Here is a 72,089-nt window from a genome sequence, read left to right as displayed (position 1 = left end):
AAAGAATTATCCCTATAACTCGAACAAATAGAAACAGAGCATCAAAAGTAGCCCTCAGGCACCAGAAGAAAGCAAAAACTAAAAATTAGAGCAGAATTAAATGAAAAGAAGAGAAAAACAACTAAAAGGGTTAACAAGACCAAAAGTTGGTTCTTTGAAAAGATCAACAAAATGGATAAACCATTGGCCAGAATGACAAAAGAAAAACAGGAGAGAAAGCAAATAACTAGAATAAGAAATGAGATGAGCGACATCACAACAGACCCAGATGAAATTAACAGAATCATAACAGAATACTAAGAAAAATTGTACTCTAACGAAATTGGAGACTAGAGCAAAAGGACAAATTTCTAGAAACACACTATCTACCTAAACTAACACAAACAGAAGCAGAAAAACTAAATAAACCTACAACAAAAGAAAATATTGAAAAGGTAATTTAAAAAAACTCCCCAAAATGACAATAACAAAAGCCCAGGCCCTGACGGCTTCAACAGAGGATTTTACCTAACTTCTAGAGAATAGTTAACACCACTACTACTAACGTATTTCAGACCATAGAAAAAGATGGAATACCCCCAAACTCATTCTATGAAGCCAGCAGAGCCCTGATACTAAAACCAGATAAAGATAACATGAAAAAAGAAAATGACAGACATATAACCCTCATGAACTTAGACGCAAAAATCCTCAACAAAATTCTAGCCAATAGAATTCAACAACATAGCAAACAAATAATTCACCATGACCAAGTGGGATTCATACCAGGTATGCGGGGATGGTTTAACATCAGAAAAACCACCAGTGCAACCCATCACAAATGTAAAACAGAAGACAAGAGCCACATGATCTTATCAATTGATGCAGAAAATGTACTTGACAAAGTCAAACACCCACTCATGATAAAAACTCTCAGCAAAATAGGAATAGAAGGGAAATTCCTCAACATCATAAAGGGCATTTATACAAAGCCAGTAGCCAATATCATCTTTAATGGAGAGAGTCTGAAAGCTTTTCCCTTGAGAATGGGAACCAGACAATGATGCTCTTACTCAACACTGTGCTGGAGGTCCTAGACAGAGCAATTAGGCTAGGAAAACTAATAAAGGACATCCAAGTTGGTAAGGAAGAAGTAAAGGTATCTCTATTTGCAGATGATATGATCTTATACACAGAAAGACCTACAGAATCCTCAAGAAAACTACTGGAACTAATAGAAGAGTTCAGCAGAGTAACAGGATACAAGACAAACATACAAAAATCAGTTGGATTCCTCTACACCAACAAAGAGAACATTGAAGAGAAATCACCAAATCCATAAAATACCATGTACAACAGCCCCCAAGAAGATCAAATACTTAGGAATAAAAAAGACCTATACAAAGAAAACTACAAGACACTGTTGCAAGAAACCACAAGAGACCTATATAAGTGGAAAAACATACCTTGCTCATGGATAGGAAGACTTAACATTGTGTAAATGTCTATTCTACCCAAAGCGATCTATATAGATACAATGCAATCCTGATCCAAATTCCTGTGGCATTTTTTAATGAGATGGAGAAACAAATCACCAGCTTCATGTGGAAAGGGAAGAGGTCCCTATAAGTAAGTAAAGCCTTACTGAAAAAGAAAAATGAAGTGGGAGGCCTCACACTACTTGATTTTAGAACCTATTTTATTGCCATGGTAATAAAAACAGCCTGGTGCTGGTACAACAGTTACACAGAATAGAACAGAATAGAGAATTCAGGAGCTGTTTGAATTTATGAACAGCTAATTAACAAAGTTCTGAAGTCTGTGAACTCGGAAAACACAGCCTCTTTAACAAATGGTGCTGATATAACTGTATACTCATCTGCAAAAAGAAATGAGACAAGGCCTATACTCACACCATGCACAAAAACTAATTCAAAATGGATCAAAGACCTAACTATAAAAGCTAAAACGATTAAGATCATGGACGAAAAAATCGGGACAATGCTCGGATCCCTAATACATGGCATAAACAGTATACAAAACATTACTAATAATGCAGAAACACCAGAAAACAGATACCGGGACCACCTAAAAATCAAACACCTATGCTCATCCAAAGACTTCACCAGAAGAGTAAAAGACAACGTACAGACTGGGAAAAAATTTTTGGCTGGGACAAATCTCATCAGTGTCTAATCTCTAAAACCTACAAGATACTGCAAATCCTCAACAACAAAAAGACAAATAAACCAATAAAAATGGGCAAAAGATATGAACCGGCACTTTACCAAAGAATATATTCAGGTGGATAACAAATATATGAGGAAATGCTCATGATCAGAGAAATGCAATTCAAAGCTACAATGAGATACGATCTCACACCAAAAAGGCTGGCATTAATCCGAAATACACAAAATAATAAATGTTGTAGAGGTTGTGGAGACACTGGAACACTTACACACTGCTGGTGGGAATGTAAAATGGTACAAAGACATTGGCATTTCTTTAAAAAGCTACAAATAGAACTACCATACGATTCAGCATTCCCACTCCTTGGAATGTATCCTAGAGATCTAAGAGCCCTCTCACAGATAGATATATACATACCCACGTTCATTTCAGCACTGTTTACAATAGCAAAAAGATGGAAACAACCAAGATTCCCAGTAATAGATGAATGGATAAACAAATTATGGTATATTTGCACAATGGAATACTACACCATGATAAAGAACAAGGATGATACCATGAAATATCTCATAACATGGATAAATCTGGAAGGCATTATGCTCCGTGAAATGAGTCAGTTGAAAAAGGACAAATATTGTATGAGACCCCAGTCATAAGAAATCAAGAAGAGGTTTAAACACAGAAGAACACATTCTTCAATGGTTACGAGTGTGGGGAAGGAGGGAGAAGGGTATTCACTAATTAGATAGTAACCCACCCAGTCAACCCAGTGCCGTTGAATTAGATAGTAGACAAGAATCATTTTAAGTGAAAGGAAGGACAAAACAGAATATGGGGGAAGTCAGTACAACTGGACTAAAAGCTAAGAACTTTCCTGAGTACAACCAAACACTTTCAGGGACAGAGTAGCAGGGGTGAGGTTCTGGGGACCATGGTTTTAGGGGACATCTAGGTCATTTGGCATAACAAAGTATATTAATAAAACGTTCTGTATTCCACTTTGGTGAGTGGCATCTGGGGTTTTAAAAGCTAGCAAGTGGCCATCTAAGTGGTCTCAACCCTCCCGGAGCAAAGGAGAAAAAAGAACACCAAAGACACAAGGAAAATATGAGCCCAAGAGACAGAAAGGGCCACATAAACCAGAGACTTCATCGGCCTGAGTCCGGAAGAACCAGACGGTGCCTGGCTATCACCAATCAGTATTCTGTTAAGGAACTCAACAGAGAGTCCCTGAAGGACCAGGAGAAAAGTGGGATGCAGAACTCAAATTCTAGTAAAAAGACCAGACTTAATGGTCTGGCTGAGACTGGAGGGACCATACAGGACATGGCCCCTGGAGTCTCTGTTAGGCCAAAACTAAGACCGTTCCCAAATCCAACTCTTCATACAAAGATTAGACTGGACTATGAGACATAAAATGATACTGGTGAGGAGTGTGCTTCTTAACTCAAGTAGACACATGAGACTATGTGGCCAGCTCCTGACCAGAGGTGAGAGGAGAAGGCAGAGGGGGACAGGAGCTGGCTGAATGGACATGGGAAATACAGGGTGGAGAGGAGTATGCTGTCACATCGTAGGGAGAGCAACTAGGGTCACATAACAATGTGTATATAAGTTCTGTATGAGAAACTGACTTAAATTATAAAGAATTCACTTAAAGCACAATAAAAAAAGAAGAAAAACAAGCAAACAAAAAAATCTCAAGGACTTTCTTCTCAAGCAACACTGAGTGGATATAAACCTCAGATTTTTTTGTTAGCCTATGTGGCCATAGGTCAACTGTGTGCACCACCCAGGTACTCCATATACCCAGGAGTTACACTCAATTACTAGTATATTGGATCATAAATTTAAAAAATGATCTTTAGATACTTCTAGTATAATACTGAAACTCATATGTCTCCAGAGTAGGTAATATCCTGGGAAACATTAAACAATATATTTAAATGAAAAAAGTCAAATACAATCACACATATTAGCACCATTTTGTTCCTATGCTGCCTCCACCTGAGCCACTACTTTAAACCTGAGAAAAGTGTGCTTGTCTTCCATGCTTTCCTGAGTCATTTCACACCACAGCCTACTTTTTTTCTGCCACCTGGCTCCCGTCTTCTAATAATAGTTCTATTTTGGATCTTTCTCATCTTTGCCACTCACTATTTCCTGGAACTGATAGGACTGCTCCAGCTATCATTTATTTTAAGGCCGCATTAACACATGACTGGTGAATGCACTTTTATTAAAAACAGTTTGGGGATAAAAAGTTATCACACCACAAGGAGAATACAACTGCAAGTGGAGTTGTTAGAAAGCCATGGCCATAAGGAATGTCTTAATAACACTGTCACTCCAGCAGCCTGAGTTTGTCTGCCATATTCTCCTATCTGTCTATGTCAACAGATGTGAATCGCTGACCTTGTGAAGAAGTAGTACAATAATTTTTTTTTTGGTGGGGGTAACACAGTGCTTTAGAAATATATTTGAATTTGGAACTTTTCACAAAACATGCATTTTTCAAATCACCCACCAGTCTTTAAGTGTTACCCCTTTATATAACTGTGTTATCTGCTTGATCCATAAAGGCATTCAAGTTTCTGACTCCTTGCTAGACCCTTTCCCAATTCTCTCCTTTTTAAGAACCAACTCTTCCTAGAATGGACAAACGGCAACTCCAAATTTCCCCTTTTTAAAAATACGACAAACTCACTTTTATTTTTGAAAAGATTCCTCAAATTTAAATGATTACAAGGGTCAGATGGATATAAGAAATTAGAACTTTATGATACAATATGATGAGTACATGCTCTGAGGAAAAACATTCTTTTTTTTTCCAAAAAAAAAAAAAAAAACAACACAGCTAACATCATACTTAATGATAAAAGACTGAATGTGTTCTCCAAATATCAAGAACAAGAGAAGAATGTTCACTCTAGGCATTCTATTCAATATTATACTTGAGGTTCAGGGCAGAACAATTAAACAGAAGATGAATTAAAAGTGCTCGTACTAGAAAGGAAGAGGTAAAACTGTCTATTAAAAGATTATAGAAATTTGTATATGGAAACTCAAAAATTCAAACGTATTTCTATATATTAACAATGCTGTTGTTGCTAGGTGCCATCCAGTCAGTTCCAAATCATAGCAACCCTATGTACAACAGAACAAAACACTGCCTGGTCCTGCCCCATCCTCATAATGTTGCTGTGTTTGAGCCCATTGTTGTAGTCACTGTGGGACTCCATCTCATTGAGGGTCTTCCTCTTTTTTGCTGACACTCTACTTTAGGAGACATGATGTCCTTCTCCAGGGACTGGTCGCTCCTGATAACATGTCCAAAGAGTATGAGACAAAGTTTTGCCTTTCTCCCTTTTAAGGAGCATTCTGGCTATACTTCATCCAAGACAGATTTCTTCTGGCAGTCCACGGCATATTCAGTATTCTTTGTCAATACCATGATTCAAATGCATCAATTCTCCTTTGGTCTTCCTTATTTATTGTCCAGCTTTCACATGCATATGAGACAAATGAAGAGGCCATGGCTTGGGTTGAAACCAAAAAACCCATTGCTGTCCAGTTGACTGCCCCATAGGGTTTCCAAAGAGCAACTGATGGATTTGAACCGCCCACCTTTATGGGTAGCAGCTGAGCTCTTACCCACTGCACCACCAAGGCCTCAAGGTGATATTTTTACGTTTTAACACTTTAAAGAGGTCTTTTACAGCAGATTTGCCCAACGCAATATGTCATTTTATTTCTGGTATTGACCATGTTGAATTGAGCAACCATATGGCCTACTATCCAAGAATGACAAATTGAAGAAGATGGGTGTCACATTCATCTTCAAAGAGAACATCTTGAGTACTATCCTGAAATACAACCCTGTCAGTGATAATATCCATATGCCTACAAGGAAGTCCAGTTAATTAATACAATATTATTCTATTTTACACACCAACAACTAACGCCAAAGATTAAAAAAAAAAATGAAGATTTTTACCAACTTCTGCCATCTGAAATTGATCAAATATGCAATCAAGATGCATTTATAATTATTGGTGATTGAAATGCAAAAGCTGGAAACAAAGATAAAGGGTCAGAAGTTGGAAAATATTGCCTTGGTATGAGAAACGATGTGGGAGATCCTATGATACAATTTTATAAGACCAACAACATATTCATTGGAAATACATTTTTTACAACATCATAAATGGCAACTAAACAAATGGACCTTGCCTGATGGAATGCAGAGCAATCAAATCAAATACATCTGTGGAAAGAGACAATGGAGAAGCTCAATGTCATCAGTCAGCACAAAGCCTGGGGCTGACTGCAGAATAGATCATCAGTTGCTCATGTACAAGTTCAAATTGAAGCTGAAGAAAATTAAAACAAGTTCACAAGAGCCAAAGTATGACCTTGAGTACATCCCACCTGAATTTAGGCACTATTTCAAGAAAAGATTTGACATGTTGAAGGCTAATGACTGAAGACTAGCTGCCACCTAACCAAAACAATATCTAGAATATGCTAATAATTCTTATAACTGAACAAAAAAAAGACACACACCCAATAAAAATACAAGCAAAAGAATTGAATAGATATTCCTGTCAAGAAGATATACAAATGGCCTATAAACACATCCAAAGATGTTCAACATTATTAGTCAATAAAAACTTTTGCCATCAAGTTGATTCCCATTCTTGTGATCCTATAGGACATAGTAGAGCTGCCCCATAGTGTTTCCAATGAGTGGCTGGTGGATTCAAACTGCTGACCTTTTGGTTAGCAGCCTTAGCACTTAACCACTACAATAGGGCTCCCATGTGTCAGCACACCAAAAACAAACCTAACCCATTGCTGTGGAGTCCCTTCTGACTCATAGCGACAGTATCAGACAGAGTAGAACTGCTCCATAGAGTTTCCAAAGAGCACCTGGTGAATTTGAACTGCCAACCTTTTGTTTAGCAGCCTGAGCTAGAGAGGCACTATGTTATTTGTGTAAAAATACTGTATATGTGACCATCCCCTGCCCCTAAAACTGATTCTGACACAAGCTTTTAATTCCTGTTGCTGTCGGTTCTGCCATTCTGTTTAACACCATCTGTCTGAATGCCCTGTGACTCCTGTTTGTGGAGGATTCACAAAATCACCTGCCCTGTGTCAGTGGTTTTAGCCTACTTTGACTACCTTGGAAATCAGTGAAACCTAAGCAAAATAGTTTAAGAAAAAATACATTGTGAGCTCTCATAAAAGAAAGCACTGGTGATTCAAAGCTAGCATAAGATTGCTAAGGTAAGCCAGGGATTTTTGTTTTGAGTTTTACTGGGTTGGTAGAATAATTTTTTTTTTCTATAGTCCCAGATTATCTTGATTTTAGTAAAGTATTTGGTAAATCTCTTGTATATTCTTATGTATGTGATGTTGTTATGTGCGATAGATGAAATATAGAAAAATATTTCATAATAACATGAACTCAAAGAGCATCTCAAGAATAAATACAAAGTAAATAATCTCAAGTTGTCATTTCATAGGACTTTATAATCTTCTCTTGAAAAATCATCTTATGAATAATTGGATGAAGTCATAGAAGAAATTATTATAAAATCATAGTATCAACATAGAAAAGAGTAATGAATACTTACATGATGATAATGAATCAAGAAGATATTGTTAAGCTGTGAATACAGACTGAAAATTAAAAGGATAAATTTGACAGTGACAAACATAAAATTTTATGTGAAACATCAGTTTATTCTTTTCATGGATATTTGGGCACCTCGCATAAGCCAGAGCTTATTTAAGAAGCGCTCCAAATAGAAAGATGAATAAGATAGAATTCCCTGCTGTTCAGAATCTCACAGTCTAGAAAGAGAAAAGGGCAGATGAGAACCTGTAATAAATATTATTTTACAGGTCCTACAGAAACACAGTAACTACAATACTAACTCAGAATGGGGGGATCATTGCAGAAGCATAGCAAGGGAGTGTGCAGGGAGGCACTTGCCCCCGGGAGCAAATCCGAGGAGGTGCCAGACAGGATGGAGAATGATATTAAGAGGTCATAAATAGGAAAGGCACCTGACTGAGGCAGCCAGACAAGGGGGGTGGAAGGCATTTCTGCTGACACAAGATCGCTTTCAATGTCTATTCATCTTGAAATTGGGGAGAGGGGTAACTTAGAGATTGCCGCATACATTCGTTATCATCCCTAGACCTGGATCATTGAAGGCTTCCATGAGAAACCTAAATCTAGAAGGAAAAATTATAATTATCCAGAAAAATTTATGACTTGGATCAAGACGATTTGAAAGAAATAATAACATGACTGATAACATGGTAGTGGGATTGGACTTATTGTATGTTTCCTCAAATGGCACAGCTATGTCTAATGTCTCAACATCAGAACCTTTCTAAGGATAAATGTGTCTGAAAGTAGGATAGGTTGAAATATGAAAAAGAAAAAGATAATTTTCTGTCTTTGTAAAATATTACACGAAAAAATGAGTAACTATTTGGCAGGTAGTTTTAGGAAATTCCTATATTGCCATACAGTGGCTAAGACTTCAAGAAGACCAAAAGGTTCTAGGACAGAAGGGATTCAGATACTCACCTTTTCTCTATGTGGAATGCTCAGCCAGGCTGCTCTGTATGCTTTAGACCAAATGCCTTCTAAATGAAATATATATATATATATATATATATATATATATATATATATATATGTCTTAGTAATGTTGGTGGTGACAGTTCAAAGTACAGACTTCTTGGTTCTTTTTTACTGAGGGCTCAGGATGCAGATCTCAGTTTCTGAGTCACTTGTGTAAATACTATGACTCAAAAATCATAATTCCCTAGTGTAGCTCCCTCACAGTGCTACCTGAGACACTTGCCAAAGTGGCATTCCTATCCAGGGTTTGGATATACATGAGGTCTCATCAAAAACATACGGAGAGAAGGTCCTGCAAGATTTCTGTTCACCAGGGATAAGTTAATGTGAAAAAGGAGCAATTAAAATTTTTCTTTTCTTGTCCTTTGTGCAATGCTCTCATTAGCTCCTTTGTGTATAATACTCTCCCTCAGTGCTGAAATACTAGACGGACATTACATTATTGACCAGAAATTAAGATCTGGCAGACTTCATCCTATGAGTTTTTACAGTAGTGGTCTCATATGACATTTTTCCTTTTGTGGTTGACTTATTTCACTCAGCATAACGTCCTCCAGCTGCATCTATGTTATGAGATGCTTCCCAGATTCATCATTGTTCTTTAGCGTTGCATAATAGTCCATGAGTATGTACCACAGCTTGTTTATCCATTCATCTGTTGATGGGCATCTAGGTTGTTTCCATCTTTTTGCTATTGTGAACAATGCTGCAATGAACATGGGTATACATATATCCATAGGTGTGATGGCTCTTATTTCTCTAGGATATATTCTTAGGAGTGGGATTGCTGGATCATAGGGTATTTCTGTTTCTAGCTTTCTAAGGAAGCATCATATTGTTTTCCAAAAAGGTTGTATCATTTTGCATTCCCACCAGCAGTGCATGAGAGTTCTGATCTCCCTGCAGCCTCTGCAAATTTTTATTTTCTGTTTTATTGGCTTGTGCCAGTAATGCTGGGGTGAGATGGTATCTCATTGTGGTTTTGATTTGCGGTTCTCTGATGGCTAGAGATCGTGAGCATTTCCTCATTTGTCTGTTGGCCACTTGAATGTCTTCTTTGGTGAAGTGCCTGTTCATTTCCTTTGCCCATTTTTAAATTGGATTATTTGTCTTTTTGTTGCAGAGGTGTTGGCTTTTCTCATAGGTTTTAGAGATTAAACCTTTGTCTAATTTGTAATACTCTGAAATTTTTTCCCAGTCTGTACGTTCTCTTTTACCCTTTTGGTGAAGTCTTTTGGTGAGCATAAACGTTTAATTTTTTGAAGATCCCTGTCATCTAGCTTATCCTCTGGAGCTTGTGTGGTGTTGGTTGTGGTTTGTATCCTGTTAATGCTGTGTATTAGGGCCTCTAGCGTTGATCCTATTTTTTCTTCTATGAACTTCATAGTTTTTGGCTTTATATTCAGGTTTTTGATCCATTTTGAGTTAGTTTTTGTATCAGGTATGAAGTATGGGTCCTGTTTCTTTTTTTTTTTTTTTTTTGCAGGTGGACATCCAGTTTTGCCAGCACCATTTGTTAAAAAGACCGTCTTTTCCCCATTTGATGGACTTTGGGCTCTTGTTGAATACCAGGTGACCGTAAGTGGATGAATTTACATCTGGGTTCTCAATTCTGTTCCATTGGTCAATGTGTCTGTCATTGTACTAGTACCAGGCTGTATTGACTACTGTAGCTGTATAGTAGGTCCTGCTCTTTTTTGATTGTTGTTTGCTTGACATATTTTTTCCATCCTCTGAGTTTCTTTGTTTCTGTCTTTATGTCTAAGGTGTGTCTCTTGTAGGCAACATATAGAAGGATTGTTTGTTTGTTTTTTAAATTCATCCTGCTACTTTGTCTCTTTTTGGTGCATTTAGTCAATTTATATTCAACATAACTATTGGTAGGTATGCCTTTCCTGCTGTCATTTTGATGTCTTATTTTGTGTGCGTGTTGCTGACAGTTTCTTCATTTCACTTGATTTTCTGTGCTGAGCCATTTTTCTTAGTGTATTTTCTTTTCCTCTTTTTCATTGTTGTTGATTTTGTATTTGCTGAGTCTTTGTCTTTCTGTTTTTTATTTTGCTGTGTAAGAATGTTAGTTTCCTTTGTGGTTACCTTAATATTTAACCCTATTTTACTAAGTTTAAACTAATCTTTTATATTGCCTTGACTTCTCTCCATATGACACATCTATTACTACATTGTTTAGTCCCTCTTTTATGTTTTAATGTTGTCATCTTTTATATAATTACATCTGTTTCCTTATTTTCAGTGTTTTAGGTTTGATTTATTTTTGTGATTTCCCTATCTGGGTTGATATCTGGTTGCTCTGTCCTGTGCTCCAGTCTTGTGGTGTTATGTGATGTCATTGATTTTCTAACCAGAGGACTCCATTTAGTATATCTTGGAATTGTTTTGGTTTTTGCAAATTCCCTAAACTTCTGTTTATCTGGAAATGTCCTAATTTCACCATGATATTTGACAGGTATTTTTGATGGATATATAATTTTTGGCTGGCAATTTTTTCCTTCAAGGCTTTATATATGTCATTCCATTGCATTCTTGCCTGTGTGGTTTCTTCTGGGTAGTCCGAGTTTAGTCTTATTTACTCTCCTTTGTGAGTGACTTTTTGTTTATCCGTAGCCACTTTTAAAATTCTCTATCTTTGGTTTTGGCAAGTTTGATTATGTCTTGGTGACTTTCTTTTGGGATCTATCTTGTGTGGGGTTTGATGACCTTCTTTGATAGATATCTTGCCATCTTTCATGATACCAGAGAAGTTTTCTGCCAACAAATCTTCAACAATTCTCTCTGTATTTTCTGTTACCTCCCCCTCTCCCCCATTCTGGTGCTTCGGTCACTTGTAGGTTATTCCTCTTGATAGAGTCCCACATAATTCTTAGGTTTTCTTCATTTTTTAAAATTCTTTTATCTGATTTTTCCTCAGATATGTTGGTGTCAGGTCTAGCAGTTCAAATCCACCAGGCACTCCTTGGAAACTCTATGAGGCAGTTATACTCTGTCTTATAGGGTCGCTATGAGTTGGAATCAACTCCACGGCAGCGAGTATGTTGGTGTCAAGTGCTTTATCTTCAATCTCAGTAATTCTGACTTCCGTTGCTTCAATTCTGCTCCTATAACTTTCTATTCAGTTGTCTAATTTTGAAATCTTATTATTAATATTCTGGATGTCTGTTTGCTCTCTATGGATTCTTGCAGCCTATTAAATTTGTTGTTAAACTCTTCTCTAATCTTCTTCATTTCCTCTATTGTTTTTTATGTGTGTTCCTTCACTCGTTCTGCATTTTGCCTGATCTCCTTCCTGATCTTTTAAAAAGTTCTGTATATTAATCTTTCTTATTTCACCTCCGGTAATTCCAGGATGTTTTCTTCACCTGGAAGAATTCTTGATTCTTTGGTATGGTAGCTTGCTGAAGCCATAGTGGTCTGCCTCTTTATGTGGTTTGATAGTGACTGTTTCTCTGAGCCATCAATAAGTTATTGTATTTATTTATTTAATGTTTGCTTACTGTGTCCTATCTTCTTGTTTGGTATTGATATCCCCTAATAGGCTGTTCGTATGAGCTAGTTTGATTACTGGCACCTTTGAAGATTTAATGTCCTGGCTCCAGGTGGTTAGAGCTGTTACTAGGTTTGTGAGCCCAGGAGCCCATTTTCTTTTCTTGTATGGATTCAGCTCAGGTATCTAGGTAGTTGGTCACCAAGTGTGTGGTGTAGACTGTCACCTACGGTCCTAGACAAGCAGGGGTGATTGGTGTAGGCACAGGTATCTGGCTGTGGTAGGGGGTTCAGCTCTGCGCAAGGCTGACTTTAACAAGATTCCTTTCTGCTTCTAGTTTAAGGTGTTTTTGTTTTGTTATAAAACAAAATAAATAATTGTTAAAGGCTAATGTTTTCTTAAGGGTTTTTCTTTGTATATTTTTAAGGAATAGGTATTTAGGGTATTTTTTTGAATTTGTGTGTGGGTTTTGTTTGTTTTTTGTTTTTTTACTTCTTAATCTGGTTTTGGTGTCAGAATGTCAGGTATCAGGATATGCCAGCCTCATTAAATGAGTTGGAATGTGGTCCCATCTCTTCCATTTTCTGGAAAAGATTGTGTGGAATTGATGCTTTTTCTTCTTTAAATGTTTGAAAGAATTGACCACTGAAATCATCTGGGCTTGAAGTTACCATTTTGAAAGATTTTTTTTCTATAAATGCAATTTCTTTAATAGATATAGGGCTATTGAGATTGTCAATATCTTCTAGCAAGAATCTTGATAATTTTTGGCTTTCAAGAAATTGGTTTTGGGGCAGAGCCAAGATGGCATAGTCGTCAGACGCCTCCTGTGGTCCCTCTTACAACAAAGACCCTGAAAACGAGTGAATTGGTTACATATGACAATCTGGGTGAACATCAAAGACTAAGTTGAGAAATTGGACTGAGCTGCAGGGGGAGGTAGAGATGGTTCAGAAGCAGTGAGGAGTTGCCAGACCTGACCTGGCTGGCACCAGCACCCTGCAGGATGGATCAGCTAGCTCAGGAGGGGTGAGGTAAGCAGTAGCACTCAGGAGGCATTTTCCCAGTGGTGGAGAGCCTGCTGAAGTCTCCAGAACCACCAAGAAATGGTACTCAATCAGGGAAAGTACAAGTGTCTAGCCTACTGCACAGATCAAAAAAAAAAAAAAAGAAACTTTGTGGGAAGTACCTCTCTCCCACTTACCTGCACCCTCCCCACTCTGCTCAGGGTCCCAGCCTGCCTTCAGCGATTCTTGTACTTCCTGGGCCAGAAGTAGGACCCATCTTGTGCTCTGAGCCATTCTCCCAGCTTTGAAGAGGGAACAAAATAACAAAAAGGAAAAAGTAATCTGTCAGCTCCCCTAAGCCGGTAACTCAGACCAGGCACAGCCCCTTTGCCTAGGCACAGGCATAAGGGGTCCAAGAACTTTGAATGCCTTTCACCCTGCATAGATCTGCGCGGGCCCATTTCAACAGTGCAGGCCCTCATTAACACAGTATGACAGGGTATATACTTGAAAACTATTTTCATCTCTATCAGCTATAAGGGGTAGTGGCAGATTTGTGACATTTAACACAACCCTCCCCATTAGGCAGGGTCCTCACCTACCCACATTAGGGGCCTGAGGACCGGTGGCTCCACCCACTCCACTGAGCCACCCATGACAGGGGTCCAAGAGTAAGTACAACTAAAAAACAAGAAGAACATAAATACTCAGCAAATACAAAATCAACAAGAATTAAAAACATGAAAAGAAAATATATAAAGAAATTGGTCTTCATTTATGTAAAAAACCTAAACCAAACCTGCTGCCATTCAATTGATTCTGACTCATAGTGACCTTATAGGACAGTGTAGAACTGCCCTAAAGAGTTTCCAAGAGTGCTTGGTGGATTTGAACTGCCAACCTTTTGGTTACGCCACTAGGGATTCCTTCATTTATATTAAAAAAAAAAAAAATTTATATAAGGTTATCACAAATTCAGACCTCATATCAGCTTGGGAATATATGCCGTGCTGTTTGTGTTTGTCCTGCATGTGGACTACCCCATGGCAAATCTGGGACTGGGACTGGAGCAGTCCTGTACCCCAGGTTATCAAAGTCTTTTTTTTTTTTTTTTTCCCTACTCTTCAGATCCATGAATGTACAGCTTGGGAACGATCCCAGGAGTTCATAAACAAACTTGATGGGATAACAAATTTTTACCTCTTGACACTCTTAAGGAGCTACAATTTTAGCTTCCTTCACTCATCTTGTAGCTAGAAAGTTGGGACTTTAGTTTTTTTACTCTGTTTCACATTTTTGTGATGGCATCTGCCTTTAGGGACAATCAGGGGGTAAACAGAAAACACAACAGGGCTTCTTCTCACTTCCTTAAAAACATGGTTATAGGCACTTGCCTAGCTATCATTGTTCTCACTGTCACACCACAATCACTGCTCCCTCAGTATTATCTGGTGAGAGGAAGGGGGAGGAGGAAAATGGACACAACAAACACACACACAAGAACAAGGGGATTTCCCTCACTCTACTCTTCCACCACACGTCTGTCAGTTTGTCATACTATGGTGGCTTGTGTGTTGCTTTGTTGCTGTGATGCTGGTAGCTGTGCCACTGGTATTTCAAATATCAGCTAGTAGCTATGCCACTGCTATTTCAGCTGAGCTTCCACTCTAAGACAGACTAGGGAGGAGGTCTTGGTTGTGTACTTCTGAAAAAATTGGCCAGTGAAAACCATATGAATATTAGCAGAACATTGTCTGATATAGTGCAAGAAGATGAGCCCCTCAGGTTGGAAGGTACTTAAAATCATCATGCTTAGTACGGTAAAGGATCAGTGAAAAAGAGGAAGACCATCGAGGAGATGGATTTACACAGAGGCTGCAACAATAGGCTCAAACATAACAATTGTGAGGATGGCGCAGGTCTGAGCAGTGTTTCGTCCTGTTGTACATAGAGTCATTATGAGTTGTAAACAACTGGACAACACCTAACAACAACAATAAGTCTAACTTTGGACCCCTCTTTTAAACTCTTCAGATCAGAAAGAAAAGGCTTCTGTTAGAGATGTCTCTGTGCGCAAGAAGTGTGAAATTTTGCATTTCAAGCTGCCTTTGAGTTCAGGGTAGAGGGCACTGGAGAAACAGAAAAAAAAAAAAAAAAAGAACATTCACTGCTGGATTGACCTTAATTTAGGTTTTTTTTTTTTTTTTTTTTCTCTCTCCGACCTCCCTGCTACCACTTACCTTTCAGAGTCTTCAGGTAGCAGCTCCATGCATTCAGTGTGAGAATCCAGGTAGAGAGCACTTTTTCCATCTTAACCAGAACCAGATCCTTTTAAAGGTGTTTTTAATGAGCAGAAATGTTTAACTTATATAAAGTGTAACTTTTCTTTTCCAATAAATTCAACATTTTAGATAAAACATACAAATTCCTTAAAAAGCATACATTTCTAAAACTGACACAAGTTGAAAGAGAAAATCATGTTAGCTCTTGGACCATAAAATAAATTGAATATGTAGTCAAAAACTTGCTGTAAAGGAAACTCAAGGTCCAGATGGTTTTATAAAAATTTTAAGAAAAAATAGAGACAAATATAAACACTCTTTTACAAAATAGAGTAGGAAGGAATACATAGCAAGTCTTTTTATGAGAGGAGTATAAATCTGATCCTAAAACCTGACAAAGATATCACAAGAAATAAAAATTAAGAAACTGCATCTTTAAAACAAAATATTAGCAACTAGAATCCTATAATATACACAAAGAGCAATACAACATGACAAAGTGGGGTTTATCTCACTAACACAGTTTGGTTAACATTTGAAAATTAATAAATCAACATTTAAAGAGAATAAGGAGAGAAAAACAAGTGATCATCTCAATAGAGGCAGGAAAATAGCATAATTTTTTATGGCAAAATATTGAATGATGTTCCCTTAAGATTAATGTTTTCTTTTTTCTATTGCTCACCTTATTCAAAATTGTACCAGAGAGCCTTGCAAATGCAGCCCCATTTCCAGTTGCCATGGAGTCGATTCTGACTCATATCGACCCTACAGGACAGAGTAGAACTGCTCCATAGCATGTCCAAGGCTGTACATTTCTATAGGAGCAGCCTGCATCATCTTACTCCCATGGTGTGGCTGATGGATTCGAACCGCTGACCTTTCGGTTAGCAGCTTAGCCATTAACCACTGTGCCACCAGGGCTCCTGCAAGTGTAGTAGGGCAATAAAAAGGGGAGGTGTATAAAATTGGAAAGGAATATGTAAAACTTTGCTTTTGTAGATGACATGATTCTCTGCAAAGAAACTTTTAAGGCATGTACAAAGCAACTACACAGTCAAATAGGTAAATTTAACAAAAGTAGAAGATTCTCTATAAAGCAGCCATACACCATGCAGTGTGGACGTGGCATAAGGATAGACAACTAGGTCAGTGAAATAGAACAGAAGGTCCAAGAGAGGGCCATTCATCTATAGTCAATTGATTTTTCACCAAAACCTCACAGCAGTTCAGTAGGAAAAGAAAACTCTTCAACAAATTTTGCTGGAACAACACAAAACCCATATGGAAACAAAGTTAACCTCAAATTTTATCCCATATGCTAAACATAAATTAATTTGAAATGGATCATAGGTCTAAGCATTTTATAAAAAGTGAGGCTGTAAGTCTTCTAGAAAAAAATAACGAACAGTATTCACAACCTGGTAACATAAATGTAGCATTTCATAGTTCCCCTACCTCATTTTATAAACTTTTCCCATGCTGCTATAAAATTTTAACAGCCAATAATATTGAGAACCATATAATAATGTGGTAAATCAATATGCTAACAACAACAAAAAAAAAAACCTAATAAGTTACCCAATTCTGGACTTTTAAGCTATTTCCTTTTCCTTTAGCTTTAGAAATGAATTGGCATTATATTTTGTCCTTTGGAATGTTTTAGAATCATAATTTTCCAGCACAAAACTCATTGAGTCAAAGTGTATGAACATATTTATTATTCTTTTTTAAATTTACTTTTCTAAATGATGCACCAATATTTAAGCCCTCGAGTGAGTCATCCCACTTTATTACTTTGTGCTTTCATTAACCTTGCTCACTTTTTCCCTCCCTTATTCTTGGTTTAAATGTTAATTTAAGGTTTCTCTCCTCATTGGAATTTTTTTCCTGATGTAGCCCCTATTTTGACATAAATATCACTCTTGAGTTATCTCCTAAAATCTGTCTGTTCATGTATCATTGCAATAATCTCCTTGAGGGCATGGCCAATATCTTATTCAATTTGTATCCCCAGTTCCTGTCACTACGCATAACACAGAATAGATAATAAATGCAGATTGAATGGATGCATGAATAAAGAAATGCTTCCATGATTTATGAATGTTGCAGGATTTCTGCAGCCTTGTTAATATGTATTTTGATTGTTTAATATTATTTTTCTAATGGAATAAATGTAAAATGGTACCATAGCATCCACTGTTTAAAAAAAAAATATAAGAAAAAAAAGAAACTAATAGTGAACTCGAGCATCTGTGTGTGTTTACTCTTAGTTTTATCTCACGTGAGCTATATTGTATATCATTTTATGCTTGACATTATTATATTGATATGTTGATTTTTTGTATTCAATTTTGATCTATGTGTAATTTTTATACTATCATTTGAAAAATTTGAAATATACTGAATTATGTCTACCTCTCCCACTCTTTGATAATGTGTAATTCCTCTTCCTCCAATTATTGAGTTCCTTCTGTGAACCCAGCACACGTTGTGAAGAGTAACATACAGAAATCCGAAGCACACCTTTGACCCTCAGGGAGCTCAGAAAGCACTGTTCCAGGAGTAATAGCATGGTATTCACCATCTACAATTAGAGCACAGAAGAAACACAGCCTGTGTATCTTGTGGGAATCAGGGCAGACAGGCTTTCTGCAGAGGAATTTTGACAGATGAAAATAGAGTGAATTGCGTTCCAGAGGGTGGGGGCAGCATATCCAAAGACACTAACATGTGATAGATTCTGTTCTGGAGGAATAACAAATAAATTGGTAATCTGAGAGTGCAAGGAGGAAAGGAAAACTAGATAGAAAGTGAGGTTGCCATTTAGATACGATCAGATTATAAAAATCATTGTATATATATTAGAATTTAGACTTTAAAGTTAATAGGAAGTCAGTGAAAGATTTTACAGCAAGGGAGTAACATCATATTTGCTAACAAATAAATGGATAAAGCTGATTTTTAAAAATATTTGACTTTATTCAGTGGCTTTACTACTTAAAGAAATAAAATTAATTTTAGAGATTCCAAAAATAATCACCCATATTAATTCCATATTAATTATAAGGAATTCATTAAAAACACATATTAGAAGAAATGCTCACAATCCAACTAATTAGATGTTAACTATTTTTAACATACAGCCCTGGTGGCACAGTGCTTAACATGCTCAGCTGCCAAATAAAAGGTTAGTGATTTGAGATATGAACCCACCAGGTGCTCTGCAGGACAAAGATGTGGCTGTCTGCTTCCATAGAGATTTTACAGCCTTGGAAACCCTATGGGACATTTCTACTCTGTCTTATAGGGCGGCTATGATGCAGAATTCACTCGATGGCAGTGGGTTTGATTTTTTTTTTAAACATTTTTCAGTATTTCTATTGTTTACAATTTTCTAAATCTTGTCAGTAACATAATGATAAACATCTCTGTACATAAATATTTATGCAGATATTAATATCTCTTCCAAATTCTCAAGTACCTGGAAAAACAATTTTTCTTTCCCTTTCCCCACCCATCCAAACACAAACACCATCATGATCCTTAAAACCAGGGAGAATCCTTATTCCCATGTGCTAAGAATGAAGATGGCTTTACTTCCACCAGGGGGAAAACAGCGCAGCTTCCAGACTACGAATAGGTGGAAGGAGAAATTTATTTTCACTACTTACTGACATATTAGGCTGTATCATGTGTCCCATATGCTGCCTGAATCTTTACTATCTGTAGAGCTAATATAGGCTAAGGTGGAGAAGAAGGCGACCATACTGGCCATCTTAGTGCAGGGAAACAGACCAGAAGGGGCAAGGAAGGTTTAGAGAAGCAAAAGAGATGTCTGTATGTCTCATTTTTTAAAGTACAAGCCCAGAAAGCAAGAAGATAAAAGTGAGTTCCTCATCTTGATCAGTTCTCCTTCCACCCTCCAGTCAGCTCAGGGCTTGCAATGGGGACTGTGCACACTGATTTGCTTTCAGTTTGGTGAGGTAGGTCACAAGTGGGGTCACCGTGACCATCCAGACATACATCCTTTTCATTCTTCATTCCCCTGTTGTGACAAAAAAAAAAAAAAGTTTTTTCTAAATGCAACCTGAAGGCATAAAGCCCAATGTGGTCATCCTTTCTCTCATATTACAGGATCCTAAGACTCTAAAGACGAGGGATTAGATCCCATGACTGACATATCTGCCCATGGGAAGGTCCAAATTCCCCAGCTACTAGGGTTGCTAGAAGCAAAACATAAGGAACATTTCTTGTAATCAGGGCTTGAAGATTAGTACAAATCTTAGATTCAATATAAATTTAAAGTGTACTGTCTAAAATCTATCATATTCTGTATTTGTTACTTCCCTTTTACCTAAGTGGATAATCATAAATAGAACTTTAAGAAAACTTATGAAGGCTTTCTGTTTTCTAAAATGAGGCATTCAGTTTAGCCACAATGAATACAAGTACTTTCCAGGGATGACCACTGGTTCCGTAATTGTTATGAACACTGTGGGTCAGTTACCAATACATATCTTTAGTTTTCATGGCATCCTAAATATATAACTGCTTGTCAGAGTTTGTAGTGTACTTTAAACTCTTCTTACAATTTGCCAAAACTGAGCATCAGACATTCTGCTATAAGCACCATTCTGGTCTTACTTTATACGAACTACTCGAACTTAGTAGAACTTGATTCCATTGTATATGGTAGGGATAATACCAAGACCCAGAATCACCATGGCATTGGATCAAGCATAATGTGTGAAACACGGACTAACACAGCAATAGAATATTTCAAGTTAGGATTGTCATGTAGGATCCAAGCTATATTGTTACATTATTTTGGAGAATTTTAAAGTAGTTTGGGTTGACTTGTAGAAAAGTCAAGTATAAAAGGGGAATATTGTCATTGTTATTGTTAGGTGTCTTTGAGTCTGTTCTGACTCATAGGTACCCTATGTACAACACAATGAAACACTGCCTGGTCCTGTGCCATCCTCACAATCTTTGTTATGTTTGTTGTAGCCACCATGTCAATCCACCTCACTGAGGGCCTTCCTCTTTGTTGTTAACCCTCTACTTTACAAAGCATGATGTCCTTCTCCAGAGACTTGTCCCTCCTGATAACATATCCAAAGTATGTGAGATGAAGTCTCGCCATCTTTGCTTCTAAGGAACACTCTGATTGTACTTCTTCCCAGACAGATTTGTTCATCCTTCTGGCAGTTCATGTATATTCAATGTTCTTTGTCAACACCATATTTCTAAGGTGTCAATTCTTCCTTGATCTTCCTTGTTCATTGTCCAGCTTTCACATGCATGTGAGGCAATTGAAAATATCATGGTTTTGTTCAGGCACACCTTAGTCCTCAAAGCGATATCTTTGATTTTCAACACTTTAAATATGTCTTTTGTCGCTGATTTGCCCAATGCAATACATCATCTGATTTCTTGATTTCTGCTTCCATGGGTATTGATTGTAGAGCCAAGTAAAATGAAGTTCTTGATAACTTCAATATTTTCTCCGTTTACCATGACATTGCTTATTGGTCTGGTTGTATTTTTTTTTTTTTCTTTATGTTGAGGTGCAATTCATACTGAAGGCTATAGTCTTTGATCTTCATCAGTAAGTACTTCAAGTTCCTCTTTGTAAAACATTATAATCCCAAGAAGGATGAAAAGAAAAATCTCACACATATCAGAGGGGAACTACTAAAAAAGGAAAAAACAACAGAGGAAATCATAAAAACAGTAAGGAAATGATTATTTCATTTCTTAAATGATAAAGTCAGAAGACAATGGGAAAATATTTCTAAAGTGTTAAACAAAATAACAACCAACCTAAAATTCTACAGCCACTGCCAATATACTTCAAAAGTGATGGTTGGAAAATAAAAGCATTTTCAGATGAATAAATATAATAATAATAATAATTGTCTCTATTAGGCACAAACTTCAAGAAATGTTAAGAGACATTTTCTGGCAAAAAGAAAATAAACTCAATGGAAATGTCTATCTACACAAAATAATAAAGAATGGCAAATATGTAGGGAAATATAAAAGCAATTTCTATCATTTTAAAAGCTCTTTAAAAGGTAAATACTAATGAATAATAATAATAGTTTATTATGGATTTTATAACATATGTGGAAGTAAAATGGATAACAACAGTAGTACAGATCATGGGAGGAGTCAATGGAAAGTATACTGTAAATTTCTTACATTATACATGACGTGGTATGGTATTATTTGAAGATAGACTGTGGTAAGTTAAAGTGGTAAAACCTTTATCATTCACCAAAAATAAAAACAAAGGTATAACCGATAAGCCAATGTTCTATTATTGGTGTTAGGTGCCGTCAAGCTGATTCAACTCATATCAACCCCGTGACAGAGTAAAACAGCCCTACAGGGTTTTCTTGGCTATAATCTTTATGGAGGCATATCACCAGGTCCTTCTCCAGTGAAGCTGCTGGATGGGTTTAGCAGTTTCAAAGCCAAGCACTTAAACATTTGTGCCGCCAGAGCTCCATGATAAGCCAAAAAACCCAAAAGCAAACCCATTGCCATTGAGTCGATTGCAGCTCCTAGTGACACTAGAGGACAGAGTAGAACTGCCCCATAGGGTTTCCAAGGTGCGACTGGTGGATTCAAACTGCCAACCTCTTGGTCAGCAGCTGAGTTCTTAACCACTGGGCCACCAGGGCTCCTGAGATAAAATGGAATACAAGAAAAATGAAGAAAGATTGTTTATTACAAATAGAAAACAAGCAGAAATGTGGTAAGTTTAAACCTAATCATATCAAAAATTAAATGTAGTCTAAACACTCCAATTAAAAAAAGGAGAATGTCAGGGAAGGAAAAAAAAAAAGAAGAAGTACATGTGGTCTAAAAAATAAAATAACCAACCAAAACAAAGAAACAAGTGAAAAAAAAAAAAACCCACAAACTTCAAATATAAAGGTACGGAGGTTAAAAAGTAAAAAGATAAAAAAAGATAGACAAAGTTAAAAAAACAAAGCTAGAATAGCTATATTAATACCAGTGAAACTAGATATCAGAAAAAAGAAATCTACCAGGGGCAAAGAGTAATATTTTATGATGACAAAAGGTCAATTCATCAGTAATAATGAAAACTCACATATGTATTCACCTAATAACAGCGTTTCATGAAAGACACGTCAATGTCTGTGAGGTCTCGCTCTTCAGATAGGCACGGCTATCATACTTTGTTTGAACACCAGCTTGCTACCTTGGAGTCAGGAAATTGTGTCCTGGCAGAGAACAAACAAGGTTGTGAGACCTAGATCACGAGTTTTTCTTTTCTCAGTAATCATGGTTTTGTAATACTTGTCCATTGCCTACAAACAGTTTATATATTTTGTCCAGGTTTTTGTACTGCCTTTTTAGCAGTCTAGTACCAATAACAGTGTCAAGATCCAAGTATATTTTAAACTTCCAAATTCCTATTATCTTCCCTCAATTTCAATCTAAAATGATGTAAGCCATCAGATCTAGAACGGTGAAAAAAATCATCTTAAATTCCCTCAATATGTTGTCACACATTTTTTAAATTTTTTTCTTTCCTGCTTCTTTGAATCTGCTCGACTGAGGGTAAGGCCAGTCTTGAAAATCTTTGTCTCTCACCTTGCAGTCCTTTGTCTGTTTGGATGGCTCAAGCATCTTCCTGTATTTTTGACAGAACCCAACCTACCGCCCAGGAGAAGACAGGCTGTGCTTTCCACCACGGTGATCTTCATGCTCATTTCCCAGTTCTATAGTCTGAGGACAACAATGCTTCCAGTGCCCAAGACCACGCTGCAAACAGCCTAATTAAATATGGCTGTGATTTATTTCTGAGTCACTGGTTACTTTTAAGACAGTGTTTTATTAGACATTATTAAAAGTGTGTGTAAAAAGCTTTTGGTTGACCTTTATGCCTATTCCAACTGCCCAGTGCCTTCTCAGACCCCTAGCTTCCTAGAAGTCCCTGATAATTCAGTTCTTCTGACCCACTAATCTAGAGCAAGCTTCTCTCACCTATGTCCTGGAGTCAGTTCTGAATGTTAAAACAAAACAGGGGTCTGCACATTTACAAAAGAAAGACTATTAACACAACATTGAACCTAATCATGAATGTCTATGGTGGGATTATGAGAACTTTTCCCTTTCTTCCTTATGATTTACCTCTTTTCAAACTTCATTCATTAGCTATACAATCATAAATTGCAATTTAAACACAAGATAAATTTTAGAGAAAATATAATCATTATTTTTGAAAAAAATATAAAGAAAAAAACTACCTTTTTTTCTATCACTACATTAACTCTTTCAAATATCCTTTCAGTATAATGTTAGTTTTTCCGTAACTCAATTCAATTAATTGTGAATCATATATTTCCCTTAATATTTTATATGTGTGTATTTCCTATATCCTGATACATTGCTCCAATTTCTTACTTAATGATTTTTTGCATATTTAATGTCCTTGGAGATTTCTATTGAATAAATAAATGTGAATATAACATCATTCACCCTGTAAGTCTGACTTGCATGTCAAGTGACTTAGCAAGCCAAGCAGTAGGCATTTAATTCTATTTATGCCAAAGTTTCTGGATCCATTTCTACTTGCTACAAAACTGCCCCATTCCATTACTGCCATTGTTGGTTCCAGACTTTTGAATGTGGCAGTCGACTCTGTGCAGATTACAGCCTTGGAAACCCCTATGGGGCACTTCTACTTTGACATACAGAGTCACTAGGAGATGAAATAGGCTCGACAGCAATGAAATTTTTCAATTTTTTTTTAATATGTCTTTAAGAGATTGAAGTAAAAGTAACTGCTGGAAACCATGGAGAGACATATTTTGTTTCAAGACAAATAAGAACATTTTAGCAGTCAGACATCCAGAAATGAAACTAGCTGCCTTGCTGTGCAGCCACATACCCAAATTAGAACTGTTCAAGCATAGCCTGAAAATCACTTAGCATTTATATTGTTCAAGGACAAAAGCACTGGATGGAACATTGGGTATATCATGTTTAATACCTCTTTCAATTCTAGCATTTCAAGGTTTTATACATTTAATTGGACTATTGTTAGACACCTCAGTGGTTAACAGCTCAGCCGCTAACCAAAATGTCTGCAGTTCGAATTTACCAGGGGCTTCTTTTTTTCTTGGAAACCCTATGGGGCAGTTCCGTTCTGTCCTATAGGGTCTCTGTGAGTTGTAACTGACTCAGTGGAAAGGGGTTCTTGTTAGACAGTCCTGCATTCAAATCTCAGCTCAACACATACTTGCTGTGTGACCTTGGGCAAAGTATTATTACTCTCCAAACTTCTGGAAAAAAAAAAACAAACAGATGTTAATATCTATGCTCTGGAGGTGGTGTGAAAAGAAACAATTAGAATTTCCCCTTTTCCTCATTGGTTCTCAAGTATTTACTATTCTCATATAAGTGTAATTTATTGCTCATATGTCACTGTAGATTTCAAACAAAGATGTGACAGATATCGTTGCAGCACCAGTGGGCTTCATGCTATTCTATTTAAATTTGTCAACATTCAAAATTTCAGGAAATTTTGAAGATATAGACGAAATATATTTTCTAAAGTGATTCCCCAACCTTGCTTGCTGAAAGTGAAGAGGACTTGAAGCACTTACTAATGAAGATTAAAGACCACAGCCTTCAGTATGGATTGCACCTCAACATAAAGAAAACAAAAATCATCACAAATGGACCAATGAGCAACATCATGATAATCGGAGAAAAGATTGAAGTTGTCAAGGACTTCATTTTACTTGGATCCACAATCAACAGCCACGGAAGCAGCAGTCAAGAAATCAAAAGACACATTGCATTGGGTAAATCTGCTGCAAAGGACCTCTTCAAAGTGTTGAAGAGCTAAGATGTCACCTTGAAGACTAAGGTGTGCCTGACCTAAGCCATGTTATTTTCAATCGCATCATATGCATGTGAAAGCTGGACAACGAATAAGGAAGACTGAAGAAGAATCGACACCTTTGAATTGTGGTGTTGGCGAAGAATATTAAATATACCATGGACTGCCAAAAGAACCAACAAATCCGTCTTGGAAGAAGTACAGCCAGAATGCTCCTTAGAGGCAAGGATGGCGAAACTGCGTCTTACATACTTTGGACGTGTTGTCAGCAGGGATCAGTCCCTGGAGAAGGACATCATGCTTGGCAGAGTACAGGGTCAGTGGAAAAGAGGAAGACCCTCAACGAGGCGGATTGACACAGTGGCTGCAACAATGAGCTCAAGCTTAACAACAATTGTAAGGATGGCTCAGGACCAGGCAGTGTTTCGTACTGCTGTGCATAGGGTCGCTATGAGTGGGAACCAACTCGACGGCACCTAACAACAACAACAACAACAAATCTATTCACCATGGGGAAAATAAACAACCTAAAATATAAGACTTAAAAGTTTTTTTTTTTTTTTCCAGTGATCTCCACTAACGCTATTTAGGCATTAAGATGTACACATAACAATAGTACTTGGAATATTTTCATTTAATATGTTAATTTCAGTCAGCATATTTGTAAGATTCTGAATGAAAGCATCTTGCAAATATTGCCATTGAGTTTCTAACAAGTCTACCATAGAGAGATAATACCTTTTTTCTTTTAAAAGTAAAAGAGAATTGTATTTAAAAACTGGAAATATATGCATTATAGAGGTTATTTTAATTCTTTATAAAGACTGAACTACATTGTTATGTATAAAATTTATATTTTAAATACCAATTAAAGTATTTGTTAAATATTATCTCATTATCATATAGTAATTACAATTAGTAAGTGCAATAATTGCAATAATTTGCTTAGTTGAGTTTACCTTAAATGTTTTAATTACTGATTGATGCAGGCCTTAATCTATTTATTTATTTATTTTTATTGAACTTTAGATGAAGGTTTACAGAACAAACTAGCTTCTTATTAAATAGTACACATATTGTTTTATGTTGTTGCTTAACAACCTCAGGACATCTCAACACTCCCCTTCTCGACCTTGGGTTCCCTATTTCCTGTCCCCTCCTGCTTTCTAGTCCTTGCACCTGGGCTGTTGTGTCCCTTTAGTCTTGTTTCGTTTTACTGGCCTGTCTAATCTTTGGGCAAAGGATGAACCTTGTCCATGGAGCTTCCATGACCTTACCCTGAACAAGGTGTGCTGGCTTCTCCAGTATTGCATACTGTCTTACCCTTCCAAGTTACCACTGAATCTATTTCTTTATTTAGTGTTTTACATCCCTGCCCCTCCCCTCTTTCATACCCATCAAAGATTGTTTCTTTTTGTGTGTAAACCTATTCTGGAGTTTTTAATAGTAGTGGTCTCATACAATATTTATCCTTTTCTGATTGACTTATTGCACTCAGCCCTCCAGATTCATCCATGTTGTGAGATGCTTCACAGGTTCATTATTGTTATTTATCGTTGCATAATGTTCCATTGTGTGTATACCATGGTTTGTTTATCCATTCATCTGTTGATGAGCACCCAGGTTATTTCCACCGTATTGTATTGCTATTGTGAAAAATGCGGCAATGAACATGGGTGTGCACGTGTGTCTATTCATGAAACAGCTTTTATTTCTCTAGGGTATATTCCTAGAAGTGGGATTGCTGGATCATATGGTATTTCTATTTCTAGCTTTCTGAGGATGCACCATATCATTTTCCAAAATGCTTGTGCCATTTTGCAGTCCCACCAGCAGTGCTAAGAGTTCCAATCTCCCTGCAGGCTCTCCAACATTTGTTATTTTCTGAGTTTTTTTTTTTTTTTTGATTCTTGACAGTAATGCTGGGGTGAGATGGTATCTCATTGTGGTTTAGATTTGCATTTGTTTAATGCCTAGTAATTGCAACCATTTCGGCATATGTCTGTTAGTCACTTGAATGTCTTCTTTGCTGAAGTATCTGTTTGTTTCCTTTGCACATTTTTAATTGAATTATTTGCCTTTTTGTTGTAGAGGTGTCGGATTTTCCTGTAGATTTTAGAAATTAGACTTTTGTTGGATTCGTAAGAGCCAATTTTTTTTTCCTATCTGTAGGTTCTCTTTTTACTCTTTTGGTGATGTCTTTTGATGGCATAAGTGTTTAGTTTTTAGAAGATCCCAGTTATCTAGCTTATCTTCTGGAGTTTGTATGTTGTCAGTTATGGTTTGTACCCTGTTAATGTTGTGTCATAGGATCTCTAGTGTTGATTGTTTTTTCTTCTATGATCTTTATTGTTTTTGATTTTATATTTAGGTCTTTGATCCATTTGGAATTAGTTTTTGTGTATGGTGTGAGGTATGGGCTCTGTTTCATTTTTTTTTTTTTTTTCTTTGCAGATGGACATCCAATTTTGCTAGCACTGTTTGTTTAAAAGACTGTCTTTCCCCATTTGATGGACTTTGGACCCTTTTGTCCATAGGTGGGTGGATTTACATCTGGGTTCTCGATTCTGTTCCATTGTTCGATGTATCTGTTGTACCAGTACCAGGCTGTTTTGACTACTATAGCTGTATACTAGGTTCTGAGATCCGGTAGTGCGAGTCCTCTTACTTTCTTCTTCTTCAATAATGCTCTACTTATATGCGGCCTCTGGCCTTTTTGCATAAAGTTAATGATTGTTTTTTTCATCTCTTTAAAGAATGTTGTTCTATTTGGATCAGGATTGCATTATATTTGTAGATTACTTTGGGTAGAATTGTCATTTTCAGAATGTTGAGTCTACCTATCCAGAGCCTGGTATGTTTTTCTTTTTTGTGGATCTCTTTTGGTTTCTTGCAGTAGTGTTTTCTAGTTTCCTTTCTATATGTCTTTTACATCCTGGTTAGATTTATTCCTAAGTATTTTATTTTTTAGGGGCTGTTATACATGGTATTGTTTTCCGGATTTTCTTTTCATCAGTCTCTTTAATGGTGTACAGGAATCCAACTGATTTTTGTATATTTGTCTTGTATCATGCTGCTCTGCTGAATCTTTCTATTAGTTCCAGCAGTTTTCTTGTGGAGTCTTTTGGGTTTTCTATATATAGTATATAAAAAAAAAATCATCTGCAAATAGGGACAGTTGTATTTCTTCATTATTAATTTGGATGCCCTTTATTTCTTTTTCTTGCCTTATTGCTCTAGCTAAGACTTCCAACACAACGTTAAATATGAGTGATAACAAAGGACCTCCTTGTCTTCTTCCTATTCTCAGGGGGAATGTTTTCAGCCTCTCTCCCTTAAGAATGATGTTGGCTGTTTGTTTTGTATCAGTGCCCTTTATTATGTTGAGAAATTTCCCTTTATACCTATTTCATTGAGAGCTTTATCAGAAATGGTGTTGGAATTTGTTGAATGCCTTTATTGTGTCCATTGAGGCGATCATGTGACTCTTTGTGTAGTGTATCACGTTGATTAACTTTCTAATATTGAACCATCCTTGCATGCCTGGTACGAATTCTACTTGGTCATGGAGTATTATTTTTTAGATATGATGCTGAATTCTATTAGAATTTTGTGGAGAATTTTTGCATCTATGTCCATGAGAGATATTAGTCTGCAATTTTCTTTTTTTGTGGTGTTTTTGCCTGGTTTTGGTATCAGGGTTATGCTGGCTTCATCAGATGAATTTGGAAGTATCCTTCCTTTTCTCTGTTCTGAAATAATTTGAGTAGTATTGGTGTAAGTTCTCTGAATGTTTGGTAGAATTCTTCAGTGAAGCCATCTGGGCCAGGGCTTTGTTTGTATTTTTTTTTTTTTTTTAACCTTTTCGATCTCTCCTGTTGATATGGGTCTGTTCAGATTTTCAACATAGATTTGTGATAGTTTGGGTAAACAGTGTGTTTCTAGAAATTTGTCCATTTACGCTAGATTTTCAAATTTGTTGGACTATGGTTTTTCATAATACTCTGTTAAAATTCTTTTAATTTCATTTGGGTCTGTTGTAATGTCCCCCATTTCATTTCTTATTTGGGTTATTTGCATCCTCTCCTGTTTTTCTTTTGTCAGTTTGGCCAGTGGTTTGTTGATTTTCTTGATCCTTTTGAACAGCCAACTTTTAGTTTTGTTGATTCTTTCTATGGTTTTTCCATTCTCTATTTCATTTATTTCTGCTCTGATCTTTATTATTTCCTTACTTCTGGCTTCTTTGGCTGTCCTCTATTTGTTCAAGTTGTGTAGCTAATGCTTTGATTTTCTCCCTTTCTTCTTTTTTGTGATGTGTGCTCCTATTGCTATAAATTGACCTCTGATCACTGCCAAAGGTTTTGGTATGATGTGTTATCATTCTCATTTAATTCTAGAATTTTTTTATTCCATCTTTGACTTCTTCTATTACCCAGTGGTTTTTAAGCACCTTGTTATTTAGTTTCCATGGAATGGATTTCTTTTACTTGATCTTCACGTTGTTAATTTCTACTTTGATGAAATTGCAATCTGAGAAGATACTTTGTATTATCTCAATGTTTTAGATTTTGTTGAGGGTTGTTCTGTGGCCTACTATGTTGTCTATTCTGAAGAATGTTCCATGTACGTTGGAAAAGAGTGTGTACTTTGCAGCTGATGGGTGGGCTGTTCTGTATATGAGTTCAAGTTGGCTGATTGCAGCCTTTAGATCTTCTGTATCTTTGAGTGTCTTTCTAGATGTTCTGTTCTTTACCAAGATTGGTGTGTTGAAGTCTTCTGCTATTATAGTGGAACTGCTAATTTCTCTTTTCAATGATATTAGTTTGCTTTATGTATTTTGAAGCCCAGTCATTGAGTGTGTAGACATTTATTATGATTATGTTTTCATGATGGATTGTCCCTTTAAACATTATATAGGGCCCTTATTTGCCTTCTGTGGTAGATTTTGTTTTAAAGTCTATTTTATCTGAGATTAGTATTGTACTCCTGCTCTTTTTTGGTGGCTCTTTGCTTGGTATATTTTTTTTTTCCAACCTTCATTTTTAATACATTTATGTCTTTGTTTCTATGGCATCTCTCTTGTAGACAGTATACAGATGGATGCTGGTTTATTTATTTATTTTTAATCCATTCTGTCACTCTCCGTCTCTTTATGGATGAATTTAGGCCATTTGGAAACCCTGATGGCATAGTGGTTAAGAGCTATGGCTGCTAATGAAAAGGTTAGCAGTTCAAATCCACCAGGTGGTCCTTAGAAACCCCATGAGGCAGTTCTATTCTGTCCTATAAGGTCGCTGTGAGTTGGAATCGACTTGACAGCAAAGAGTGTGGTTTGTTTTTAGGCCATTTATGTTCAGTGTAATAACTGATAGGTGTGAGTTTATCGTTGTCAGTTTGTAGTAATTTCCTTGTGGTGCTGAGGATTTCTTTGTTCCTCTTACACTCCTGCACTAAATTCCTTTTGTTTGTGTTTTTTTATTATTATTTTTATTGTGCTTTAAGTGAAAGTTTACAAATCAAGTCAGTCTCTCACAAAAACTTACATACACCTTGCTACATACTCCCAATTGCTCTCCCCCAATGAGACAGCCTGCTCCCTCCCTCCACTCTCTCTTTTCGTGTCCATTTCGCCAGCTTCTAACCCTCTCTGCCCTCTCATCTCCACTCCAGGCAGGAGATGCCAACATAGTCTCAAGTGTCCACCTGACCCAAGAAGCTCACTCCTCACCAGCATCCCTCTCCAACCAATTGTCCAGTCCAATCCATGTCCGAAGAGTTGGCTTTGGGAATGGTTCCTGTACCGGGGCAACAGAAGGTCTGGGGGCCATGACCACCAGGGTCCTTCTAGTCTCAGCCAGACCATTAAGTCTGGTCTTTTAACAAGAATTTGGGGTCTGCATTCCACTGCTCTCCTGCTCCCTCAGGGCTTCTCTGTTGTGTTCCCTGTCAGGGCAGTCATCGGTTGCAGCCGGGCAACATCTAGTTCTTCTGGTCTCAGGCTGATGGAGTCTCTGGTTTGTGTGGCCGTTTCTGTCTCTTGGGATTGTAATTACCTTGTGTCCTTGGTGTTCTTCATTCTCCTTTGATCCAGGTGGCTTGAGATCAATTGATGCATCTTAGATGGCTGCTTGCTAGCGTTTAAGACCCCAGACGACACTCTCCAAAGTGGGATGTCGAATGTTTTCTTAATAGATCGCTCTGCCCAGTATTTTAGTCTTGGGTTGATACCTGATATTATTGATTTTCTAACCAAAGAACTCCCTTTAGTATTTCTCGTAGTTTTCTTTGGTTTTTAAGAATTCCCTAAACTCCTGCTTATCTGGAAATATCCTAATTTCACCTTCATATTTGAGACACAGTTTTGCTGGATATAAGATTCTTGGCTGGCAATGTTTTTCCTTCAGTTTTTTAGATAAGTCATCCCATTGCCTTCTTGCCTGCATGGTTTCTGCCAAGTAAAAAAAAAAAAATCCGAGCTTATTCTTAATATTCTCCTTTGTAGGTGACTTTTCCTTTATCCCTAGCTGATCTTAAAATTCTGTCTTTATCTTTGGTTTTGGCAAGTTTCTTTATAATATGTCTTGGTGACTTTCTTTAAAATCTACCTTATGTGGAATTCAATGAGCACCTTGGATAGATATTTTCTCATCTTTTGCAATATCAGGGGAGTTTTCTGCCAACAAGTCTTCAACAATTCTCTCTGTGCTCTCTGTTATCCCTCCCTGTTCTGGTACTCCAATCACTCATAGGTTATTTCACTTGATAGACTCCCACAAGATTCTTAAGGTTTCTTCAATTTTTCAAATTGTTTTATCTGATTTTTCTTCAAATATATTAGTGCCAAGTGCTTTATCTCCAAGTTCAGGAATTCTGCCTTCCACTTGCTCAATTCTGCTCCTCTGACCTCTCTTGAGTTGTCTACTTCTGTAATTTTATTGTTAATCTTCTGAATTTCTGATTGCTATCTGTGGGTTTTTCCAGCTTATTAAATTTTTCATTATGTTCCTGAATAACCTTTTCAATTTCTTCAATTGCTTGATCTGTGTGTTCCTTGGCTTGTTCTGTGTATTGCCTCATTTCCTTCCTGATGTCTTGAATGGTTCTGTATATTAATCTTTTGTATTCTGCCTCTGGTAATTCCAGGAAGGCACTTTCATCTAGAAGATCCCTTGATTCTTTGTTTTTAGAGCTTGCTTAGGCGATCATGGTCTGTTTCTTTATGTGACTTGATATTGACTGTTGTCTCTGAGCCATCTATAAGTTATTGTATTAGTTTATTTTGTTTGCTTATGGTGTTGTAGCTTCCTGCTTTGTTTTGTTTTGATATGCCCAAATGGGTTGCTTGAGTGAGCTAGCTTGATTGTTTTCACCTTTGGCACTCTGATGTCCTGTTCCCAGATGGCTAGAGCTCTTATCAGGTATATCAGTCTAGGAGTCTATTCACCTTTCTTGTATGAATTTGGCTCAAGTGTCCAGGTAGCTGATCAACAAGTGTGTGGTACAGGCTCTGTCCTACAGACTTTAGAGGGGCAGGGGTGATTTGCATAGGTACCAGTATCTGGTGGTAGCAGGGGGACACACTCTGAAAAAGGCAGGGGGCTGAGAATCATCTCCCATATGTCTCTGAGCAAAGTGTGTCTCTGTTCCCTAGAGCATACAAATGGGTAGGTTCTGCAGATGGGTCACAGGCACACAATATTTTTGGTTGTAAGCACGGGGAGGTACCAGTTGTCCTTGGTCCCCTGTCGCAGGTGACTGGGTGACCTGAGTGGAGCCACCAGGTCTTAGGGCCCTGAAGTGAGTAGGTGAGGACGCTGTTTAATAGGCAAAGCAACGTCAAACATCAAACACCCACCTCTCGGCCGCATAGCTGAAGTGGTTGGAGCCTGCCAAAAAGGGCCTATTCTCCTGAAATAGGCCCACACAGGTCCATGCAAGGGGAAAGGTACTCAAACTCCACGGATCATTTATGCCTGGATCGGAGCTGCTTCTGTCCTGAGCTCACCTTGTTAGTGGAGCAGGCAAATTATCTTTTCCCTCAATTGAAATTTATTCCTTCTCCAAGGCCGGGAGGATGACTCTAGGCACTCAACAGGGCCTATCTCAGGCCTAGGGAAATCACCCCCTGAATGCGGCCTAGGAGTGGGGGCGGGGGAGGGGAGTCACGGTAAAATATATGCAAGTACTTAGCTTTTGCCAGGAGCGCCGTTCTTCTCTGGTTCCGGAGGTGTGAGTAGGCTGTGTGGCTGGCTGCTTCTCCCTGAGGAAACTGCAGCCAAATGCTAGTACCAGTCTGCTGCTGCCTCTCCCAGGAATGTTGACTGAGGGCTCCCAGCAATTCAGGTCCAGTAAGTCCTCCCCCACCCTTCAGCTCGTTTTCTACACTTGGCTTTGATGTTCAGGGTTCCTAGCTTTTCATAAACATACTCATTTCTCTTGTTTTTTCGGGTCTTTGTTGTAAGAGGGCTCCCCAGAAGCATCTGTCTATTCTGCCATCTTGGCTCTGCTTCTTGTATAGGTCTTTTACATCTCTGGATAGATTTATTCCTAAGTATTTTATTTTTTCTTCTTGGGGGCTACTGTAGATGGTAGTGATTTGGTGATTTCCTCTTCAACGTTCTCATTGTTGGTGTAGAGGAATCCAACTGACTTTTGTATGTTTATCTTGTATCCTAATACTCTCCTGAAATCTTTGTTTAGTTTCAGTAGTTTTCTTGAGGATTCCTTAGGGTTTTCTGTGTATATCAACCCTCTGTGTATAAGATCATATCACTTGCAAAAAGAGATACTTTTACTTCTTCCTTACCAATTTGGATGCCCTTTATTGCTTTTTCTAGCCTAATTGCTCTAGCTAGGACCTCCAGCACAATGTTGAATAAGAGTAGTGATACCGGGCTTCCTTGTCTGTTTCCCGTTCTCAAGGGGAATGCTTTCTCCATTTAGGATGATGCTGGCTGTTGTCTTTGCATAAATGCCCTTTATTATGTTGAGGAATTTCCCTTCTCTTCCTATTTTGCTCAGAGTTTTTATCATGCATGGGTGTTGGACTTTGTCAAATATCTGCTCTCTGCATCAATTGATAAGATCATGTGGTTTTTGGCTTTTGTTTTATTTATGTGATGGATTACATTGATTGTTTTTCTAATGCTAAACTATTCCTGCATACCTGGTATGAATCCCAATTGGTTATGGTGAATTTTTTTTTGATACATTGTTGAATTCTATTGGCTAGAATGTTGTTGAGGATTTTTGTAATTAACTTCATCAGGCATATCGGTCTGTAATTTTCTTTTTTTTTTTTTGTGGTGTCTTTCCTGGTTTTGGTATCAGGGTTATGCTGCCTTCATAGATTGAGTTTGGGAGTATTCCATCATTTTCTACGCTCTGTAGTAGTAGTGGTGTTAAATCTTCTCTGAAATTTTGGTAGACTTCTCCAGAGAAGCTGTCAGGGCCAGGGCTTTTTCTGTTGTTGTTGGGAGTTTTTTAATTACCTTTTCAATCTCTTCTTTTGTTATAGGTTTATTTTCTTGTTCTACCTGTTTGTGTTAATTTAGATAGGTATTGTGTTTCTAGAAATTTGTCCATTCCTTCTAGGTTTTCAGATTTGTCAGAGCAGAATTTTTCATAGTATTCTGTTATACCAAAACCAAACCAAACCCATTGCCATCAGGTCATTTCTGACTCACAGCGATGCTATAGGATAGAACCACCCCACGGGGTTTCCAAGGAGCGCCTGGTGGATTTATACTGCCAACCTATTGGTTAGCAGCTGTAGCACTTAACCACTATGCCACAAGGGTTCCTACTATTCTGATTCTTTTCATTTCAGTTGTGTCTGTTGTGATATTGCCCATCTCATTTCTTCTTTGCATTATTTACTTCCTCTCCTGTTTTCTTTTGTCGGTTTGGCCAGTGGTTTACTGGTTTTGCTGATCTTTTAAAAAAGAATCAGCTTTTGTTCTTGCTAATGCTTTCCATTTTTTTCTGTTCTCTGTTTCATTTAATTCTGCTCTAGATTTTATTATTTGCTTTCTTTTGGTGCCTGAGGGCTTCTTTTGCTGTTCTTTTTCTATTTGTTCGAGTTGTAGGGATAACTCTTTGATTTTGGCCAGTTCTTCTTTTGGATGTGTGCATTTATTGCTATAAATTGAGCTCTGAGCACTGCTTTTGCTGTGTCCAAAATGTTCTGGTAGGAAGTGTTTTCATTCTCATTTGATTCTGTGAATTCCTTTAAGCCATCCTTAATTTCTTCTATAAGCCAATAGTTTTTGAGCAAGGTGTTTTTCAGTTTCCATGTGTTTGATTTTTTTTCCTTGCTTTTTCTATTATTGATTTCTACTTTTATGGCTTTATGTTCAGAGAAGATGCTTTGTAATATTGCCACTTTTTGAATTCTGTCAAGGGTTGCTTTGTATCCTAATACGTGGTCCTTCTTGGAGAATGTTCCATGTGTGTTGGAAAAGAAAGTAAACTTGGCTGCTGTTGGGTGGAGTGTTCTGTATATATCTATGAGGTCAAGTTGGTTGATTGTGGCATTTAGATCTTCCATGTCTTTATTAAGCTTCTTTCTGGCTGTTCTGTCCTTCACCAAAAGTGGTGTGTTGATGTCTCCTACAATTATTGTGGAGCTGTTGATCTCTCTTGTCAGTGCGGTTAGATTTTTTTTTTTAATGTGGTTTGGAGCCCCGTCATTGTGTGTGTAAATGTTTATTATGGTTATATCCTCTTGGTATATTGACTCCTTAATCATTCTACAGTGTCCTTCCTTATCCTTTGTGGTGGATTTTACTTTAAAGTCTATTTTGTCAGGAATTAATATTGCCATTCCTGCTCTTTTTTAATTGTTGTTTGCTTGATATATATTTTTTCCATCCTTTGAGTTTTTGTTTGTTTGTGTCTTTAAGACTAAGGTGTGCCTCTTGTAGGTAGCATATAAATGGATCGTGTTTTTATATACATTCTGCCACTCTCTGTCTCTTGATTGGTGCATTTAGTCCATTTATATTCAGCATACCTATTGATAGGTATGAGTTTGGTGCTGTCATTTTGATGTCTTTTGTGTGTGTGTGTGTTGTTGACAGTTTCTTTGTTCCACTTAATGTTCTGTGCTGAGGAGTTCTTCATATATTGTCTTTTCTTCTTTTTCATTGTTGTTGCTTTTCTATTTGCTGAGTCTTTACACTTTTCTTGTTTTTTATTTTGATCTGTAAGATTGTTAGTTTCCTTTGTGGTTACCTTAATATTTACCCCTATTTTTCTAAGTTTAAATCTAACTTTTATTTCTTTATATCACCTTGACTTCTTCTGCATATGGAAGATCTATGCCTACATTTCTTAGTCCCTCTTTATTGTTTTAATGTTGTCATCTTTTACATAATGACATCTCTGTTTTCTTGTTTTCAGCATTTTAGATTGATTTATTTTTGTGATTTCCCTATCTTGGCTGATATCTGCTGGCTCTGTCCTGTGTTCTAGTCTTGTGTTGTTATCTGATGTTATTGATTTTCTAACCAGGGGACTTGCGTTGTATTTCTTGTAATTTTGATTTGGTTTTTGCAAATTCCCTAAACTTCTCTTTATCTGGAAATGTCCTAATTTCACCTGCATATTTGAGAGACAGTTTTCCTGGATATATAACTCTTGGCTGGCAATTTTTTCCTTCAAGGCTTTATGTGTCTCATCTATTGCCTTCTTGCCTACATGGTTTCTGCTGAGTAGTCCAAGCTTAGTCTTAGTGACTCTCCTTTGTAGGTGACTTTTTGTTTATCCCTTGCTGCTCTTAAAATTTTCTCTTTCTCTTTGGTTTTGGCAAGGGTGATTATAATATCTCTTGGTGACCCTGGCTTGGGATTTACCTTGTATGGGGTTCAAAGAGCATCTTGGATAGGTATCTTCTATCATTCACGGTATCAGGGATGTTTTCTCCCAACATATCTCCAACAATTCTGTATAATCTATTGTCTCAACTCCCTGCCCCCTGCCCATTCACTTATTCCAATCACTCATAGGTTGTTTCTCTTGGTAAAATCCCACATAATTCTTAGGGTTTCGTCATTTTAATTCTTTTATCTAGTTTTTCCTCCAATAAGTTGTTGTCAAGTGCTTTGTCTTCAGGCTCACTAATCTGACTTCCATTTCCTCAATTCTGCTCTTATGACTTCCTACTGAGTTGTCTAATCCTGAAATTTTATTGTTAATCTTCTGAATTTCTATTTGATGTCTCTCTATGGATTCTTGCTGCCTGTTAATTTGTCATTATGCTCTTCCCTAATCTTCTTCAATTCCTCTAATGCTATGTCTGTGTGTTCCTTGGCTTGTTCTGCATTTTGCTTGATCTCCTTCCTGATCTCTTGAAGAGGTCTGTATATTAATCTTCTGTGTTCTACCTCTGGTAGTCCCAGGAAGTTCTGTTTTTCCAGAATACTTCTTGATTCTTTGTGTTGGGAGCTTACTGAAGCCATCATGGTCTGCCTCTTTATGTGTTTTGATATTGACTGTTGTCTCCAAGCAATCAATAAGTTATTGTATTTATGTTTGCTTACTGTGTCCTAGCTTCGTATTTTGTTTTGATAGGCCAAATAGGCTGCTCGAGTGAGCTAGTATGATTATTGGCACCTTTGAAGCTCTAACGTCCTGTCATCAGATAGTTAGAGCCATTACTATGTATATGAGCCCAGGAGTCCATTGACTTTTCTTGTATGGATTCAGCTCAGGTGTTGAGGTAGTTGGTATCAAATGTGTGGTGTGGGCTCTACCCTACAGTCTTAGACGAGCGAGGGTGATTGGTAAGGCACAGGTATGTGGCTTCAGTAGGGGGTCATGTACTGAGAAAGGCAGGGGACTGACAACCACCGCTGAGTGTGAGGAAAGCATGTCCCCGTTCCCTATAGCACCTAGGTGGGCGGGTTTGGCAAGCAATTATGAACACCCAATACTGTTGGTTGTAAGGAGTGGCAGTCACCACTTATCCTTGGATGACCCCTTTTGAGGGTGGCTAGGTGGCATGGGTGAAGCCACCAGTCCTCAAGCCCTGATGTGGGAAGGTGAGGACCCTGCTTAACAGGCAGAGTGGTGTCAAACATCACAAATCTGCCTCTCCACCATATAGCTGAAACAGCTGACATTAGACTTCAGATATATACCCTGTTGTACTGTGCTAATGAAGGCCTACACTGTTGAAATGAGCCCACAGAGGTCTATGCAAGTGTGAGAGGCATTCAAAGTCTGTGGACCGCTTATGCCTGTGCCTAGGCAAAGAAGCTATTTTGGCACTAAGTTCCCAGCTTAGGCGAGCTGACAGACTATTTTTTCCTGTTTGTAAATTTCTTCCATCTCCAAGGCTGGGAGGATGCATCATGGCACACAATGGGTCCTACTTCCAGCACAGGGAAAGTGGTTATCATGGAAGCTGGCTCAGGACCCAGTGCAGCGTGGGGAAGGGTCAGAAAATTGGGAACTTTTTCCAAAGGGGTGTTTTTTGGATTGCACAGTAGATTAGACACTACTACTTATCCTATGTGGTGAGCACCACTTTTCATTGATTTTGGAGGCCTGAATGAACTCTCCGTCACTTGCTCTGTCTCTCCTGATGTGGAAAACACGTCCCAAATGCCACTGCTTTTCTCATCATGCTCTCACCAGTGAATCCGGTCTGAGGGGTGCCAGCTCCTGCCAGGTCAGGTCTTGCAACTCCTCACCACTTCTGAACTGTCTCTTCCTCCCCCTGCTGCTCAGTCCAATTCTTTAACTTTGTCTTTGATGTTCAGGGCTCCTAGACTGTCCTATATAATCGATGCACCTGTTTTTGGGGATCTTTGTTTTAAGAGGGACTAAGAGTCTGGCTACTTCACAATATTGGCCCTGCCCCGCCAGGACTAGTTTTCTTAATATTTTAATTACCTTTAAAATATAATCTTCTGTTTAAAGAAAAAATAACATCGTACTGCGGAATTTATAACATATGTAGATGTCAAAATATGGCAACGGTACCAAAAGGCTGGCACGAAGGTTCTTACATATGTGAAGTGGCATAATATCACTTGAAGGTAAACAGTGATAGCTGGAACACACATCCAATGCATTCTCTAAAGCCAAAATCACCTGGATACTAAAATCAGACAAAGACATCACAAGAAAACTACAGACCAATATCCTTCATGTATATAGATGCAAAAAATTCTTCTTCTAATTTATTTTGCTTTTGTCATTGTTAATGTACACAGCAGAATGTACAGCAATTCAACAATTTCTACATGTACAATTCAGTGACACTGATTGCATTTTTCAGGTTGTGAAACCATTCTCACTCTCTTTTCCAAGTTGTTTCTCCTCCATTAACATAAATTCAGTGCCCCCTAAGTATCCCATGTAATCTTTTGAGTTGCTGTTGTTAGTTTGATACCAGTGCTCAAGGCAGACATTCTTTACTATTGCTTGGTTTTAAGAACGCTTCAGGGGATGTTTTTTGTTTTAGGTTTAAGGTCTAAAGATTATCTCAGGGCAAGAGTTTCAGGGGTCCATCCAGCCTTCATGGCTCCAAAAACTATGGATTGTATGAAAACTTGAAATGCTACTCTGCATTTCTGCCCCTTTGATCAAGAGTCTTCTACAGAATCTTTGATCAAAATGTTCAGTGATGGGGCGGGACCAAGACGGCTGACTAGGTAGAAGCTTCCGCTTATACCTCTCACAACAAAGACTCGAAAAAACAAGTGAATCGATTACATACAGGACAGTCTACGAACCCTGACCATCAAACACAGAACTAAGGAGTTGACCTGAGTGACAGGAGAGCGAGATGCCACATGCTGAAGCAGCGACCACTTCCGGAGCTAGTGTGCCATGCCACAGCCTTGAGTCCTCGCACTTCTCTGATGCCAGAGTGGTGGGGCTGATTGTGGCTTACTGGGACGGGCATGCACGGATGCAGGCCTAAGCCCTGAGAACAACCTCGGAGGGGACCCACCCAGCGCACGCAGGCTGCACACCAATTCAGCCGACAGGCAAACAAAAAACCATGGGGAAGCAGCATTTGTTTTGGAGCCTGGAGCACAGCGTCCCAGACAGGAAACCTTGGCACTGGGCTTGGGCTAAGCGTGGAGGAGGTGATTGTGGCTTCCTGAGACGGTGCAAGCACAGGAAGCAGCCCTAACTCTCTGGGGCAGTCTCAGCAGGAATCCAGCCAGTGCACACAAGCTATAAACCCCTCTGGAATCTCAGGGAAAACAGTCCTCACCAAACAAGCTAAGTAACTTTGTCTATCTTGCCACGTTACTCTCTACTGTCTATCTGATCCCTTCCCTCCCTGCCCCACCCGGCTTCATTAACATTGGAATTCCCTGAGGCAGAGAGTGAAGTCCACTGCTGTTTTTTTTCTTTTTCTTCTTTCTTTTCTATCCCATTCTCCTGCCCTGAGAAAAGCAGCATTTAACAATCAAAGGAAAAATCCTTCCCTGACTTCGTAAACCAGACTAACAATACGGAATCAGCTCCATCCAGACATAAGAGACCCACAGTCTTTGGCTTTCATCCCTACAGGGAACTAGGTGGCTAGTATAATGCAAACGCAATTCTGATAGAAATCTGACTGTAATTGTATTAGCTGAGCAGAGGAAAGGCAAGTTTTGGAGGTCAGATACCTCTCTATCTATTAAACAGAGCTCTCACTGATCCACATGAGGGAACTTGGGGCTGAGGCTCCACCCACACCACCTAGCCACCTTCTAAAGGAGTCTGAGGATAGTGACGCCTACCAATCTATAGAAGTACAAGCATTGGGTGCCCAAGGTACAGCTGCAGAGCCCACACACCAGAGTGCTCTAGAGAATAAAGCCACTCTTACCTCACTGACACTTGGGGGAAGGCTGTCAGCATCCTACCCTCCTCGGAATGTGACCCCTGCTGCTACTAGAAACTGGCACATACAACCATCAACACTACTCCTCTAAGTTAATAGGTGAGAGCTTACACCACACACTAGGTGACCTGCTATCAGGACACTTGAGCTGATTCTATTCAAGAACAGTGAATGGACTCATAGGCTTATATACCTGGTAACAGCACAGACCAGCTGATAACAGGACATAGGGATGCAAAATCTACAGCAATCAAGATAATGCAATCTAATAGCCCATCTCGGCGTACTGTAACAAAAGAAAACAAGAAGATAAGACTCAGTGAGCAAATAGAAAAGAAAATATTATAATATCTTATGGATGGCTCAGAGACAGCAGTTGGTATCAAATCAAATAAAGCAGCAGACCATGCTTCCTTCTACATACCTCCAAATCAAAGAATCAAATCATTCCCAGATGTACATTCCTGGAATTGCCAGATGTAGAGTACAAAAACTAATATACAGAATGCTTCAAAACATCAGGGATGACCTCAGAAATGAAATAAGGCAATCTACAGAAAAAGCCAAAGAACACACAGATAAAGCAGTTGAAGAAATCAAAAAGATTACTAAAGAACATAGTGAAAAATTTAATAAGTTGCACGAATCCATAGAGAGGCAGCATTCAGAAATTCAAAAGATTAACAAATTACAGAATGAGACAACTCAATAGGAAGTCAGAGGAGCAGAATCAAGCAATTGGAATGCAGAGTGGGGGAGACAGAGGATAAGGCAAATGTTACCAATACATTTGAAGATAAATCAGAGAAAAGAATTTTAAAAAAAGATGAAACCCTAACAATCATGTGGGACTCTATCAAGAAAAATATAACTCACGTGTGACTGGAGTTCCAGAACTGGAAGGGATAACAGAAAATACAGAGAGAATAGTTGAAGAGCTGTTGGCACTAAACTTCCCTGGCATCGTGAAAAATGAAAGGATATCTATCCAAGATGTTCATCAAACTCCATACAAGATAGATCCCTAAAGAAAATCACCAAGACATATTATCATCAAACTTGCCAAAACCAAAGATAAAGAGAATTTTCAAAGCAGCCAAGGATAAAGAAAAAGTCACCTACGAAGGACAGTCAATAAGTTCAGACTACTCAGCAGAAACCATGCAGGCAAGAAGGCAACGGGATGACATATATAGAGCACTGAAAGAGAAAAGCTGCCAGCCAAGAATCATATATCCAGCAAAACTCTTAAACATGAGGGTGAAATTAAGAGATTTAGAGATAAACACAAGCTTAGAGAATTTGCAAACACCAAACCAAAACTGCAAGAATTACTAAAGGAAATTCTATCATCAGAAAATCAATAATATCAGATACCAACATAACACAAGGTCATAGAACAAAACATCCTGATATCCACTCAGAAAGGGAAATCACAAAAACAAAATAAGATTAATTAAAAAAAAAAAAATTGCTCAAAACAGGGAATCATTGATGTCATTATGTAAAAGATTACAATAATCAAAAAAGAGGGACTAAATAGAGGAGGCATTGATCTTACATATGGAGAAGAAACCAAGGCAATATAGGGAGATACAAGTTAGGTTTTTACTTAGTCAACTAAGGGTAAATATTAAGGTAACCACAAAGAGGTCTAACGGTTCCATAATTCAAAATAAAAACCAAGATAAACATAATGATTCAGCAAAAATAAATTCAACTACTGTGAAAAGGAGGAACACACATTCTACAACGAAAAACTTCTCAGCACAAAAAAGTAAGCGGAAAAATGAAATTGTCAACAACACACATAAAAAGGCATCAAAATTACAGCACTAAACTCATATTTATCTATAATTACACTGAATGTAAATGGACTAAATGCACCAATACAGAGACAGAGAGTTGCAGACTAGATAAAAAAAAAAAACATGATCTGTCTATATGCTGCCTACAAGAGACACACCTTAAACTTAGAGACACAAATAAATTAAAACTCAAAAGATGGAAAACAATATATCAAGCAAACAACAATCAAAAAAGAGCAGGAGTGGCAATATTACTTTCTGACAAAATAGATTTTAAACTTAAATCCACCACAAAGGATAAAGAAGGACACTACCCAATGATTAAGGGAGAATTTACTCGGAAGATATAGCCATATTAAATATTTATGCACCCAATGACAGGGCTGCAAGATACATAAAACAAACCTTAACAGAATTGAAAAGTGAGATAGACACCTCCACAGTTATAGTAGGAGACTTCAACACACCACTTTCGGTGAAGGATAGGACATCCAGTAAGAAGCTCAATAGAGACTCAGAAGACCTAATTGCTACAATCAACCAACTTGACCTGATAGACTTATACAGAACAATCCGCCCAACAGCTGTAAAGTGTACTTTCTTTTCTAGTGCACATGGAACATTCTCTAGACTAGATCACATATTAGGTCATAAAACAAGCCTTTGCAGAATCCAAGACATCGAAATATTACAAAGCATCATCTCAGACCATAAGGCCGTAAAAGTAGAAATCAATAACAGAAAAACTAGGGAAAAGAAATCAAATACTTGGAAACTGAACAATACCCTCCTGAAAAAAGACTGGGTTATAGAAGACATGAAGGAGGAAATAAAGAAATTCCTAGACTTCAACGAGACTGAAAACACTTTCCATCAAAACCTTTAGGACACAGCAAAAGCAGTGCTCAGAGGTGAATCTATATGAATAAATGCACACATACATAAAGAAAGAGCCAAAATCAAAGAACTGTCCCTACAACTTGAACAAAGAGAAAGAGAGCAACAAAAGAAACCGTCAGGCACCAGAAAGAAACAAATAATACAAATTAGGGCAGAATTAAATGAATTAGAAAACAGAAAACAATTGAAAGGGTTAACAAGGCCAAAAGCTGATTCTTTGAAAAAATTAACAAAATTGATAAACCATTGGCCAGACTGACTAAAGAAATACAGGAAAAGAAACAGATAACTTAAATAAGAAATGAGATGGGCCATATCACAACAGATCCAACTGAAATTAAAAGAATCATATCACCTTATTATGAAAAATTGTACTCGAACAAATTTGAAAACTAGAATTAGATGAATTCCTAGAAAGACACTACCTACCTAAACTAACACAAACACAGGTACTACAACTAAATAGATCCATAACAAAAAAAGAGATTGAAAAGGTAATCCAAAAACTCCCAACAAAAATAAAGCCCTGGCCCTGATGGCTTCACTGCAGAGTTCTACCAAACTTTCACAGAAGAGTTAACATCACTACTACTGAAGATATTTCAAAGCATAGAAAAGGACGGTATGCTACCTAACTCATTCTATGAAGCCAGCATAACCCTGATACCAAAACCAGCTAAAGACACCACAAAAAAGAAAATTACAGACCTTTTTTTATATCACTCATGAACATACATGCAAAAATCCTCAACAAAATTCTAGCCAACAGAATTCCACAATGTAGCAAAAAAATAATCCACCATGACCAAGTGGGATTCATACCAGCTATGCAAGGATGGTTCAGTATTAGAAAAACAATTAATGTAATCCACCACATAAATAAAACAAAAGACATGAACCACATGATTTTATCCATTGATGCAGAAAAGGCATGTGACAAAGTCCAACACCCACTCATGATAAAAACTCTTAGCAAAATAGGAATAGAAGGAAAATTCCTCAACATAATAAATGGCATTTATACAAAGCGAACATCATCCTAAATGTTGAGAGAGTGAAAGCAGTCCCCTTGAGAACGGGAACCAGACAGGGATACACTTTATCCCCGCCCTTATTCAACATCGTGCTGGAGGTTTTAGCCAGAGCAATTAGGCTAGACAAAGAAATAAAGGGCATCCGGATTGGCAAGGAAGAAGTTAAATTATCTCTATTTGCAGATGACATGATCTTATACACAGAAAACCCTAAGGAATCCTCCAGAAAACTACTGAAACTAATAGAAGACTTCAGCAGAGTTTCAGGTTACAAGATAAACATACAAAAACCACTTGGATTCACCTACATCAACAAAAAGAACATCGAAGAGGAAATCACCAAATCAATACCATTTACAGTAGCCCCCAAGAGATAAAATACTTAGGAATAAATCTAACCAAAGCTGTAAAACACCTATACAAAGAAAACTACAAGGTACTACTGCAAGAAAGCAAAAGGGACCTACATAAGTGGAAAAACATACCTTGCTCATGGATAGGAAGACTTAACATTGTAAAAATGTCTCTTCTACCAAAAGCCATCTATATATACAATGCACTTCTGATCCAAATTCGAACAACATTCTTTAATGAGATGGAGAAACAAATCACCAACTTCATATGGAAGAGAAAGAATCCCCGGATAAGTAAAAAAAAAGCATAACTAAAAAAGAACAACAAAGTGGGAGGACTCACTCTACCTGATTTTAGAACCTATTATACCGCCACAGTAGTCAAAACACCCTGGTACTGGTACAACAACAGACATAGAGACCAATGGAACAGAACTGAGAATCAAGATATAAATCCATCCGCATATGTGCAGATGATATTTGACAAAGGCCCAGTGTCAGTTAATTGGGGAAAAGATATTCTTTTCAACAAATGGAGGTGGCATAACTGGATATCCACCTGCAAAAAAAGGAAACAGGACCCATACCTCACACCATGCACAAAAACTAACTCCAAATTGATCAAAGACCTATACACAAAATCTAAAAAAATAAAGATCATGGAAGAAAAAATAGGGACAACGTTAGGAGCCCTGATACATGGCATAAACAGAATAAAAAATATTACTAAAAATGCCGAAGAGAAAGCAGATAACTGGGAGCTCCTAAAAATCAAACACCTATGCTCATCTAAAGACTTCACCAAAACAGTAAAAAGACCACCTAGAGACTGGGAAAAAATTTCCAGCTACAACATCTGCGACCAGCGCCTGATCTCTATAATCTACATGACTCTGCTAAAACTCAACCACAAAAAGACAAGCAAACCAATTAAAAGATGGGCAAAGGATATGAACAGGCATTGCACTAAAGAAGACATTTAGGCGGCTAACAGATACACGAAGAAATGCTCTCTATCATTAGCCACTAGAGAAACGCAAATCAAAACCACAGTGAGATTCCATCTCACTCCAACAAGGCTGGCACTAATCCAAAAAACACAAAATAATAAATGTTGGAGAGGATGTGGAGAGATTGGAACACTTATACACTGCTAGTGGGAATGTAAAATGGTACAACCACTTTGGAAATCGATTTGGCGCTTCCTTAAAAAGCTAGAAATAGAACTTCCATAAGACCCAGCAATCCCACTCCTCGGAATATATCCTAGAGAAATAAGAGCCTTTACAGGAACAGATATATGCACACCCATGTTTACCGCAGCAGTTTACAATAGGAAAAAGATGGAAAACAAGGTGCCCATCAATGGACGAATGGATCAATAAAATATGGTATATTCACACAATGGAATAACATGCATTGAAAAAGAACAGTGATGAATCTGTGAAACATTTCATAACATGGAGAAACTTGGAAGGCATTATTCAGAGTGAAATTACTTAGTTGCAAAAGGACAAATATTGTATAAGACCACTATTATAAGATCTTGAGAAACAGTTTCAACTGAGAAGAACACTCTCTTTTGTGGTTACAAGAGTGGGGAGGGAGGGAAGATGGGAGCGGGTATTTACCAAACAGATAGTAGACAAGACCTGCTTTACGTGAAGGGAAGGACAACACTCAACACAGTGGAGATCAGCACAACTGGACTAAACCAAAGCAAAGAAGTTTCCTGAATAAACTGAATGCTTCCAAGGTCAGCGAAACAGGGGCAGAGGTTTGGGGACCGTGATTTCAAGGGATATCTAAATCAATTAGCATAATAAAATCTATTAAAAAACATTCCGCACCCCACTTTGAAGAGTGGTGTCTGGGGTCTTAAATGCTAGCAAGCGGCCATCTAAGATGCATCAATGAGTCTCAACCCACCTGGATCAAAGGAGAATGAACACAAAGAACACAAGATAATAACGAGCCCAAGAGACAGAAAGGGCTACATGAACCAGAGACTACATCCTGAGACTACATCATCCTGAGGCTACATCATCCAGAAGAACTAGTTGGTGCCTGGCCACAACTGATGACTGCCCTGACAGGGAACACAACAGAGAAGCCCTGAGGGAGCAGGAGAACAGTGTGGTGCAGACCCCAAATTCTCATAAAAAGACCAGACTTAATGGTCAGACTGAGGCTAGAAGGGCCGGGTGATCATGGCCCCTAGACCTTCTGTTGGCCCACGACAGTAACCACCCCCGAAGCCAACTCGTCAGACATGGATTGGACTGGACAATGGGTTGGAGAGGGATGCTGGTGAGGAGTGAGCTTCTTGGATCAGGTGGACACTTGAGACTATGTTGGCATCTCCTGCCTCGAGGGGAGATGGGAGGGTAGAGGGGCTTAGAAGCTAGCAAAAGGGTCACGAAAAGAGAGAGTGGAAGGAGGGAGCCGGTTGTCTCATGGCGGGGGTAGAGTAATTGGGAATATGTGCAAGTTGTATATAAGTTTTTATGTGAGAGACTGACTTGATTTGTAAACTTCCACTTGAAGCACAATAAAAATTATTAAAAAAAAATGTTCAGTGATGGTAGCCAGACACCATCCAGTTCTTCTGATCTCATGGCAAAGGCGGCAGCTGTTGGACCTTGTATGACTGATTGCAAGCTTTTAAGACTACAGGCACTATTCAGTGAACTTGGGAGTGCAACAGAAGCACTAACCACGTTATCAGGCCAATTAACTGAAAAGTCCCATGAAACCAGGACCCTAAACCTCCAAACCAAGGAACCCAATCCCATGAGGTATATGGTTGGACCTAAGCAGCTCCAGCAGCTATACTTCTGTTTTTTTTGTGGTCATTGTTATAAACATATCTATCACTCAATTTTTGCCAATTTTACTTTTAACAGGTGTACAACTTAGTGATAGCAATTGCATTAATAGGTTGTGCAACCCGACTGTTGATGCAAAAATTTTTGACAAAATTTTAGCAAGTAAAATTATGACTAAACAAGTATCTTTGCCGATAAAACATATAAATATATACAGAGAGAGATTTTTATCAATTCACGTAGCCACAGGGGCTGATGAATCCAAGACTGGCAGGACAGAGAGAAGGGCTCTTGCTCACAAACGGCAAAGATAGACAAATCCCAAGATCGCCAGACAAGACAGCAGGAAAGCGGCTAGCTCAAGTCCAGGGAACCAAGGTCAGAAGCACAGGCGCCAGCTGCAGGATACAGAGCAAGCAAAAGCCCACGAGATCCACCAGAATGTCTATGCAGGCCACAGGCCGAATGAAACTCCCTTTCAACTGACTGGCTACTCACAACAGATCCCATCAGCTGTGATCACATTCTATCAAATCTCATCATGGAAGTCATCACAACATCATACAGCTGCCAAACCACTGAGAATCATGGCCTAGCCTAGTTGACACACAGCCTTAACCATCAGGACAAGGTTTATTGCAGAAATGCAGGTTGTTTTAACATTTGAAAATAAGCACTCACCATACCTGCTGGTGGAGGACTAGAGGCTGGAGGAAGAACAAATACCCTCTTCAGAGATTATCAGCCCAGGAATTGTTTGGCTGTCAGACCAGTCTCACTGAAAGGCCTTTTCAAGGAAACACAGAAATCCTGGGGTGTTAGAAGCATATCACAATATCGAAAAAAGCCAAGTAGGTAACGTAAATGTGTAAAATAAGGGTAGACGGTAGAAATGCTGGGTCCTGGGACTGAATTGGAAAACGCCCACCTTGCCTAAAGATTTCCAGAATCCAGGTTGAAAACAAAACAGCACAAAAAACTTCTCCAGTCAAACAGCATGCATCCAGAGTAGATGAGTAGATCTAACCACGAGGAACTAGTTTGTGGCTCTTAGTTGAAAGTGGCCACCAACCCATCTCTGCAGGTAGTCATTTCCCTGAGGAGGCAAAGGCTGGAACATCTGTAAGGGCAGCTCTGGGAAACCAGGCCTTGGACAGGCCTCCAAAGGAGAGGCTCATTCCTCCGCCTCCATAGAAGGAGTGTTTACAAACTCTTCTCTGGCACACAGCCTGGAGTCATCCCTTTCTTGTTCCCACAATGTCATTTAAAGATACTGCTGCTTTCGTCTTTTCCTGTCACCTCAGCCTTGGTCCCCTTCCTGCACCTCTGATTACCAATCACCCATTACTTGTAACATCATAGCTCTCCATTTCCAAGCCTTAACCTGACTCTGCCTGCCCTAACCTCTTGTGTACTTTCAGGTAAGTTTCTAGGACAAGTGAAGGAGCTGGTGGAGGGTCCTCTGCCCTGGCTACTCTTTCTTATAAGGTGCCCTGTGTGCTTAAACACTCAGTTTCTGGAGAGTTTCAGACTGTTGTAACAGAGAGAGCTGAGTCATCAGGCTGGTGTAAAGTGTGGACAGTGGAGAGAGAAAGGGAGCGTAGACACTGCCTGTGGCCTGGCCATGGCATCTTTAGTTGCAAGCTCTGAGACCCTCAGAGGTAACCAGATGCCCTCATCTACAGACGGAATCACCACATAAACTTCCCTAAGACAGCTACAGGGCTTTGATGCCACACCTGCTTTATGACACGGGAGGCCTTTGTGATGCAGTCGATGACAGTGAGGTGGAGCTGACAAGGCTCAGTGCTGAGAATCATTAGGCACCAGTATCCTGGATGCCTAGATAGAGGGAGGACTGGTCTCCTCAATGTATTGAGGCAAGACCATGTTGTGCCCTACTTTCGTTTGGTGGCATGCTGGATATCCCTTATATAAATATGCCTCTGTTTTCTGCCTTATAATAAATATTTGGCAAATAAAGAAATACCATGGATTCAGACTGGAATCTAACAGGAGTGCCCATGAGGTAGGGAAACACCCTGAACACTATTGATCTGTTAAGTCTCAGACAAGAAGCTTTTAAACCTCCAGTTTCTCTCCTTAGCCCTGCTTGAGAGTTTTTTTTTTTTTTAATCAAACCTTCAGTTATTCTTGTATAGTCATTTACTTCTTAGAGCCTAGAACAATCCCTTGCCAGCCCTCCATGTAATGTACTCTAATTGAAACGCCAAGGATATTAGCTGATTTGGGTTGAGGGGTCAAAGATATAAAGTCTACCTTACTGGACCTCCCAGTTTGGGTGATTTTTCTAGTTGGTGGTTCTTTAAGGCCTTTGTAAGCTGAAGCTTTTGGCTACTGGAACCATTCGCCCTTTAATCTGTTCCACTCTTCCTCCTGTGTCATCCTAAGCCGCCCACAGAACTTCTCCTAGAAATGGGGTATAAGGCATGGAGTCTGTAAGAGCCTAGAAGTGAGTCAAATAAGCAGAAAAGAGAAATGTTGGGGTAAAAAAGGGGGACTAAGGAAAGGAAATGTAGTAAAAGTATAAAGTATAGAAAGGTATATAAAAGGGATTAGAAAATGTTTATTGGTTTTATCCCATTTTGGGCATGAAAAGAAATTTGTGTCAAAGCTTCACATTCTAACCCTTTTTGTCTTTAAGCAACACCAAAGGGTCAGCCAAAGGGCTAGAGATGCTCCAAAAAGAGGTAAGGTCCCAGTCTCTCCTCTGATTCCCCTGCACCGTGAGCGAGGTTCTCACGGATACTAACCCTATCCCTTGGGGCCAGGAGCAAGCTACTCTAACCACTAAAGGCTGAAGTTCCCCAAATTGACAATTTCTTATAGAAACTTCCTTGGATAGGAAATCAGAGCCTGGACATGTCCAGATTTCTCTACCTTAACCTGCTGGGGATGAGGAAATAAGACAGAGGTCCTTAACTGTGTTATTTACTAGTTTTTATGACACTGTGGAAGTCATTCCATGTCTCAGTCTTATTATCCATGAAACAGGCATAACACTGATGATCCTGCTGCACTCACACTGTGATTGTGAACATCAAATGAGATTAGGAATGAGATACATAGTGTAAATGTTTAAGCTATACACACACATGCCTTGGAGCCTGACTCTTGAAGCTTTTAGTCTCCTTTACTGAGAGTCCAAGGCCTCACTACTAGCTTCCTATAGAATGCCCCTACCCTCTCCTGTCCATGTAACACTGTTTCCTGGTTCTTCAGCTAGGAGACCTTCCAAGGAAGAAGCTGAAAAGCTCCAAAAGGGTCTCGCTGTCCCAAAAAGGTGATCTCTTGCTCTCTGTCCTTTGTTGTCTCCCAAGTCCCAGCCTGGGCTGTGATGATTTCTCAGTTTGGCCAGGGACAAGGAAGAGGAGAGGGACAATGCATGGGAGGGAACCATACATGAGACAGGCTGGTTCACTGGTTGAGAGAGTTGCCAGGACAGAAGTGGTCAGACATCACAGGAGAGAACAGTCTCCCAATCTGCTCTGTGCTAGAGTCACATTATTCCTGGACTTCAGGTCTGACTAGTACGTAATCTATAAAAGATTCTACATGAAGTGGAACTCAGCAAGGAGACACGTTATTCGGCCTAGAGTCTGGATTTTGCATAATTAAGTCATCACTGTCATATTCCTTTTGCTTCTACATCGTTTCAAAGGCAGACTCCTCTGAGTCTGTCTTGGCCTGGAAACATAGGGAGGTCACTCACTAGGACAGTCTTCAGACAGAAGCCTGTCATCTTATCCTCCTAATAAGATCTCCAGAGGACAGGACTAGTCCCCAAGAGATGCTGTATATAGCACCAGGGACAATCCACAGTCCCTAGAATACAGTATTCGCACAAAGATGTCATTATCCACAAACATGGATAACGGACATTGTTTTCATAGCCCCAAATGAGACTGACTCTAGGTTATACTTGGTGATGTGCCTGGTGATGGCCATTCTGCTAACTACCTGACATCCTCACCTGCTTTGTTCCCTTCTAGTTCAGCTTCTCAACAGAGTTCAGCAGAGAATTCACCCTACCTCCCAGTCCTATCTGAGGGCCCTGCCCACCCAGCAGCTGTCTGAGACCTTGCCCAACAAGACCAAGAGCCTCAGCTCAGCCAGGCCTAACAAGCAAAGTGGGAGATTCCCAGGGGTAGGCCCAGGGCTTACAGGCCTAGGGGAAAGGAAAGGCCAATCCCCCAGACCCCACTCTTCCAAGGAGGCAGATGACACTGCATCAGTAACGGTTGCCATGCGTCCCTTTCCAGGCAGGCCTGGCTTCCTCGAGAAGGACGTGTGTTGCAGCTCCTATATGCAGACCTCTACTATCCGGTCTCCAATGCCATGGCTCTGGACATTCAACAATTGGTGACAGGTAAAAACACCCTGATCACCCCGGCTTCGGCAGGGACCTCACAACACTCTTCTTGCCTAGAAATTCTGTCCATCTCTGGAGTGTCTAAGCAGAGTCTGCAACTGCGTTCCAAGAACTCCAGAGAGCTTTTACCACCATCTGTAACCTCCACACTGTTACAATTAACAGATCAGAAATCCTTAACCCAGACGGCTGCCCCATCAACCATTGTGGTCATCATCCAAGATCACTGGGATGAACACCTGCAGCTAGGGAAGGGATTTCAACTGCCAGATGTGCCCAGGAACCCAGGAACTATACCTTCTTCAAGCCTTGGGGAGACCAGAGTTCCTGTGAACCAGCAAGAGATGCTGTATAGCAACCACAAATTTTCCCATGGGAACCAAGGCCAGCAGCCCTTGAAATCCCATGTCTCTCTGCTGTTCCTGACCAAAGACCTCACGAATCTGACACATGCTATAGCCATGCATACAGTCACTATCTTTCCCGCCCACCTCCCATTACTCAGTCCTGAACTTCTCAGGTTTCTTGAGGTCCATGTAAAAAAATGGATGCATTTCCAGAGGTGGGGATGCCCTAGGCATGTGGAAGAGTCCCTGAGGCAGATTATGCCACACACACCAGTAACTTTCACCAGGAATGATAATTTGAATGCTTGTGTTGAAACAACTAGGACCATTTCCCACAAGACCTGGGGTTCATGTATGCTCAGCCAGCCTACTCAGGCCTTCTGGCTTTTTAAATGGTCCATCAGGGACCAAGACCAAAGCTGCCACTGCCAGAGAACCCCAAGCCCTCTGGCTCTGGCCTTGCCCTCTCCAGCCCTTAAAGTTCTAAATAGCCTCTATCCACAGCCTGAGAGACAGGCTGAAGACTCAGGTGATCATCTGAAGCAGAAGCACAGCCAGCAATTCTGCAGCTTCTCTTGTCTAACCAGTGAGTCCCTGCTTGTCACTGACATTGATCGTCTGAAGCAGAAGCACAGCCAGCAATTCTGTAGCTTCTCTTGTCTAACCAGTGAGTCCCTGCTTGTCACTGACATTGAGTTTCAAGGGATTTCCACAAACAGGCACATACCCCAATTTCCCTTGAACGTTCTTTTTTTCTTCAATGAGCACTCCTTCCTCCCGCTCTTGCCTAATAATCCACCCCAGTCAACTTCACCTTCTTCCACATCTGTGCCAAATTTGGTGTCTCCAACTGACCATCAACGAAACCAGATCAATATCCCATTTCGGGCTCTGGCCAAGTTCAAAGTGTTGGAGTGGAACCTGCTGCAGAGGCAGCTCCAGGTTAGGTGGGAATTGCCAGCTGCTTTCGAGAGATCTCAGGATGCCCAGAGTCTCATGCAATATAAGACCAGTGACACAACTCAGTCTCCAGAGACCCTGAGATCTTCCTGGTCCAGGAAGCCCATCTCACTCCTCAGGGGGGAACTACCCTTCTTCCCAGACCATGCCCAGAGGCTGCTGGAGTTCCACCTCCAAAAGCAGTTAATTCCCCAGCACGGTGGCATGTCTCAGAGGATCAAGCAGTCCACTGCATTGCTCCTGTCCCGTGCTGACCAACAGCCTCTGCTCTTGAGCAGTAAAGCCTTGGACAATGTGAATGTTCCCTGGTCTGCAGCCCCAGAAGTCAGTGGGATTAGTGACATGACCTCACTCACATTGGCCCCAGTGTTAGACTCCATGTCACACTTGCTCACCCAGACCACAGCAATACTGCAGAACCACATCGATTACAAATGTTGGCAGACCCTCCAGGGCACTGTCACTGCCCATATATTTATCTGCCAGGACTGTGGAATTCCGGGGAGTATGGAGGTAGCTCAGTACCCCTGCATTCCAGAAAACAAGCTCTTAGAGCTGAAGGCAGCAACTGATTCTGAGATATATCAGAAAGTTATGCCCTCACAGACCTCACCAGGTGCTGTCATTGACCACACTAAGCTGTCCAGATCCCTGACCAAGGAACCCATGGAGAAGCTGGGAACTAATTTACAGGACAAACATCTAGCCTTCCTGTCAGGGCTGCCTGATCTCTATTATTTGGCTCCCTCCAAGGCCACAGGCCTGCCAATCACTAGCCAATCTGAAATTGCAGAGATAATGCCTGAGCCTGTTGAAATCACACCAGAGCCTCTGACTGAGATGATCTCCTACGAAGAACAGTGCAGAAGTCCTGGGCCAGGTCTTCAAGACGAAGAGACTGGTGCCGATGGTGCACAGGAGTTCCTTGCTGAAGTGCAGGAGGAACAAACAAAGGAGATGGTGCATCTAGAAAGTCAAACAGATGCTGCTATTCTAAAGACACTCAAAACACCCATCTTGACCAAACTAAATTTCCATCTGAGAAAAAAGGTCCTAGAAATACAGATGGGAATTCCCATAAAAGCAAGGGAGTCTCGGAACCAAACTGTAGTAATCTCAGAGAAATTACCCACACAGGAGGCATCTGGGAGTCTAAACAGTGAAGGGAAAACATGGCTCCAGAAACTCCACATCCCACCAAACAGTCCATATGCCCCAGATGCAGAACTGATCTGCCTCAGAAAACAGCCGATTTTTGAGCTAAAGACAGTACACGAGAGAAAGAAACAAGGCAGTTCCAGAGCAGGGCCCCATGGTTCTACCCACTGGGTCTCCAAGATCTCACATCTCAGCAGGGACATGGCAGATGTCCAGGAGCTTTGTGCTCAGCTAGAAACCAGAGTGAACAGCTCCAGCCTGGAAGAGGTCTGCTGCCCTGAGTCCCCAGACCCTGGCCCGACCAAGGACTCAGCCCAAGGACCCACACTGGCAGAGACAGATTCTTATATTCCAAAGGCACTCAAAACATCCATCTTGACCAAACTAAACTTCCATCTGAGAAAAAAGATCCTAGAAATACAGTTGGGAATTCCCATAAAAGTAAGGGCATCCCAGAACCAATTTGTAGCAGTCTTAGAGAACTTACCCACACAGGAGGTGCTTGGGAGTCTAAAGAACCAAGGGAAAACATCCCTCCAGGAATTCCTCATCCCAATAGACAGTCCACATGCCCCAGAACACGAGTTAATCTGCCTTAGAAAACAGCTCATTGTTGAGCTAAAGGCAGTACAGCAGAGGAAGAAACAAGCTAGTTCCAGAGCAGGGCCCCACGGTTCTACCCACCGGGTCTCCAAGATCTCACAACTCAGAGAGGATACCGCAGATGCCCAGGAGCTTTGCGCTCAGCTAGAAGCCAGAGTGAACAGCCCCAGCCTGGAAGAGGCCTGGTGCCCTGAGTCTCAAGGCCCCAGCAAGACCAATGACTCAGCCCAAGTACCCACACTGGCAGTGAAGAAAGAATACCCACGGAAACCGAAACCACAAGGGGACACTACAGAATGGAATCCAGGGTTTGGGCTGTCCTCACCCACAGAAAACAGACCCCCTGCTGAAGACCAGAAGCCAGCAGGGTTATCTGTGAACAGGACACCCCGAGGTCCCTGGCAAAGGAGTGTGAGCTTTGATATTACAGCCCCCTCTCAGCACAGTCCTCAGTACTGTCCTCAGTTTAAGATCCCAAAACTACCTCCAGGGGCTCTTGGGGGGAAAGATTCTGAGAAGAATGATGTGGAGGACAGTGAAAGCAACCTGAATGTCATTACAGAACCAGGCAGGATTCCTGGGACTGCCCAGCCTGTGGTGCCCCAGGCTTCACAGGGCCGGTCTTCACTGGGCCCACTAATTCAGGGTAAGCCTTTGCAGGACAAACCTTTGTGGAATGAGACCCCAGAGGAGGGAGTGAGACTAGCCCATACTCAGGAGAGCCCTGGCCTTCCAGAACCTGGCTTAAGAAATAAGGTGAAGTGCATTTTTAGCTGTATTCATTCCAAGACAGTAGATGAGAAATCCATGTTTTCCTCAGAGGAGAAAGTGACCAAAATGCGAAAAAATCGTCTTAAGAAGAGCCTGGCCCCAGTCAAAGGCCTGTGGGACAAGCTAAGACAGAGAAGACAACAAAGGATCCGAAGCCCAATTTCTCTCCACTGAGAAACAGGTGAGCCTGGCCTTCTCGGATGGCCTGGAGGACCCGGACAATCAGGTCTGGCACTACTCTCATCATCTTTGCTCTGGCTCTATGCTGGGCCACCTCCACAGCTGCTTGGCACCATCCTCGAGAGGCTTGTGCCACCCAACCTAAGAATCCACCATACATCCCAACCCTTACTTCAGAGAAAAACACTGCTTTCTTCAAGAAGATCCAGTTCATTAAAATAGTCTGTAGGGTATCAAATCCCTATATTGTCATTTTCTTTCAGGTACAGGTTGTGCAAAGCATAGCCCAAATATATCCCTAGGCAAAGATACATGCCTGCTTGTTCCTTCTTGTCTCCTTGTGATATTTTAAAGGTTGAGCCGGAGGTATACAGTCTTTTCTATTAGAGAATAACCTTCAACCCACAGTTCAGATGTGTTAGCATTCCAAGTAACTCCTCCCAGCCCTATCCTGGACTGTGGATAAAGGGACTTGAGTAGAGAAGGCAAGGCCCTTGTCTAAGGTACACTGAGGGTAAAGGTCAGGCTGGAGTTCAGTCAAAGCTTCCCATGATAATCTTGAACCCCATGACAACAGTACTGACAAGAAGGAGTGGTCTGGAAATCAATGCATTGTTTGCCCACCCATAGGCAAAAATCATTAATTGATGGCTGATACATATATACGCCTGCAATCTGGAAGGTTTTTAGGGGAGTGCCACAGTGCTTCATCCTTGAAGATGTGCTTTTGTGATTCGAAACAGCAGTTTCTATGACAGAGGTCAAAACCAAAATACAGAATCTCCCCTCTCTGCTCCCTGGTTGGTACTAACAAGATCTTTCAAACAATCTGGGAGCCTGCTGTGGCCCTGTTGCCTGTTTCCCATCTCCAGTGCCTCTCAGCTACATGGAAGGAATGCCTGCTAGAATGAAGATCAGAGTAGAAGGTAGAGAGGTTTGTCCCCCAGCCCTAAGGCTGCCAGGGAAGGAAGCCAGTAGGGAAAGAATGTAAATGGTAGTATGAATACCTGGGACAGTACACCATGCTCCTGACCAGGGCATGATAATGGAGAAAAGCTGGGTTTTTCGGAATGAAAAAAAGTCCAGAGCCAGAAAGTCAACCCACAGCCTAAGTGCTCTTGGTGGAGGGAGGTAAGCAAACTCTGAGATTTATGAGCCTGGCAAAGAACACGGGCCTAGCAATGCAGAAAGAGGGCAGATGTGGCATCCTAGCCTTCAGTGACCAGGGAGGTTTGGGGCCAGGAAGAAAGAACTGGGAAACAAAAAGACAAAGAGGTTGCCCTAAGCATGTGGGATAGACTATTTTAGCCACCACCTAGTAGCCTTCAAAAGGTACCATCCCTGTGTCCTCCTCTGACCTACCACAGAGAAGTCAAGAGCTGGAGAAAGAGCAGGAAACGTGGCTTCTTGATGATGTGGTACAGGGGACTGTGGGATACCCCTGCCTCACTGGTTCCTAAGGAAAGCCAGGATCACTCACCATCCCATCAAACCAGGAGGAGGTGGTGGCTGCACTCACTTCCTCTATAGGATTCCACTGCTTAGCACAAGGTGTCCACTGAGAGGATGCAGAAAAACCAGGATGGGAAGAAGCATGGATGTATCCCTGTTGAGAATGGTGATTCTGTGCCTAAATCATGGGGACCCAGCTCCTATTGTGGCCACCAGAGGAGGCAGGCACAAGCCCTATGTCTGCCATGCCAACATTTTCTACTGTTTTACTAATGCATAACCCGAAGGAGATCAAAGGAGGTCTTGTGGCAGGCACATCCTCCCTGCCTTGTGGGAGTTGGACAGAGAGCCATGGAACAGAGAGAGAAACAGAGGAAGGCAAGAGTGAAGGGAAGTGACTCAAAAGGGTCAAAACAGCATCAGGTGGGAAGCAAGGGTTAGTGTGCACACATCCTGACATACGGTGGAGCAGGTCCTTCCCGTGGTCCCTGCAGGCTCCCACCTGCCCCACCCCAGCATGGGCTCACGATGCTGACCAAAGTCCTGTGCCAAAGGGCTGGGCCAGAGAGATGAGCTGGAACCAATACCTTCAGGATTATGAGTTCTCAGCAAAATCAAGAGCTGAGAAGAGACAGGGTGAGAGCCTATGAACTCATGCAGGATGTTGTTGAGTGGATGTAGCTTTGCTCATCATATCCCACAACCCTTGCACAGCCCCTACCTTCCTCCTCCCCCCAGAGCTCGGGAGAGTTAAAATAAGAGCAAAATAAATGCTTTAGGGCAGGGCACAAACTCCAAAAATGTAATATACCCCAGAAGGGGTGGTAGCTGCTTGGAATACATCACTGCTTGCTCGGGATCTTTGGAGTTCATCGCTGGGCCTTTGACATAACACGTCATGGTGAACAGCCCTGACCTTCTACAGCCCTTCCTTTGGGTTTTCTGGGTGTCTGGGTGAGTACTTGAGAATTCTATAAACGTAACTTAGGGTACTGAGTAACAGCAGTAAGAGAAGTATGTCTTCTCCAAACATCATTCTGCCTGTGAATCGCTGAGTCCTTGAGGACAGGGACCATGCCTGACTCATTTTGTACATGCTCACCCTGTCCCATCCAGGGAAGGACAAAAACACACTGAGCACAGGAGTGAGAGGGTAAGACCCCACTGAGATGCTATTTTCTACACCACGAGAGAGGTCACTGGGCCTCTGCTCTTTTACTGGCCATCAAGCCCTAATGCTCTACCTGTGCTCAGGGGCCTATGGCATTAGCCAGGGCTATCATGAAAGAAAGGCCAAGAAGGTTCCTGTGTCCACCGTAGGGATAGGAAAGGAGGAAGGACAATCTTGAGCTAGAGTGGACAGATGGAGAAAGGGCACCATGCAGACAGGTAAGGTGCTGGGAGACAGTACTGAATCCCTGACACACCTGGCTGGGCTTGCAAAGAGATGTCCATTCCCATCCCCAGAGACACTGAGGTCAGGCCCCTGAATACTTGGTCTGTATGAGAGCACAGGGGAAGAAGGGGCCCTGAGAAGGAGACAGAGAAAGATATCCATTCCAAGAAGGAGGGATGGGTTCTGCCAACAGCCTCCCTTCCCCGATTTGTATCTCTTCTCCACAGTAACTTCTCTGGGTCCATGGCCAGGCAAGGGGCATGCTGGGGGCTTTCCAGTATGTTTTACTTCCAAGGTCAAGCCTGTACAGAGGCCACAGGGTCAGGACACTGGGCAGATAGTCTTACCCGTGGGAATCCAGACCATGGGAAGGGAAACCTATCTTTGAGGTAAATATTACTGGCAGCTGCGGTACACTGGGGGGTGGGAAGGATGATTAAAGACAGACGTCAGACTAGGATCTCACTACACACAGTGAATAACACGTGGACACACAGACATCCAGTCACACATGTACATAAAGAGAAAGACACAGATTCAAAGATGCCACACAGAAATACTACAGAGTACAAAGAAACTTTGACCAGAAATACACATCTACATAGACCAGGGAACCCCCTGGGTCGGAAATACTCAAGTAGACACAGGCAGAAATACACAAGCACATACAAAGCTGACTTGCACACATAACAAAAAGATACAGCCCATCTTGTAGACTCACAAACACATATGCAGTCCAAATTCATCCTTCAAAGCCCTTTTCCTCTATAAAGCCTCCTAGGCCACCTCAGAACCAGGCCTCCCTATCCCTCCTCTAAACTCTCCTTTGTAATTTCTGTTTCACTGCTTGTTCCTTAATAGAGACAGCAGTGGATTCACGTGCATACCCCTGGTCTCACCAACTTCTCTGCATGCTCTTAAGAAAATGTCAAGGGCTTGCAGTAGATCTACTGCCCTCATCCTTCACCTATGCACCCATCTCCACAAGGGCCACCAATTTACTACTGCCTCCATCCCTGCAGGGCCCTGGCCCCCAGCCCCTTCAACACAGCAGATAGACACACCTGCCAAGGGCACTCTCAAGGCACCATGAAGATGCAGGCCTTGGTTCCCCAAGAGGGAGGCCATGACGCATGGCATGACTACATGTGTAGTTCTAACCCAAATTTTAATGTTAACCAGGATTCCACACCTGTCAACCCTACCCCCTACTCCAAACCTATTTCCAGGGACAATTCTAAACCCGCAGTGCTTTTAAGTGAAAACTTTGGAACAACTGTATCTCAGGAAGGTAAGAAATGAATTCTTCCAAAAGCCTGAGTGAGCTTGGAAGTGGATTCTTCCACCTTCAAGCCTCCAGATGAGAACACATCCTAGTGAACACCTTGATTGCAGTCTTGTGAGACCATAAGCAAAGGACTAAGCTAAGTCGTGCCTATACTCCCGACTGCAGAAAATATGGCATAATAAATGGATATGGTTTTAAGCCACCAAGTTTATGGTACGTTCTTCCGCACCAGGAGATAGGGAAAAAATAGGGAAAGAGAAGGCATCTAGGGAACGCTGCTCCTTCAGCTCTCTATAAAAATAAGTAGCTCTGGAGGGTCCACAGCCTTCCTAATAAGCCATGGCTCCCTTGTCCTGCATGTCAAATGGAAAGTAACCTTGAGTGCCTTCACCTGATAATTGATATGAGAGTGGCATATGTTGGAAAAAGCTAAAAACAACAGCAACAACAAAAGTGACAGCAATCTTGCAGACGAAGGTGGGAAGGTTTTCCCCAGCAGCAATAAAGTAACGAAAACTTGAAAAAAAACACTAGGTTTAACAGGTAGCTCCAGATTTTCTTTGAGCTCGGAAGGGAGGAACAATCTAAATAGGATCACAAGGAGAAAATGTTCAATAAATATTTGTTGAATAAATTTTGCAAAGATGATTGGAGAAAACAAAGGGTTTACTTGAGATCATAGTGCCAGTATCCCCAAAGGGGCTCATCAGACCAAATCTTCAGAACTTGTTTCTAGAAACTACACAGTCACCAGCTCATCATATGCACTCTGCTTCCTCAGAGGTGGAACCTAAGTTGTGAATCAAGGCTAGGAGGGATGAGAACAGGTAACCCATACAGTAGCTATGGGTGATTTCTCTGAGCATAGGAAGAGCTGCTAAGTTTTGGGATTTAGCCAGTTTCCACAACCACAACGATAAGAAGAGGTCAACATCACCTGCATTTATGCGATATCCTGTAGCACTCTGTCCTGGCCCACAGGAAAGCAGCTGACCTAAAGGCACTGTTAGGGATTCAATTGTGTCCCCCAAAAATGTGCATCAACTTGGCTAGGCCATGATTCCCCGTATTGTGTGGTTGTCCTCCATTGCGTGATCTGATGTAATTACCTGTGTATGTGTTATAAATCCTAACCTCCATGATGTTAATGAGGTAGGACACAATCTATAGGACTTGGTCGTATCTTGAGTCAATCTCTTTTGAGATATAAAAGAGAGAAGCAAGCCGAGAGGAGGGGGACCTCATCACCATCAAGCAAGAAGAGCAGGAGGGAAGCACGTTCGTTGCATCTTAGATCCCTGCACTGAGAAGCTCCTAGGCCAGGGGAAGATTTATGACAAGGACCTTCCCTGAAGCCGACAGAGAGAGAAAGCCTTCCCCTGGAGCTGGCACCCTGAATTTGGACTTCTAGCCTCCTAAACGGTGAGAGAATAAATTTCGCCTTGTTAAAGCCATCCACTTGTGAGATTTCTCTTATAGCACCACGAGGTAACTAAGACAGGCAGTAACCAAAAACTTGAAAATGCATCTCTTCTGTCCTGGATTTGATCTGGAAGAATGTAGCACAAGCAGCACTTGTATATAAGGGTAAAAGTTTGCAAGGTAGCAGACAGCTGGCTTCTAGAAGCATAGGCCTCAGGAATAGCAACTTCATCTAACACAGAAGACCAAGGGACTTTGGGAAATCAGCATAACTGGAACCTCTAAAAAAGTTAGTATACACACACAGACATTCTGAGTGCACAGTGCACATCTGGGTGATCCAGATCAAATGAAGCTACAAGTGTGGCCAGTTTACCCAAAGGTTACGGACAAACTAATCTGATAGAGTAACAGCAGGGGGACTAAGAATGTGACTGCCAGAAGAGGGAAAAACAGTAACTAAGTGTCAGTGTCACCTCTGAAAAGGCATAAAACCAAAAAACCAAAACAGTGGCCATCAAGTGGATTCCCACTTACGGTGACCGTATGTGTTTCAGGGTAGAACTGTACTCCGTAGTGTTTTCAAAGACTGTGACCTTGCAGGAGGACATCGCCAGATCTCTCTTTCGAGGTGCCCCTAGGTGGATTTGAACCACCAACCTTTCAGTTAGTACCTGAGTGTTTAACCATTTGAGCCACCTAACCCGTTGCCATTGATTCCTACTCATAGTGACCCTATGGAACACAGTAGAACCGCCCCACAGGGCTTCAAAGAAGCAGCTGGTGGATTTGAACTGCCCACCTTTTGGTTAGCAGTCGAGCCCTTACCCACTGCGCAACCAGGGTCCTTGAACCACCCAGGGACTCCATAATATACGTTAACTCCTATAAGTGCACTGCAAAGCTATAATTTGCCCCTTATGGCTCAAAAACTGGCAGTATATGAACTCAAGAGCATAAAACATTTACTTCTTTAGCATAGTGCCTGGCAAGTTGGTAGCACTTAGTAAATACATCTGGGTCTCTGAGGTGATTACTGGGAAAGGGGGAAGGGGATGAAGGAGGAAGTTGTAATGGGAAAGATGATCATGTCTCCAGCTGGACACTGATGGTCTTGGTTCCTTGGTCCAAAGCTTGTGAGCAATTTCTGACAGAACTTGGCCATTGAGATCTAAGCGTGGAGTTGCTGATGATATTCCTAATAGAAATGAGAGTAAATCAATCTGGGAAATGGGGACACCAGAAAGAAAGCAGCTCTGCTTGAAGACAGATATGTGAGATTGGGAGATAAAAGATTTTGAAACTAAAGAGATAGGAAACTTTTCGCATAAATAAGATCCATTTAGGGGCAGATACGGGAAAAAATAAATGTGAAGAGTGCAAGAAATGGGCCTAGGGAGGTCCTCTCGTTTATGTTTGCAGGGGGAGAGTGTCACATGTGACAAAGTAGAAGAATAAGAATGTGATCAGAGAATATGTGGAAGATCAGAAGCTGAAAAATCCAGGCAGTAAGGATATCAGTCAGCTTTGAAACGAATATATTCAAATGGAACTGCGGTGAGCTATTCTCTCCACATTTATTTCCTTTTCAGATAGTGTTTTTGAGAAGATTTACAGCAACCTGCTGACATCCTTCACTTCCATGCTGGAACTATTTGCAGAATATTTGTGATTGGTCTAAAATTAAACCGTATTCTTAGGATCTGTATCATCTTAATATTTACCTAACAGACCGCGCTTGGTTTTTCCTCTCACCGCTTTAATCCCCAGGAAGGCCACTGCTACTGAGGAGGGTGTATTAGTTACCTAATGCTGCTTAAGAAATTGCCCCAAAACTTAGTAGTCTAAAACAAAAAATACTATGTGGGTCAGGAATTTGGGAGTGGCTTAGAAGGGTGCTTCTGACTTTCATGAGGTTGCAGTCCAGACATCCGCCAGGGCAGCAGTCATCTGAAAGCTTGACTGGAGCTACAGGGTCTGTTTCCAAGTTCACTCACATGGCTGAGGGTCAAAGGTTTTAGGACCCCAACACGTGAGCCTATCCATTGAGCAGACTGAATATCCTCACAACAGGGCACTCTCTTCCACAGAGGCAAGTCCAGAGGCCGCCCTTGGGGGTCCGTAGTTACACTGAGGAGCCCAGGGGGACAAATAGAGAGAGACTCCTGGGGAGGCTCCGTTCACACAGGGGTGCTCCATGGCGGCGGCTCTCCAACCCTCCTCAGGAACTCTCTCGAGGGGCCAGAAGCAGCACATAGGATCATTCTCCTACACAGGGGCACCTTGGGGGCGGCCCCCATACAAACACCTCAGAGTCCCCGGAGGGCCGCCCGCAGCCCTACCCCTTGGGGTGCCTGCCAGGTCCCGCTGTCTTCGCTCCCGCTTACCGGCATGTCCGGGTGCGGGACGCGGCTCCGGGGCTGACGGGCTCTACACCGCGGGCCTCCCGCCTTCATTGGCCGCTCGGCGGGCCTGCGTACTGGGTCCCAACGCCGGGAGCTAAAGGGCGCAGGCGGAACTGCAGACTGAGGCGGCGGTGGCGTCAGGGCGCGCGCCCGCAGCACACCCACCCACCCCGCCCCCCGCCGCCAGCCGCTGCGGCGCGCGCGCCCGCCCCTCCCGGCCCAGCCGGCCACCGGCGCTGGGGAGCGAGGTGCTAAGGGACCGCTGGAGGGCGGCGGCCTGGCCGGGACCCGACGTCGCGCTCCCATGAGCCCTCGGCCCAGGTGCCGATGGGCGTCCCCAGCCAGCGCCTGGCACTGCGGCGGGGGCACTGAGCCAGCCTGGCCGCCTGGGGCAAGGTCGGTGTGGGTCCCAAGGAGGCGGCCCAGGAGGGGGGCGCCGCAGGGGGCCGAGGCCGCTCACAACTCCTGTCCACGCCAAGGCTAGGGCGGGGGTCCGGTGTGTCCTGCCGCGGGCATCTTCCTGGGGGGAAAATGACTCTGTCAGCCGCCCAGGCCGGTGCCCTACTTCCCCCCCAGACTCTGCTGCCCACCTAGGCTTCTGGGCCAGTGGTCACCGGGCGCTTATCTTCCAGAATGCCATCCGCCCCCCCATCCCGAATGCCAGTGCCCAAGAGTTCGCTGTTTTCTGAGACTGTTGGTCTTCCATCTCCAGCAATAAACCCATACCCTATTGTAACCCACTTTTTGCTGCAGCAACCTTGCCCCTCTGCAGTTCTGAGAGCTATAAAGTGCATTGCATTAAACTAGATGCTTTGAAAAAACTGAGAGTAAAAAAAAGGATGTTAAAAGTCTTAAGCCCCTAACACAAACTATAAAGCAGTAATTGAAGAAATACAAATACGCTGAGGACCTTTTTATTAAATTTATATTTTATGTATATTTAAAAATAATTTGTTGGGCTTTAAGTGAAAGTTTACAAATCCAATCAGTCTCTCACACAAAAACTTATGTACACCATGCTATATAGACTCCCAATTACTCTCCCCCTAATGAGACATCCCACTCCCTCCCTCCACTCTCTCTTTTGGTGTCCATTTCGCCAGCTTCTAACTGCCTCTACCCTCTCATCTCCCCTCCAGGCAGGACATGCCAACATAGTCTCAAGTGTCCACCTGATCCAAGAAGCTCACTCCTCACTGGCATGCCTCTCCAACCGACTGTCTAGTTCAATCCATGCCTGAAGAGTTGGCTTTGGGAGTGGTTCCTGTCCTGGGCCAACAGGTCTGGGGGCCATGACCACTGGGATCCTTCTAGTCTCAGACCATTAAGTCTGATCTTTGCGTGACAATTTGGGGTCTGCGTCCCACAGTTCTCCTGCTCCCTCAGGGATTCTCTGCTGGGTTCCCTGTCAGGGCATTCATTGGTTGTAGCCTGACACCATCTAGTTTTTCTGGTCTCAGGATGATGTAGTCTCTGATTTATGTGGCCTTTTCTGCCTCACGGGCTCGTAATTACCTCGTGTCCTTGGTGTTCTTCATTCTCGTTTGATGAAGGTGGGTTGAAACCAATTGATGCATCTTAGATGGTGGCTTGCTAGTGTTTAAGACCCCAGAGGCCACAGTCCAAAGTGGGATGCAGGGTGTTTTCTTAATAGAGTTTATTATGCCAATTGACTTAGATGTCCCCGGAAACCATGGTCCCCAAACCCCACCCCTTCCATGCTGGCTTTCAAAGCACTCAGTTTATTCAGGGTACTTCTTTGCTTTTGGCTTAGTCCAGTTGTGCTGACCCCCCTGTATTGTGTGTTGTCCTTCCTGTCACCTAAAGTAGCTCTCATCTACCATCTAATTAGTACCTGCCGCTCTCCCATCCTCCCTCCTGCCCGCCTCTCATAACCATCAAACGATATTTTCTTCTCTGTTTAAACTATTTCTCGAGCTCTTATAATAATGGTCTTATACAATATTTGTCCTTTTGCAGCTGACTAATTTCACTCATCATTATACCTTCCAGATTCCTCCATGTTATGGAATGTTTCACAGATTCATCACTGTTCTGTATTGATTGGTAATATTCCCTTCTGTGAATGTACCACAATTTATTTATCCATTCATCCGACGATGGGCACCCTGGTTGCTTCCATCTTTTTGCTATTGTAAACAGGGCTGTAATAAGCATGGGTGTGCATGTATCTGTTCGTGTAAAGGCTCTCATTTCTCTAGGGTATATTCTAAGAAGTGGGATTGCTGGATCCCATGGTAGTTCTATTTCTAGCTTTTTAAGGAATCACCAAATCAGTTTCCAAAGTGGTTGTACCTTTTTACATTCCCACCAGGAGTGTATAAATGTACCAATCCCTCCACAGCCTCTCCAACCTTTATTATTTTGTGTTTTTTGGATTTGCGCCAGCCTTGGAGTGAGATGAAATTTCATTGTAGTTTTGGTTTGCTTTTCTCTAATGGCTAATGATCATTAGCATTTCCTAATGTGTCTGTTAGCTACCTGAATGTCTTCTTTAGTGAAGTGTCTGTTCACATCTTTTGCCCATTTTTTAATTGGTTGTTTGTCTTTCTGTAGTTGAGTTTTTGCAGTATCGTGTAGATTTTAGACATCAAGTGTTGATCAGAAATGTCATAGCTAAAAACATTTTCCCAGTCTGTAGGTAACCTTTTTACTTTTTTGGTGAAGTCTTTTGATGAGCATAGGTGTTTGATTTTGAGGAGCTCCCAGTTGTCTAGTTTTTCTTCTACATTGTAAGGAATGTTTTGTGTTCTGTTTATGCCATGTATTAGGGCTCTTAACGTTGTCCTATTTTTTCTTCCATGATCTTTATTGTTTTAGATTTTATATTTAGGACTTTGATCCATTTTGAGCTCGTTTTTTTGCATGGTGTGAGGTATGAGTCTTATTTTTTTGCAGATGGATATCCAATTATGCCAGCACCATTTGTTTAAAAGACTGTCTTTTCCCCCATTTAACTGTTTTGGGGCCTTTGTCAAATATCAGTTGCTCATATGTGGAATGATTTATGTCCGAATTCTCAATTCTGTTCCATTGGTCTTTGTGCCTGTTGTTGTACCAGTACCAGGCCATTTTGACTACTGTGGCTGTATAATAGGTTCTAAAATCCAGTAGAATAAGGCCTCCCACTTTGTTCTTTTTCAGTAATGCTTTACTTATCAGGGGCCTCTTTTCCTTCCATAAGAAGTTGGTGATTTGTTTCAGCATCTCATTAAAGAATGTCGTTGGAATTTGGATCGGAAGTGCATTAAATGTATAGATCGCTTTTGGTAGAATGGACATTTTTATAATGTTAAGTCTTGCTATCCATGAGCAAGATACGTTTTTCCACTTATGTGCGTCTCTTTTGGTTTCTTGCAGAAGTATATTGTTGTTTTCTTTGTATAAGACTTTTACATCTCGGGTAAGATTTATTCCTAAGTATTTTATCTTCTTGGGGACTACTGTAAATGGTATTGATTTGGTGATTTCATCTTCGATGCTCTTTTTGTTGGTGTAGAGGAATCCAACTGATTTTTGTATTTTTATTTTGTATCCCTGATACTCTAGGTGAACTCTTCTATTAGTTTCAGTAGTTTTCTGGAGGATTCCTTAGGGTTTTCTGTGTATAAGAGTATGTCATCTGCAAATAGAGATAATTTGACTTCTTCCTTGCCAATCTGGATGCCCTTTATTTCTTTGTCTAGCCTAATTGCTCTGGCTAGGACCTCCAGAGCAATGTTGAATAAGAGTCATGATAAAGGGCATCCTTGTCTCGTTCCCATTCTCAAGGGGAGTGCTTTCAGGCTCTCTCCATTTAGGATGATGTTGGTTGTTGCCTTCGTATAAATGCCCTTTAATATGTTGAGGAAATTTCCTTCTATTCCTATTTTGCTGAGAGTTTTTATCAGGAATGTGTGTTGAACCTTTCCAAATGCCTTTTCTGCATCAATGGATAAAATCATGTGATTCTTGTCTTTTAATTCTGTGATGGATTACATTAATTGTTTTCCTAATGTTGAGCCATCCCTGCATACCTGGTATGAATCTCACTTGGTCATGGTGAATTTTTTTTTTTTTTTTGATATGTTGTTGAATTCTATTGGCTAGAATTTTGTTGAGGATTTCTGCATTTAAGTTCGTGAGGGATATAGGTCTGTAATTTTCTTTTTTTGTGGTGTCCTTGCCTGGCCTTGGTTTCAGGGATATGCTGGCTTCACAGAATGAGTTTGCGAGTATTCCATCCTTTTCTATGCTCTGAAATACCATTAGCAGTAGTAGTGTTAACTCTTCTCTGAAAGTTTTGTAGAACTCTGCAGTGAAGGCGTCTGGGCCAGGGCTTTTTTTTTTGTTGGGAGTTCTTTGATTACCTTTTCAGTCCCTTCTTTTGGTATGGGCCTATTTAGTTGTTCTACCTCTGTTTGTGTTAGTTTAGGTAGGTAGTGTGTTTCTAGGAAATCATCCATTTCTTCTAGGTTTTCAAATTTATTAGAGTATAATTTTTCATAGTAATCTGATGCCATACTTTTTCTTTCAGTTGGCTCTGTTGTCATATTGCCCATCTCATTTCTTATTTGAGTTCTTTGCTTTCTCTCCTGTTTTTCTTTTGTCATTTTGGCCAATGGTTTATCAATTTTGTTGATTATTTCATAGAACCAGCTTTTGGCCTTGTTAATTCTTTCAATTGTTTTTCTGTTTTCCATTTCATTTAGTTCTGCTCTATTTTTTATTATTTGTTTTCTTCTGGTGCCTGAGGGTTTCTTTTGTTGCTCTCTATTTTTTTTTTTTTTTTATTTCTTCATGTGGTAGGGATAATTCTTTGATTTCGGCCCTTCTTTTTGGATGTGTGTATTTATTGGTATAAATTGACCTCTGAGCACTGCTTTTGCCATGTCCCAAAGGTTCTGATAGTAAATGTTTTCATTCTCATTGGATTCTATGAATTTCTTTATCCCATCCTTAATGTCTTCTCTAATCCAGTCTTTTTTGAGCAGGGTATTGTTCATTTTCCAAGTGTTTCATTTCTTTTCCGTGCTTTTTCTGTTATTTCCACTTTTATGGCCTCATGGTCAGAGAAGATGCTTTGTAATATTTCATTGTTTTGGATTCTGCTAAAGCTTGCTTTATGACCTAATATGTGGTCTATTCTAGAGAATGTTCCATGTGCACTAGAAAAGAAAGTATAGTTGGTTGCTGTTGGGTGGAGTGTTCTGTATATGTCTATGAAGTTAGGTTGGTTTATTGTGGCATTTAGATCTTCTGCGTCTTTATTGAGCTTCTTTCTGGATGTCCTGTCCTTCACTGAAAGTGGTGTGTTGAAGTCTCCCACTATTATTGTGGAGCTGTCTATCTCACTTTTCAATGCTGGTAGAGTTTGTTTTATGTATCTTGCAGCCCTGTCACTGGTGCATAAATATTTAACACGGTTATATCTTCTTGGTGTATTGTCCCTTTAATCATTATACAGTGTCCTTCCTTATCCTTTCTGATGGATTTAACTTTAAAGTCTATTTTGTCAGAAATGTATTTTGTCAGAAATTAATATTGCCACTCTTGCTCTTTTTTGATTGTTGTTTACTTGATATATTTTTTTCCATCCTTTGAGTTTTAGTTTCTTTCTGTCTCTAAGCCTATGGCTTGTCTCTTTTAGGCAGCATATAGATGGATCCTGTTTTTTTTTTACCCATTCTGCCATTCTCTGTCTCTTTATTGGTGCATTTAGTCCATTTATATTTAGCGTAATTTTAGATAGGTATGAACTTAGTGCCGTCATTTTGATGTCTTTTTTTTGTGTGTTGTTGACAGTTTCTTTTTCCCACTTAATTTTTAGTGCTAAGTAGTTTATATATTGTCTTCTCATATTTGTTATTGATTTTGTTTCTGCTGAGTCTCTAGTTTTTGTCTTCTATTTTATTTTGATATGTAGAATAGTTTGTCTCCTTTGTGGTTACCTTAATATTTACTCCCATTTTTCTAAACTTGAACCCAACTGTTGTTTCTTTATATCACCTTGTCTTCCTCTCCATATGAAAGATCTACAACTTCATTTCTTAGTCCCTCTTTATTGTTTTAATGTTGTCTTCTTTTACGTAATAACATTGGTAATTCCCAGTTTTGAGCATTTTTTTTTCTTATCTTGATTTATTTTTGTGATTTCCCCACCTTGGTTGACATCTGATTGCTCTGTCCAATGTCCTAGTCTTGGGTTCATACCTGATATTGATTTTCAAAACAAAGAAGTCCCTTTAGTATTCCTTGTAGTTTTGGTTTGGTTTTTATGAATCCCCTAATCTTCTCTTACTGGGTTTGGGTAATCTTTTTATCTGGAAATGTCCTAATTTCACCTTCATATTTCAGAGACAGTTTTGCTGGATATATGATTCTTGGCTGGCAGTTTTTTTTCCTTCAATGCTTTATATAAGTCATCCCATTGCTTTCTTGCCTACATGGTTTCTGCTGAGTTGTCAGAGCTTATTCTTATTTACTCTCCTTTGTAGGCATTTTTTCGTTTATCCCTAAAAAAAAAAAAAAAAAATAGCTGTTCTTAAAATTCTCTCTTTAGCTTTGCTTTTGGCAAGTTTGACTATAATATGTCCTGGTGACTTTCCTTTAAAACCTGCCTTATGTTCAGTTTGATAAGCATCTTGGAAAAATATCTTCGCATCTTCCATGATATCAGGAAATTTTTCTGTCAACAGATCTTCAACAATTCTCTTTGTATTTTCTGTTCCCTGTTCTGGTACTCCAATCACTCATAGATTATTTTCTTGATAGAGCCCCACAAGATTCTTAAGTTTTCTTCTTTTTTTTAAACTCTTTTATCTGATTTTTCTTCATATATATTAGTACCAAGTGCTTTATCTTCAAGTTCAGAAATACTGCCTTCCACATGACCAATTCTGCTCCTCTGGCTTCCTATGGAATTGTCTAATTCTGTAATTTTATTTCTAATCTGCGCTTCTGATTGCTGTGTGTCTATGGATTTTTCCAGCTTATTAAATTTTTCATTATGTTTCTGAATAACGTTTTTAATTTCTTCAACTGGTTTAGCTTTGAGTTCCTTGGCTTGTTCTGCATATTGCCTGATTTCCTTCCTGATATTTTGAAGTGTTCTGTATATTAATCTTTTGTTTTCTATCTATGGTAATTCCAGGAAGGCACTTTCATCTGGAAGATTTCCTGATTCATTGTTTTGAGAGCTTGTTGAAATGATCATGACCTGTTTTTTTTATGTGATTTGATATTGACTGTTGTCTTCGAGCCATCTATAAGTTATTTTATTAGTTTATTTTATGTTTGCTTACTGTGTCGTAGCTTCTTGCTTTGCTTTATTTTGTATTGGTATACCCCAATGCGTTGCTTGAGTGAGCTAGCTTGATTATTTTCACCTTTAAAGCTCTGATGTTCTGTCTCCAGATG

At 40.4% G+C, this 72,089-nt stretch overlaps 1 long non-coding RNA gene across 1 annotated transcript; it reads right to left on the bottom strand.

Annotated features, from left to right (window-relative positions):
• Positions 1-15,638: 15,638 nt before the first annotated feature.
• On the bottom strand, positions 15,639-64,721 carry LOC135227815 (uncharacterized). Its single transcript, XR_010318001.1, has 3 exons — positions 64,653-64,721; positions 22,766-22,886; positions 15,639-19,672 (listed from the first exon to the last, which is right to left on the bottom strand). It is a non-coding gene; the product is annotated as an uncharacterized LOC135227815 (long non-coding RNA).
• Positions 64,722-72,089: the final 7,368 nt, after the last annotated feature.

The sequence above is a fragment of the Loxodonta africana genome, chromosome 15 (genome assembly GCF_030014295.1).
Source record: "Loxodonta africana isolate mLoxAfr1 chromosome 15, mLoxAfr1.hap2, whole genome shotgun sequence".
Lineage (NCBI taxonomy): Eukaryota > Metazoa > Chordata > Mammalia > Proboscidea > Elephantidae > Loxodonta > Loxodonta africana.
The sequence above is the reverse complement of the archived record's forward strand: the minus strand, read 5'-3'. Positions and strand labels throughout refer to the sequence as shown.